This window comes from Rutidosis leptorrhynchoides, chromosome 1 (assembly GCF_046630445.1).
Source record: "Rutidosis leptorrhynchoides isolate AG116_Rl617_1_P2 chromosome 1, CSIRO_AGI_Rlap_v1, whole genome shotgun sequence".
NCBI lineage: Eukaryota > Viridiplantae > Streptophyta > Magnoliopsida > Asterales > Asteraceae > Rutidosis > Rutidosis leptorrhynchoides.
The window spans coordinates 682,704,635-682,776,723 of NC_092333.1; the positions used below are offsets into that span (position 1 = coordinate 682,704,635).

Here is a 72,089-nt window from a genome sequence, read left to right on the forward strand (position 1 = left end):
GACATTGATGAAGTTGAAGAAGAAACTTTGAATGATAATTCTATTCAACAAAATTCTCAAGCATCTGCAAGAAGGTCTACTAGATCCATAATTGCTCCAAAGTACTTAGATGATTATATGGTAGATAGCAAAGGTTTGCCAAAGACTGGAGCTACTTCACAAGAATCATTGTCTGATGAGGGTATTGCAAATTTCTGTTTGTATACAAGTTTCTTGTCACTAATTGAACCAAAGACAATTGATGAAGCCTTGAAGGATGATGATTGGACTGGAGCTATGACAAAAGAGTTAATGGAATTTGATAGAAATCAAGTTTGGACTCTAGTACCAAAGCCAGATGGTAAAACAGTTATTGGTACAAAATGGGTATTCAGAAATAAGGTTGATAAGGATGGGATTATAGTAAGAAATAAAGCAAGGTTGGTAGCACAAGGTTATAGACAGGAGGGAGGAATTGACTATGATAAAACTTTTGCACCTGTGGCCAGAATAGAGGCAATTCAGATTGTTCCTAGCTTATGCTTCACATATGGATTTCAAAGTATCTCAAATGAATGTGAAGAGTGCTTTTCTTAATGGCAAATTGCAAGAAGAAGTGTATGTAAAGCAACCTCCAGGTTTTGTAAGTAAGACACTTCCAAATCATGTGTACAGGCTTGACAAAGCCTTGTATGGCTTGAAACAAGCTCCTAGAGCCTGGTATGATACTCTGACATCATTTATTTTGCCTAAGAATTTTGTTAGAGGATCAATAGACAAAACCCTATTCATTAAAAAGGATAGAGGTGATGTCTTATTAGTTCAAATATATGTGGATGATATTATTTTTGGGTCTACTAATCCTTATATAGGAAAATGGTTTTCTGATACAATGTCCAGGGAGTATAAATGAGCAATTTATGTACTTTAAATCATTTTTTAGGGCTATAAATTCAACAAGGTCATGAAGGTATTTTCATAAATCAAAGCAATTATATTCCTGATTAAATTGTTAAGTATGTCTTTAGAAATTGTTCAACTTTGAAAACTCCAATGAGTGTGTCTGAAAAACTTAGTAAAGATGAGTCAGGTAAATCAACCTGTCAAAAGTCCTACAGAAGGATGATTGGATCCCTATTATACTTAACTGCTAGTAGACCTGATATAATGTTTGCCACATGTCTTTGTGCAAGATATCAGGCTGGCCCAAAAGAATCCCATTACAAAGCTGTGAAACGGATTTTTAGGTACCTAAAGGGTACTCCTAATCTGGGCCTCTGGTATCCCAAAGGCTCAGGATTTGAACTAATTGGGTACATAGATGCAGATTATGCAGGTTGCAAAATAGACAGGAAAAGTACTTCAGGAGGATGTCAGTTACTGGGTGGAAAGTTAGTAAGTTGGTCAAGTAAGAAGCAAAATTCTGTTGCTACTTCTACTGCAGAAGCAGAATATGTTGTAGTTGGTGGATGTTGTGCTCAACTTTTATGGATGCAACATCAACTGGTAGATTATGACATGAAGTTCTCAAAGACTCCAATCATGTGTGATAATGAAAGTGCAATTGCTATCACAGAAAATCCAGTTTTCCATTCCAAAACAAAGCATATTGATATAAGGCATCATTTCAACAGAGATTGTGTTGAAAAGGGAAATGTTGTTCTTAAATTTGTTGGAACCAATGATCAATTGGCTGATATTTTTACTAAACCTTTAAGTGAAGAAAGACATTTTCATCTTCTTGGATAATTAGGTATGTTAAATGCACCACCAGAACAATTGTCCTCAGAGTCTGAAATTTGATTGTGTTTTTGAGTCTGGCACATAGACTTTAAATTTTTCTTAAGTCAGACTCAGGTGAAAAAATTTCTGTTGTCAAATATTTGTAAAATCTTTTCTAAATCTCTAAACGTTTTCTGTTGCGATTAGATTTAGTTTTTTTTGGTAATGATTACGCGATTGTATGCTGAGTGATTAACGGATATTTTTCTTTAAACGGTAAAGTTTTTAATGTCAAACGGTAACTTTTTGGGTCAAATGACAAAATTGGCGGTTTAAGGTTAAAACTGAACATATAAATACCCTTGTTGAACCCTTATTGTCTACTTTTACAAATCGCAAATGCTCAAATCGCTCTCTTAAAGCTGTAAACTTTCTTTGATTTTGCTCATACTTTTGACTAATTCGATACACTATTTCTGCTATTTTTTTTTGTTAAATCTTAGTTGCTGTATTTTGTGTAATCATGGTGAAATATATTCCATATATTCTTTTGCCTACTGCTAACATGAACAGGGCTAAGCCGATCAAGCACAATAAGGATATTCAGGTTAACATCAACAATCGTGTTGCTTGTGTTGATATACCAGAAACTTTTCAAAACCAGGGTTACGAACAACTTGTTTCTTTCTTGCAAAACCATCCTCTTAGAGATGGATTTTTTAGATGTCCAACACACATGTATCCTGCTATGCTTGCAGAATTTTGGTATACATGTACAGCTAACCATGAGGCTCGTTCAATAACTGGTACTTATAACAATGGTGGTAATTTTGTAACTATTACTGAGGACTCCTTAAGGAGAGTGATAAACTTCCTACTAAGGGATAATTTTGTTGATTTTGCAAACAAAACCACTACTAAACAAAGTTTTATTTTAGTTGGTCAACCAATGGTTACTGGTGTGGTAAGGATGAACATGTTTTCATTCAGATGGAGTTTTCTAATTATTAGTTCACAGTAATTCAACTATGAACACCAGACTCTTAATTTCACACAAACAATAGGAATTAAAGTGCAGAAAATTAAGAGAACACGAATTAGAAGAAAACCAATAATATTTTAAGCACAATCGTGTTTTTGATATATATAAAAACTGCAAACATAAACGTGTATTTATACAAGAAGAACCAAATCTTCCAGATTTGGTTTCTTAACAAACTACACTACAAAATAGGAAAAGATATACAAGGATCAAAGCTAAACTTAAGGAGATTAATTCTGGAAGATAAACACAAAAACGCATCATCATATATCTTCTAAATATAAAAGAGATCTTCCAGAATCTTCAAATGGCTTTATCAACAAGAAATCATTCGGCAGTTGACTTTTGAAAACTTCAGACTCTAACATCATCTGCTCCTCAGACTCTAACATCATCAGACTCTAAAATCTGCAAAATACTTTGACTCATCAGATTAACTTTCCCAACAATCTCCCCCTATCTGATGATGTCAAAACAATTCAAGCTACTAACCCATCAACTTCTTGACCTCTCTTTCAATCAGCTTGCACTTATGCTTCATGTGTGAGATCTTCTTCATCATACTGATCTTGCTGTACAAGTGCATCAACAACTTTCTTCGAAAAGGTAAGGTCTGCAGAGATTCACACCTTGTCATCAAACTTAATAGCAGCTCAATATTAGCATCCTCAAACTGATCCACTCTAATCAACATTCTCCTTCCATTAGAAGTTTTAACCAGCAATGCATCCAAATACTCAACATAAAAATCATCTATAAACTCCATATGTTCAGGAACAGCATATGTATCAACTATCCTCTTGACCCTTCTTTCTTTCTTTCTCAAATTAAAGGCTTCACAGAAAACTTCATAATCCTTCAAACTAATAAACCCTTCTTCAAACACCAGATGCACAAACATAAAAATCCTCTTAAACACCTCACTTAAAATCACCCTGTCACCTTCACAACCTCTCAAACCAAATGCAATTCCTCTCCATTCACAAAATCCTAACCTCAATATTTGATTCAACTTCACCCTTAATCTTTTATCAGAAGCATGAGATAAAGTCAGAAACAAACACACTCCATCATACTCAGTCCTATCAATTTCAACCTTCAACACTTCTCCTTCATACCTTCTAAATCTAAACCTTTTATTCAACTTAGCTCTCAGATCATTCAAGACCGCAGGATTTTCAGAAATATCACCAGCAGATTCTGCAATCATCTCACCAACAGCTGCAACATTTTTACCCTTATCCTTAACACCACCAGCAACAATTTCATCACCAACAGTAACATTCTCAACCACATTTTCTGAAACCACAACCTCATCAACAACAATGTGCTCCTCCTCAATTTGATTCTCCCCCTCAACAGCAGCTCTCTTATTCTTATCACCAGCAACCTCTGCATCATCAACTCTCTTTCTTTTCTCCCCCTTTTTGACATCATCCACCTGAAGAGAAGATATGATTTCCCAGATTTCAGCTTGTTGATTTTTTAAAGTAACCAAATCAGAAGCAAACCCTGTAAAACAACTTTCTACCCCATCAACTTTCTTTTCCAATACATCCAACCTGTCATTAAACATCACCACAGAATTTGAATTACCAGCACCACCCTGCAACTCCCCAACCAACCTCCTCACCTCCATCAACTCTGATTTTGAAACAAAATTATTATTAAAGTTTTTAGAAAGATCAGACTGCACAACAGATAGTTTGTCATCAAACTTCTTAGTCAAATTAGTCAAAGCCTTATTCAAGCCAACCAATTCAACTGGTGCCCCAGTCTGACCTGCAGTGTCAATAGATGTGGGTATGGTTGGTATATCCTCATGACTTTCCTGTTGTGAAGAAAAGCAATCCTTGGATAAAGAAGGTGTTGAGGCCTGTACCACACCCTGTGACATGAGTGTGGCATTGGCAGCCTGTGCAAGAGTGTGTAAGGATGACATGCTCTGGAAAGGTAGTGACAGACTTAAGTCTGAGGTAGAAGTAGGTTTGGCCATTTCAGTAGGTTGTTGAATTTGGTTTGATGAGTCCAGGATTGGGACCTCTGTTTGTAAGTTAACTGAGGGGGTTGCATCAGTAACTGTAATGTGGGTATCCAAGTTAACTAACCTATCAGGTTTGGTTAAGGTCAAAGCACTGCTTGCAACAACCTCTAGCAGAGGTGAAGAAACAGTACTAGCACCATCTTGCCTAGTGAATTGTAATGGTGAATTCACAGGTGCTGAATCATCTAAGGGTTCAAGTATGGTGGTATTCTCTGTATGAACTGGTGAGTTCATAAGGTTGTTTGATGAAGATATTTGCTCAGTAGCAGTGGGTGAAGATGGGTTAGATTGAAGTGGTGTTTCTTCAACCATATCTTCAGCCTGCTCTGTTTGATTGACAATATGGGGTGGAGTAATTGGGGGGGTAGAAACTGAATGTTCAGATTCTGTTGAATGTTGTTGACCATTGTTGTGACCTTCTTCAGATTCTGATTGCTCAGATCCTGAAGAAGATGCCCCTTCAGATTCTGATTGCTCAGGATCTGCAGGTTGGTCTGCACGGCCCAAATTGACCCAATGCATCATAGCAGCTGTAAGAGGGACTTCTTGACCATCAACAATGTGCCTATGAAACATTTTGACACTGCATTCAGGTAAATACCTGTACTCATAGACATTAAAAGTTTGCAAACCATTGTACAAAATTGGTGTCATTGCTTGTTCAAACATTAGACTCATAAATCTTATGAATGGCACATTGTGATCTCTTAAAGGTTTTTCAGTAAGCACTAAGAGTTCATTAAAATACAGACGTGCAAAGTCTATATTTCTCCCTGTTACCATGGCATCAAAAATATGAGCCTCAAAATCATTTATTTCAGTTAGACTCCCACATTTAAAACTCAAACTTCTGATTATATTTGACAATAGAAACATCCACCTTGGACTGAACATACTGATTTTGACACTAGAATTGGTTAAGGGCTGACCAACTAGGTTAAAACAATTTCGTACAGCAGATTTTGCTGCTGTTCGAACAAAATTCTCATTAAAAGGAAGGTTTAAAGCAGCCCTTAAATGATTTTCAGTAATTGTTAAGGTGTTGTTACCATTCCTGTAAGTACCAGTAATTGACCTTGCTTCTCTGTTCCCATTACAAGTGTACCAGAACTCAGCCAGCATCTCAGGATACATCACCGTTGTCTTAAAGAAGGCATCCTTCAAAGGATGATTCCTCATAAACAGCATCAATTCCTCATATCCCTCATTAGCAAACCCTTCTGGAATTCTACCACAAGCTACTCTATTGTTCACCGATACCTGTACCTCCTTATTACCTCTAAAATCCTTTGCTCGATGCATCCTTTCAGTTGGTTCCAGAACAAAAGGGATGAATTTCATGTTCGCCATTGTAATCGCAAGAGAATTTCGAAAAACAGATGAGGGTTTTGAGATGATCGACTGATTTGACAAAAAAATTTAAAATTTAAACCCTATTAAATAATTCTGACACCGCCAAAAATTTTACCATTTACCTCCTCAAAAAGTTACAGTTTTGACCCTTTTATTATAAGAAATAGAATAAAGAAAAATAAACTTACCTAAAACAGAACAAGAAAAAAAAACTTTATTTGACTCAAGATAGAAAATAATTTACACAAAATTACATCAAAAATACACCAGAGTCACACCATCTCAGACTCTGAAATAGCATTACCTCATCCAGACTCATTAAAACATCAGACTCCGGAAGAGTCATCACTAGACAACATTTCACTAGATGGATTTAACATTCCAAGTTGTCCAAGAAGATAAAAATGCCTTTCTTCATTAAGTGCCTTAGTAAAAATATCTGCCAATTGATCCTTTGTACCAATATGCTTCAAATACACTTTGCCCTTTTCAACACAATCCCTTATAAAATGATGTCTGATTTCAATGTGCTTTGTTCTTGAGTGAAACACTGGATTCTCAGTAATAGCAATTGCACTCTCATTGTCACACATGATTGGAGTGTTGGACAATGTCAACCCAAAATCCAAAAGTTGATGTTGCATCCAAAGTAATTGAGCACAGCAGCTTCCTGCAGCAACATATTCAGCTTCTGCTGTAGAAGTAGCAACAGAGTTTTGCTTCTTACTAGACCAGCTAACCAGTTTTCCACCTAACAATTGACATCCACCAGAAGTGCTTTTCCTGTCTAACTTGCAACCTGCATAGTCTGCATCTGTGTAACCAATTAGATCAAACCCTGAGTCTTTGGGATACCAAAGACCCAGGTTAGGGGTACCTTTTAAGTACCTAAAAATCCTTTTCACAGCTTTGTAATGAGACTCCTTAGGGTCAGATTGGTAACGTGCACAAAGACATGTAGCAAACATTATATCAGGTCTACTTGCAGTTAAGTATAACAAAGATCCAATCAAACCTCTATAGGTTGATTGACAAGTGGGTTTACCAGACTCATCCTTATCAAGTTTTTCAGAAATGCTCATTGGTGTTCTTATAGAAGAACAATTTTTGAAACCATATTTGTCTAACATGTTAGCAATATAGTTACTCTGGTTTATAAAAATACCCTCAGAACTTTGTTTTATTTGCAACCCAAGAAAATAGTTTAATGTACACAAATTACTCATTCTATACTCTTTTGACATAATATCAGAAAACCATTTTCCCAAGTTAGGATTAGTAGACCCAAATATAATGTCATCTACATAAATTTGAACAAGTAGCACATCACCTTTGTCCTTTTTGACAAACAAAGTCTTGTCAATAGCTCCTCTGGAAAAATTATTTTCTAGAAGAAATGTTGACAAGGTATCATACCAGGCTCTTGGAGCTTGCTTCAGACCATACAATGCCTTTTTCAATTTGTAAACATGTTTTGGAAATTTCTTACTTACATAACCAGGAGGTTGTTTCACATACACCTCTTCTTGCAAAACTCCATTCAAGAAAGCACTCTTCACATCCATTTGAGATACCTTAAACCCTTTGTGAGCAGCATGAGACAAAAACAATCTGATAGCTTCAATTCTAGCCACAGGAGCAAAAGTCTCATCATAATCTATCCCTTCTTCTTGCCTGTACCCTTGAGCAACCAACCTTGCCTTATTTCTGATAACAATACCATCTTTATCCACCTTGTTCCTGAATACCCATTTTGTGCCAATGATAGTTTTATCATCAGGCTTTGGAACCAATTCCCATACTTCATTCCTTTCAAACTCTGTAAGTTCTTCAGTCATAGCCTCATTCCAGTCATCATCACCTAGTGCCTCATCAATCTTCTTAGGCTCAATAAGTGAAAGAAAACTTGAAAACAAACAGAAATTAGCTATGGCAGATTCAGACACAGCAGCCTGATTAGAAGAACTAGTCTTGGGTAACCCTGTAGTATCCACAACATAATCATCAAGATGCTTTGGATGAACTATGCTTCTTGAAGATCTTCTGATAGGTACAATGGGATCTGAGGTGGTATCTGATGATTGGCCACTCTCTTGATTAACAACAATCTCTTCTTCTTGTGTAGATTCTTCTGTATGAACACCTTCAGCAATAATATTTTTAGAGTCTGACCACTGTTCATCAGACTCAGACTCTGAATCCAGAGTCTGAACAATGTTCTCTGAAATTAACTTAGACATTTCTTCAAGTGCAGAATTCTCAGAATTGGATGATTGATCCATTTCTAAGGAGCTTTCATCAAAAGAAACATTGATAGATTCTTCAATCTTCATTCTCCTCTGATTGTAAACTCTATAAGCTTTAGATACAGAAGAATATCCCATAAAAATACCTTCATCAGACTTTGGCTTCATCTTATCAAGCTGATCTCTTTGATTTAAAATGTAGCACTTACACCCAAAAACTTGAAAATAATGAATAGTAGGCACCTTTTTGTGATATAACTCATAAGGAGTTTTACCATGTTTCTTCACAATCAGTGACCTATTTTGAGTGTAACATGCTGTGTTTACAGCTTCAGCCCAGAACCTTAAAGCTACATTCGATTGACATAGCATAGTTCTAGCTGCTTCAATAAGGGTTCTGTTTCTTCTTTCAGCAACTCCATTCTGTTGAGGAGTTCTTACAGCAGAGAAGTTTTGACCAATTCCAGATTCTTCACAAAAATCAATTAAAGTAACATTTTTGAACTCAGTACCATGATCACTTCTTAACTGTTTAACAAGAATACCCTTTTGAACCTGCTCTCTTTTGATCAACCTGATGATTTCTTCAGGAGCATCACTCTTTGCAGCCAAGAAAATAACCCAAGTAAATCTGGAATACTCATCAACAATCACAAGAGTATACCTTTTTCCACCCAAACTACTAGTATTCATTGGACCAAACAGATCCATATGAAGCATGTGAAGTGGATCACAAATGGTAGCCAGGGTTTTTGAAGGAAACTTGGTTTTGGTTTGTTTACCCATAATACAAGCAGAACATGGCTTATCTTTCTTAAAGGGTTGCTGTGGAAGACCTCTCACCAATTTCTTCTTAGACAGCTCATTTATATTCTTAAAATTAAGATGAGAAAGTCTTTTATGCCACAGCCAATTTAGCTCATTTACAGTCTGAGAATACAAACATGTCTCAATACCAGAATTAACAGAATTCAGATCCAATACATACACATTCTGATGTCTCCAGGCCACAAGTGTTGGCCTACCTTTTGGATCATAAATAATACCAGCTTTCTTTCTGATTCTTATTTCACAGTCTTCATCAGCAATTTGACTAACACTTAGCAGATTATGCATCAACCCTTCAACTAAGGCAACTTTCATCAAAGTAACACTACCAGCTTTCACAGTACCATAACCAACTGTCTTTGCAACAGAATTATCACCATATCTCACAGGAGGACCCTTCTCTTCTACAAACTCTACAAGATGTTCTTTGCATCCAGTCATATGTCTTGAGCAGCCACTATCCAGATACCACTTACTACCCTGCTACACAAGACACAAACAACTACACAATTAATTCTTGGAGGGAACCCACTTTTCAGTGGGTTCAATAGGAGAATCTTTTACTCTCCATACAAAAGCTTTGTTACCAATCCAGATCAACTTGTCTTTAACAGATTTCAAAACACTTTCACTTTCACAGACTTTGGGTTTCCAACACTTTTCAATTCTCTTTGGAAGACAACATGTACTCTTAACAGGAGATTTCTCTTTACTTTTGATTACATTATTAAGTTTTGAAATTTCCTTTTTAAGTTTTCGAATAGTCTTAGTCTGTTTGGACTTTGACTTTCTTTTTGACCTTTTAGAATCTGGACTGGTACTAGTAACAGAAGATAAATCAGATATGTCCTTGCAACTTGACTCATGGGTGATAGACTCCTGGTCAGAACATTCACTTTTAATTTTCAAATCTAAACTGTTAGAGTCTGAAGATTTCTCAAGTTCAGACTCTGATTGACTTTTACTTTCTGACCAGTTAGAGTCTGATGGTAACAAAATTTCAGACTCTAAAGGATCTCTGCTCTCAAGTACAATGATGTCTAAAGGCTCAACAGGATCTAATGATTTTACAAAAGCATTTGTCAAAATCTTTTTATCACCATCAAACTTTACAAAAGTATCTGGTAAAATATCAGGTTTAAATCTATTAGGATCAGCTTCCACATTATTGTCTAATATGTAGTTTTCACCTAATATAGCCTTAACATCATCTGGAATTTGTTTGGCAATAGCATCAGAATTCTTTTTAGAAGATACACACCAAGATCTACAAATTGACTCATAATGTTTTGACCTTTTAATTGATCTTCCTAATTCTGTATTTAATCTTTTAGTTTCTTCAGCATATGCCATTTTATAAGTGTCTAATTCAGCCTCACACGATTTTAATCCTTTAATTTCAGCATCTTTTTCCATAATTGACTGTTTAAGATCAAAGATTTGTGTTCTTAACCTATCAATGTCTTCTAAACACCACTTAAAGTCAAGCAACAAGTACTGAAACATTCTCACTTTTTCATTATCAAAATAGTTCACAAAGTTTTGTACCTTATAGGCAGAAATTTTATTACAAGAACTATCCATATCCATCTTCTCAATAGCCTTCAGATCCTCTTCAAAATTACTGGATCCACCAACCATTTCAGTTAAAGCCATAAAACACTTGTCTTCCTCATCATCTGATGATGAATCTTCATCCTCCCATGTTTCAGTATACAAAGCCTTCTCCTGTTCTTTACCCTTTGCCTTCTCAGCTTCATTCTTTAATTTCTTGTACTTCAACTTGTACTTTCTTGCTTTGTCAACAGACTTGTAGGAATCTGAACCTCCTTCAACCTTAGACCAGCAATCAGCAGCTATATGCCCTATCTTACCACACTTGAAACACTTAGCTTTCTTTGGATCAAATGAACTCTTACCTTTACCCTTCTTAAAACCAAACTTTCTTTGCTCAACTCTCTGAGCCAAAAGAGCTATCTGGGCCTCCAGATCATCATCTTCCTCATCTTCTTCAGATTCACTATCATCAGAAGTTTCATCATCCTCAGATTCAACCTTACTAGAGTAACTGGAGAACAACTGTTTGTTCTTCTTTGTAGTAGCCACCAAAGCTGCCTCTGGATCTTTAGCAACCTTCTTAACATTGATCTTGTTCTTCAACTGTGTTTCTTCAAAATTTGATAGAATACCAAACAACTCACTTAGCTCATACCCTTCAATCTTCTCACTTATTACCATAGAAGTAATAACCGATTCAAAGTTTGAAGGTAGTAATTCAATGAACTTTTGACACAAAACTTGTTGTGTCTTTTCTATACCAACACTTTCAAGATCATTTATCAAAACCTGAAACCTTGAGTGGAGATCACTTAAGGATTCTTTAGGCTCAGCAGCAAAGTTTTCATAGCATCTGATCAGATTCTTTCTCTTTTGAGTCTTAACAACTGTGACTCCTTCATAATCATTAAGTAAAAGATCCCACATAGCTTTAGCAGTCTTGGCATGACTAATTTTCCTGAGAATAGGAACAGTGACAGCATTACCAATAATACTTCTTATTTTGCTGTCAAGCTTAAACTTTATAGCTTCTGCTTCTGTCCATCTTTCTCTTGGAGTTGAACGAAAATAAGCAGGTTGTGCAGCAACAGTATCTGATCCAGGAACAGCATCGACCATTTGACCTGGTGTAATGGGTCCTGTGGTAAGGACAGTTTCTGCATCTTCATGAACAGATCCAAGAAACCATAGAACTTTTAGCTTCCATGTTGCAAAGTCTGTGCCATCAAAAATCGGCACACCTTTTCCAGCCATGACTGGAGTAACAATTGTACTGGTAGACATCTTGATTTCTTCAAAGATGAAAAATAGATCGTTTTAAAGATTACCTTTGACGGATTTACACCTTACCCGCTCTGATACCAGTTATTAGTTCACAGTAATTCAACTATGAACACCAGACTCTTAATTTCACACAAACAATAGGAATTAAAGTGCAGAAAATTAAGAGAACACGAATTAGAAGAAAACCAATAATATTTTAAGCACAATCGTGTTTTTGATATATATAAAAACTGCAAACATAAACGTGTATTTATACAAGAAGAACCAAATCTTCCAGATTTGGTTTCTTAACAAACTACACTACAAAATAGGAAAAGATATACAAGGATCAAAGCTAAACTTAAGGAGATTAATTCTGGAAGATAAACACAAAAACGCATCATCATATATCTTCTAAATATAAAAGAGATCTTCCAGAATCTTCAAATGGCTTTATCAACAAGAAATCATTCGGCAGTTGACTTTTGAAAACTTCAGACTCTAACATCATCTGCTCCTCAGACTCTAACATCATCAGACTCTAAAATCTGCAAAATACTTTGACTCATCAGATTAACTTTCCCAACACTAATTTCAAATATTTTGAGGTGTTTAAGTTACAAGTATGGCAGTCTTAGTGAGATGAATGAAATGGAAATTCAAATTTTCAATGCTTTGGTCACAGGGAGAGACATAGACTTTGTACGTCTACTTTTCAATGAACTTTTGATTCTAGTTGACAGGAGCACTAGGGATAATAATGTCCCATTCATCATATTCTTGAGTCCGATGTTTGAGGATACCCTAACTCTACCTTTGTATGCAGGTTTACATCAAGAATTGGATCACATGCCCCCCCAGAGTGCACCACTAAGATGTTTCACTCACCAATAAATCCTTTTGAGGTTGATTTAACACCAGCAATGTTGGTGTGGGTGGCGCAGGATGACAATAATCAAGCAGCAGATCTTGCTGGGAGTTCCTCCTCAGATTCTTGGCAACCAGAGTCTGAGGATGACATATCATCAACAGAATCTGATTATTTAGACTCAGATGCTTCTAATGATTCTGGACCCTCTGCAGGTAGTGATCATGGGGCTCATTCATTTGCTGTAGAGTCTGAGCAATCAGGTAATGAGGCAGATTCGATAGTACCCCCAATGCTGCTGATACAGGTGTTCATTCATCTGGTTTGGGAGATGAGCAATCAAATCTTGAGTTAGTTTCGACAACACCTTCAGGTATGGGTTCTGAACCGCATACTGAAGACAAGAATGGGGTACTACCATCTCATTCTAACCCCTCTTCACCCACTGCTACCGAAGAAATAAACATTCCATTAGACCACCAGATGACCCCACCAAGTCATTCTGAGCATACCACCATATTTGAACCTATAGATGATCAAGCAGCTGTGGATTCTCAAAAAATATCCACTAGGCCAGTTGCTCCTATTGGTTCATCTCCTTCTCTGCTAGAGACTGGAGATGAAATCAATCCAACCCAGCCTAAACCATCTAGAGTAGGTAACTTGGATCCCCATATTACTATCACTGAAGAGACACCCTCAGCTGGTACAACAAGAGATGTCCTAATCCTGGACACAGCTACCCAATCCAAAGCTCCACCAAAAATACCTGAACCCACTATTGCCTCATATGTAAATCTGGCTCACTTATTTCCCACTCAAAATCTCTTACACATGCTAGCACGGGCTGCCAATCCCTTCTGTGTCTTATGATCACTCACAACAAGAGACTCGTGAGGACACTCAACCACACACTGCATCTACTCCTAAGGTTCCACCCCAACCTGAGGCACCAACTCATTTGGTTGGCATTTTAAATGTTTTGACTAATATAACTGTGCAGTTTGATGGCAAGCTAGCATGTGTGTAGGCTGGATTAAATAACTTGAATAATAATTTGGCAACCAGTAATTATCTGGAGGAGGTAAGAAGGTTGGTTGAGAATTTGACAGGGTTGATGATGCAGGTACAAGCAGGTCAGGCAACCACCTCAATTGCCAATTTTGTTGTGTTGCAATCTGTTAACAACAGACTGGAAACTTTGGAGGTTGCTATGGGTGATGTGCATAGCCTACGTTCTGAGGTTTCTGACTTGTCTTCTGAGCTTGGGAATATTAAGCATTTCCAGGAAAATATTTATGATCACATATCTCATGTGGATCCTCCACATTATTCTTCTGAAGAGGATGATGTCAAAAAGGGGGAGATGAAGAAGAGGAAGGCAGAGATTGAGAAAATTCCGGTTAAAAGATATAAAGTTTTTCATGATGATGTACAGGGTTGGAGAGCATGGACTGAAGGTAAAGGAGAAGCTTCCAAAACAGATGATTCAAAGGCTGAGGGGGAGTCACAGACTCAGGGGGAGTAACAAAAGAAAGATGATCATGTTGAGGGGGAGCAATCACAACAAGATGCAGAGCAACAACAATAGAAACAACAAAAAGATGAAGCACAACAAAAAGAGCATGATGCAGCACAACAACAGAAACAACAACAAGCAGAGCAACAACAAGAAGAGCAAACACAACAAACAAAAGCTGGTCCTAAATCACCACCTTTAAAGATGACTAGAAAGAAACAAATCTCAAAAAGAAGAACTGGAGCAGGGTGTAAGCCTGGAGTAATACATTTGGATGACTACACTGATGAAGACTCAGATGATGAACAAGATAACATTCCAATTGCTGCACTTAATTTGAGTGGAAGAAGGATGACCAGAAGTCAAATAAAGACAAGCACCACCAAGCAAACTTCAACATCTACCAGGTCACAAAAACAGAAAGAAAAGGTTGCAGGGAAAAGAAAGCTAACTCCAGAAGAAGAAGTTAGTGATGATCTGTTGAGAAAGTCTGCTGCAACTGCAGGTATGTCCGTTGAAGATTATCTGAAGAAGATAGAAGAAGAAGAGAAAGAAGCAAAACTTGATAAAGTTGAATTGAAGAAGCTTAATAAAGAAATAGAGTTAGGTGAAAAGTTGAATATAGGTTTTGTTTATAGAAGTTATGAGAGCTGCATAATTTTGGGAAGTACAGTAAGAAGGAAAGAGAATGGGATGATAAGCTTGGGTTATGCTTTGTCTGATGGGAGACAAACTTCAATAGATTTGGATCAGTTACATGGGTTAGGGTTTGTTGAATGGAAGGTGTTGGCTAGATGCATTAAGAATTATCAAGACTGGGATGTTAGAAATGAAGTGTTGAACAAAATTCAGATGATGGTTCATGTGTCAGATGAGTTGGGGATGATAGAGAAGAAAGATTATGATTCTTATTGTATGATTTATAGTTTGGAACAAAGGAAGAAGATTGAAGGGGTAAATTTGGTATTTGAGAATGAAAATGATCCAAGATTTCCAGTCCCAGCACATGTTAGATTTGAAGAAAATGTTTACATAGCTGAACCTGAAGGATTGATGTACAGAGACAGAAGAGGAAGGTCTTGTTTGATGAAGGTTGATAAATTCAAGGATACAAAACCAAGCCATCTACTTGCACTTCTTGATAAGTGTAAATCTGAGCAGAGTTTACCATTCAGAAGAAAATTTGTGAGCTACTTGTTTGGAATTCTTTCTGTGATTGAAGATTGTTCGGGTCTAAGATTCAAGGTTGAAGAAATTAAAGAAGAGTTTGTCAAGTTACAAAGAATCTGAAGACTAGAATAGGTGCTTCAAAAGCAAGAGAGGATGGTGAGAAGGAGTGATAGCAATACTTGTGGTTAGTTTATAGATTAATTGTTTTGTAATAATTTTGAATAAATCAAGTTATTGTGTTTTCACTTTAGAGGTTTTGACATCATCAGATAGGGGGAGATTGTTGGAAAAATATGTTTAGAATCTGATGAGTCAAACTATTTTGGTTAAGTATGTTTAAGTCTGTAATATAGAGTTTGAAGAACAGAGTCTGGAATACAGAGTCGCAAGATATACAGACTCAAGAAGTTTGAGGATACAGACTCAAAATGATAACTGACAATAAGAAGACTTATTCAAATACGCGTGTATCTTTGAAGATAAGAATGAAGAGATTACATCTAAGCGAATATCTCTGCATTCGAATAGCAGATTTGATTTGATTTGATACGATTTTATCTTGTTTCCTATATTGATGGGTTGTTAGTTAGGAAACGATATAATTGTGGGGATTATGCTTCCTCTATTCATAGTATAAATAGATGATATGTATCGTAGCTAAAACTGTCGATTACTTCAATATAATCAAATCTTCTCTTTCAATTGTTATTATTGTTGTTATCATCGTGTGTTTATTCTTATAATTCACAAATCAATTATTCCGCAACTTGATTACTTTGTTGATTAATATAATTGATAAAGGAAATCTTGTTAATTGATCACTGTAAAAGTTCTAGGTTGTTTAATCGGACGTAACATCTATAGAGGAGTCAATGTGCTTGTTTATAGAGGGTTTAGTTGTTTAGCAAAAAAAAAAAAAAAAAAAAAAAAAAAAAAAAACTTTTTGCAAAGATTTTATGTAATCTTAAAATTTCTCAAACAAAAATTGTTTCGGCCCAAAAGATTTTCTTAAAAAAGGTAGACAATACGTACACACACAAACACGCGTAATTGTGGGCCACATATAATTGCACGCGGCACGCCAAAAAATAACACATGACCACACTTGGTCTTAACCGTCAACCCAAAAAACCATCCAAAGACGACAAAAATTATTTAATAATATACGAAGTATATCATAGAAACATAGATGAAAGTGATTTGACTTTGCACCTAATCATATATTTTCCACATTAAATTTTGATTAAACATGATTAATGCTAATTAAACTCATTATTCGTTGAAAATGAACTGGATCTTGATGGACCTATCAATCTTATTTCTTCTGTTTTCATTACTTCACTTTCACAAAATTCATGCTACAGAATTAAGCACCATTTCGAGCTCACAGGTTTTAACCAATAATGACACGTTGGTCTCACCCACCGCGATTTTCGAGCTGGGATTTTTCAAGCCCGATAACACGGCAAGCAAATATCTCGGTATTTGGTACAAGAAGATTAGTCTTAAAACACTTGTTTGGGTTGCAAATAGAGATCACCCAATCACAAGTGCATCATCATCCGTACCACTTGTATTGAGTATTACTGATGTTGGAAATTTAGTACTGTTTAACAATAGCACCATGATTTGGTCATCCAACACAACTAGCACAACATCAATGAGTTTAGCTGTGAAGCTGCTAGACACTGGAAATCTAGTCATGGTGGGCCCACAAGAGAAAATGATCTGGCAGAGTTTTGATCATCCAACCGATACTCTTTTACCTGGCATGAAGTTAGGGAAAGATTACTTAAGAGATATCGAATGGCATCTAACATCATTGAATAGTAATCAAGATCCATCTCCAAGTGGACTCACGCGGGGCGCAGACATAATCGGTTATCCTGAAAACAAATTAAGACAAGGATCAGTAGTTAAATACCGGGGTGGGCCATGGAGTAATCAACGGTTTACTGGTGCTTCTCAGTTTAATCGGAGCTTGACGTTTGTATACAAAGTGGTACTTACGAAAAGTGAGGTTTCGTTTAGTTATATTCTTGAGAATAGTAGTATGTGATATTTGTGATACAAAGTGGACTACTTTGAATTCTTCGGGGCAGTTAGAGAGTTCGGTTTGGGTAGAAGAAGGTAAAAAATGGCAACTAAGTTTGTCATTACCGAGAGATATTTGTGATACGTATAACTTATGTGGTGCGTATGGAAGTTGCAGTCTCGATATGGTTACACAATCTTGTGCTTGTTTGGATGAGAAAAAGTTTGTTCCGCGAGATGAAAAACGTTGGGACACTGCTGATTTTTTGGGTGGTTGTGTTAGGCGAACACCGTTAGATTGCAGAAATGGGTCAGATGGGTTTATTAAGTACTCTAATGTGAAGCTTCCGGACGCAGAGAATACGTGGTTTAACATGAGTATGAGTCTGAACGAGTGTGAAGAAGAATGCTTAAAGAATTGTTCATGTATGGCTTACGCGAATCCTGATACAAATTTAAGTAGTAAGGGTTGTCTGATTTGGTTGGATGACCTGAAGGACATTCGCGTGTATTCTGCAGCCGGTGTTGGTCAGGATATTTTTTTAAAAATGGCTTCCTCTGAATTAGGTAAAAATGAAATTATTTTGTTCTGTTTTTTGGATTAGCGACGAAACCTTTCTATGAACGAGCATATTGGCTCTCTCATAGAAGGTAAACCTCGGGTAATCAAGCCCCCGAGCGCAAGACCTGATACCGGGTGAATTCAGGTGCGAATTTATATATAAGTCCGTAGGACACGTGACACCACTAGTTTAAAAACTTTTAGTAGATAATAACCTTTAAATTGTATATTAAATTGTATAGGACACCACTAAATTTACCTGTATGACCCATATATTTTTTAAATTTATAGTTTTTCTCTTAAATTATATTATACACAGCTAAATTTAACTACTCGGACCTCATATATTTTTCGAATTTATAGTTTTTTTTAAGGTAATTACCACTATAATAGTATTGAAATATAAGTACTAAAAAAAATTTCACGACCACATTGATTGGAATGGCCACTGGGTGAATTGCGCATTATGCGCACCCTTCTGGTCACACTACCTTTCTGAACAATATGCATAGCCAGGAATTACTTTGTTCTGTTACATGTTTGAAAATTCATTATTAACATTGTCGATACACTAATATCGTGCAGTTGGTCAATCAAGTTACAAAAAGAAAGGAGATGCAAAGGTTAAAATAATGTTACTTGTAATTATTCCGGTGGTTCTGATCATAGGCGGTTTATCTACGTGGTTGTGGTATGCAAGGAAAAAACGGAAACATGCTGAACAAATGGAGGGAGGTAAGAAATTGCGTGCTTGCATCAGTAAATTCTGGGATTTTTAACCTTTGCTGTGAATGGATTCATATTTGAAAATATTTTATGTTGAAAGTGTGTTATATTTTAAATGTATAGGTGTCTCTGAAAGCCAGCTACCGTTGTTTAGCTTCTCAACAATAGCTACTGCCACTGCCAATTTTTCAACTGACAATGTACTTGGAGAGGGTGGATTTGGACCTGTTTATAAGGTAATCAATTATACTATGATTCTTACCTGGCAAGTGGGTTGAGTCGGGTTTGGGTCTGATTTAAATGGGTCAAAATTTTTGATCGGTCGGGTCAGAATCGGGTTGGGTTGGGTCAAAGTTACTCACGTTGTGAAGAATGATCATCAGGGTGTGCTAAAAGAAGGGCTAGAGATTGCAGTTAAGCGTCATTCCAAGACTTCGGGCCAAGGAATTGACGAGTTCAAGAATGAAGTCATCTTCGTTTCAAAACTACAACATCGAAATCTTGTGAAGCTTATGGGATGTTGCATACAAGGAGATGAGAAATTGTTAGTCTATGAATACATGCCGAATAAAAGCTTAGACTCGTTCATATTTGGTGAGAATCATATCTATGCAAACTTACTTGAAATTCTAAGTTTAGAGATTATACATAAACTTATCTAAACACACAATTTGGGCAGATCAAAAACAAAGCATGGTACTTGATTGGACAAAGCGATTCAATATTATCAAAGGAATTGCTCGTGGACTTCTTTACTTGCATCACGATTCAAGATTAAGAATCATTCATAGAGATCTTAAAGCTAGTAACATTCTACTAGATGAGGATATGAACCCTAAAATATCAGACTTTGGGATAGCTAGAAGTTTTGGAGGAAATGAGACAGAAGCAAACACACACCGAGTTGTTGGCACGTAGTAAGCAATTATAACCAACTGTTTTAAGTCTTTTATTTTCATTCCATTAGTCTTTCGGTTTTTAACTTATAAATAAATCTACTATGTGCAGTGGTTACATGGCGCCAGAGTACGCACTAGATGGTCTTTTCTCAATAAAATCGGACGTATTTAGCTTTGGCATTTTGGTTTTGGAGATACTGAGTGGGAAGAAAAACAGAGGATTTATCCATCCCGAGCATGACAACAATCTGATCGGTCATGTAAGTTCGCTAGTCAAAAACTGTTATTACCATAAATTAGCCTAATACATCCAATTATAAAATCATTCATTAATCTGTTTATACATTATGATCAGGCATCGAGTGTATACAATGAAGAAAGGTCAATGGAACTGATTGATGAAAATTTAGCTAAATCCTGTGATCAGTCTGAAGTTATAAGATCAGTAGCGGTCGGGTTGTTATGTGTTCAACAAAATGCAGGAGACAGACCAAACATATCATCTGTAGTTCGAATGTTGGACGATGAAGGTACACTACCGATACCTAAACAACCAGCGTTTTACATGCAAGGGGAGTTACTTGTAGCAGATTTCACTTCAAGCACTTACAATGCAGGTTCAGTTAGCGACTTAACTATTACGGAAGTAGATTCTCGATAATAACATATGTAAATTACTAAATCATCTACTCATGAATCATGAATATTCATTATGTTAAAATGGTTGTAATTATTTAGTACAGTCAATTACAATTACAATTGATTAAATTCATGTTCAAGGGCTTCTTCTAATAAAAAGTAAGACTGTTCCATCAAATCAGGACTTAATCTAAACATAAGAACACAAAATTCCATTTGATTAAGCGCGCCATCTCCATCATAATCACCTTCTTTTAACATACTCATCAAATCATCATCACTCAAATCTTGCAAACCCAAAACAGAAGAGTTCTTTTTAAGGCTGTTAAAAGTAATAACACCCTTATCAACATCCATTAACAAACGAAACCCATTGCATAATTCTTCGATCAAACCTTCACCGCCTAACTTATCCGCCATAACTGGCAGCAAATCTTGGAACCCAGACTGGTTAACAACATTTGATGCCATTGATTGTTGCTTTGTTTTCTAGAAATGAATGTAATTATTTAGTTGAGTATGTATGTATTCGATGCATGATATAATGTGTTGGAGGGTGGTTTATATATATTGGTTAATAAGTGGTGGTTACTCAAGGACAGCCAAGAAACAGCTAAAAATGTTAAGTCATCAGGCGGCTTTTTAATTGAGGGTGTAATTGCCTATGAGCTACGGCGAAGGTATGTGAGGAAGGACTGGTTCTTGGTTGTTGCATATAATAATTATTTTGTATACAAACTTAAATTGTTTTTTGCTTTTGAAGCTCATGGGATGCTTCTTGCCTGTGAGGCTGTGATTAATGAATTAGATTTTATAAGAAAATTGACAAACTTTTTGTCCGATTCCAACAATATTATTAGAGTAAGTTACGTTAATAGTCCCTGAAAATGATCATACTCACATATAATATTCATACTCGGAACCAATTGCATAAACAGTCTCTACTAGCATCTTTTGCTTGGAATAAATTCCGATTCTGCAAATAAATAATTCAAATAAGAATTTTTAAGAGATAAAATTACGTGAATTGTCCCTGTAATTTATTCAAAATTTCACAAATAGTCTAGAAAATTCTGTGAGCGAGTAGTCCTTGTGGTTTGTAATTTTTGCGTGGATAGTCTGCAACTAACGCTCGTTAATTCTCTTCGTTAAGTTCAGTTATGTGCTAGACATATGAGGATATTATTGTCATCTTACACTTCTTTTCCTTTTCTCCTATACACATTCCAATACACATTTTAGTACGGGTGTGCACCATTTGGTTTCAAACCGAATAAACTGAATAACGAATCAAATCAAAACAAAAAAAATCAAACCAAATTTTTTAAACGATTTTCGGATCGATCGAAACCGAAATCCGGTTTTGAAAAATTTAAATTCGGTTAACCGAAAACCGAATTAAATATCGAGTGAAAATTAATAACGTATTAAAACATATTTATATTATATTTGATGTATTATTATATTTTTATAAAACACTATACATGTTATATACCTTGTATACTTAAATTAATTTCACAACCGTTATTCCTAATTTATATGTAAGTTTATGCTGGTTAGGATTTTTATTTTTAGTGATTTCGATTTTACCCGAAACCAAACCGAAATCAAATTCGATTTTCAGTTTGTTTTTGGTTATGGTTTTTATATTTAAATTTACTTTCGGTTTGGTTTTTAGTTTTCAGTTTTCATTTCAGTTTGGTTTCGTTGAACCACTTCACAACTTCTTCCATGCCATGAAGTATCCACCCATGGTACCTTTTTCATATCGTTTGGGGTAAAGGGGAGGGGATTTTGGCTGTGCCCTAGGATCGGTTTCAAGGTTTCTTCCCGGGCAGCGATGGGGGCGGGGCTATTATCGCTGCATCGGCATAGTCGAAACAGGAGATGATCGCAACGGGTGGTTTAGTCCCGTCGGGTGATCCAAATCGCTGTAAAAAAATAAAATAAAATAAAACTGAATAAACCCAAAAGCCAAAAACGGAACCAATGACTCATTCCAACATTCTAGATTTATCATTCATCATCATTAACACAAATTCATAATCAAAAATGTTAATTACCATACTGTGATGACCCGGGAATTTCCGACCAAATTTAAACTTAATCTTTATATGTTTCCAAGACGATAAGCAAAGTCTGTAATGTTGAGTCACAAAAATTTTGAACTGTTTAGATGGATTCATGTAACCTTTGAACATGCCCGATGATTCACGAACAATTGTTTGTAAATAAATAAATATATATATATATATATATATATATATATATATATATATATATATATATTCAAATAAATAAAGGTATGTAGATTAAATACAAATAATAAAGTACAATAGATCCGTAAGAATAATTATGAAAAATAATATACAAAATAATAAATTGATTATTAAAATAAAGCTACACATAAAAATGTATGAATTCTATAAATAACTATTATGATGTATATAGTAGTTTACATATAAAAGATATAAACATTATATGTATTATAGATATAATTATGATACGTAATTTATAATATGTTACAAGTTAAAATACAAAAATTGGTATTCATATTATTACGTTCATTAGTATTATCAACATTAATATTAATATTAATATTAATATTAACATCAGTGTTATTAATATTATTATTTTTAAAATATATAGAAAGGAAATTTGATACATGTAACTTGTGTATCATAATTGTTACTTATATTATTAGATACTATTATTATTATCTCCATCATTAAGAATCATTATTTATATTATCATTATCATTATTTCTGTTATTAGAAAATAATACAAACTTTTGTTTTTTATCATTTATAAATTAGTATATTCTATTATTATTAGTTTTTTTTATTTATTATTATTCTGCATTATTAATATAAATATTACTAATCAATATTATTATTAATATTAATAATATACTTATTGATTATTAATAATAATTCTATAGAATTATATAAAAAAAATAAATTTCCAAATCTGTTAGGGGTAGCTGTCAAATGTTACGTAACTCGTTTTCTTTTCTTTTAACCAGTACAAATTAAGATTTCCAAATCACAAATCAGTCCAAAAGCAGTTGGAATCGTACACAGCTTTTATTTTTTTATTTTTTTCTTCTGTTACCAATATTGAAAACTGTTGATCCATTTTGGCTATATACTAAGTGAATGATTCGATGAATTGGATGGAGACATTCAGTTCCTTTATTACCATCATCAATTAAACCCTTTATAGTCATTATCAGAAGGAGATTTGTAAAGAAAAACCAAGAATAATAAACCTGACCTCTATTCTTTCTACTTTTCAGCCAAAATTCGAATTCGATTTCTATTTCAAAAAGTGTTAATGCATTCTTGTTAGGAATTAATTACTAAAGCTATTTGAAAAATCTCAGTTTTCAATTCTTTATAACGATCATGAATTTTGAGGTCAAACTGTAATTTTCAAAAGTCAACCAAATCGTTCATTAAGAAATTTGGATTCATTGTTATGTTTTAGGATCAATTGGTGATCCAGAAAGATTCTAATCGTGGTTTAAAACAAATTTCATGTTGAAAGTATTGTCTAAAACATTCTAAAAGGTTGAATTCGATTTTAAGATCATTGTGTTCTTCATCACGACGGGTACAGCTATATTTTTTTTTTTCGTCTGTTTTAATTAATTTAGGTCGAATGGTGGTAGTTGTTGGTTGTTAATGAATCCTAAAAATAGTATAAAACTTGTTAAGTGAAGAGATTTAATCTCTGGTCGAATATGGTTTGAGAAGAAGGAGAGTTATAGGGAAACAGATAGGGCATACTTAAATACAACTGGGATGCTTTATCTTTGAGAAAAACTGAAATGGATCCGTGGTTAGGGGGTTTGCTTATAAGCGGGAGGTTGCGAGTTCGAGTCCCGTCGCAGGCAGTTTATTTTTTTTATGCTCCTAAGGTATAAATTGATATTTTAAATATTATTATCATTATTATTATTATTATTATTATTATTATTATTATTATTATTATTATTATTATTATTATTATTATTATCATTATTGTTATTGTTATTATTATTATTAATATTATTATTAGAATTATAATCATGCTTATAAGTATTAAAAATCCTTATTACCATTATTATTACTAAAATTATTATTAAGATTAGTGTTAGTATTATTAACTTAACATTTTAGTGTCAAACAGGATGGTTATTAATTGTATCACTAATAATAAAATTATTATTGTTATGATTTTAATACGTTAATAACATTGATATTATAAGGTTAGTAATAAAAGTTAATATGATAACATTATGGAATATAATTATGAAATTATAGGAATACAGGTACGATTATGAATTATACTGGGAAATTAAGTTATAAGAATTGTAATTATAAGTTAAGAAATTAAAAACGAAGTTTATGATAATTTTGATTATTATTATTACCATTATGATTATTAATAAGTATAATACATTTATAGATTGAACTTGGAAACTATGGAAACTCGTATGTTCTTGAATAGTATAGGTATTTAGATAAAAATAAGATTTATATTGATTAGGATACAACTATGATCGTACTTATGGTAAATAAAATAGCAATACATATGTAAGTATAGATATAACACCGTTAAGTTCGTAAGATGATAATAAGTATTATTATTAATAATACTATTACTATTATGATCACTACCAATATGTAATTATTATTATCATTTTCACAAAAATTATTAATTTATCATTATTAAAACTAACATTATAGGTATTAACAAGTAATATCTAGTTTGTTTATTAAAATAATATTGATTATAAGAATAAAGGTTTTAATGACATTAATAAGGTTATAAGTAAAAATTATATAAATGTATTTAATGCACAAAATTTAACTATATTAAGAAATATCTATATATAATGAAATTATATAAATAATAAAACCTATAAATTATTAATATAAATTACACCACTAATAATAATATATATTTATTCAATTACGACTATATGAATTAATGAATATACAAATGATATAGGTTCGTGAATCGAAGGCCAACCCTATACTTGTTCAATGTCGTCATATGTATTTTTACTACAAAATACATTAGGTGAGTTTCATTTGCTCCCTTTTACTCTTTACGTTTTTGGGCTGAGAATACATGCAAATGCTTTATTAACTGTTTTACAATATTTATATGCGTGAGTTTCATTAATCCCTTTTTAAATGCTTTTGCAATATATATTTTTGGGACTGAGAATACATGCTCTGTTTTTATAACTGTTTTACGAGATGGACACAAGTAATCGAAACTACATTCTATGGTTGGATTATCGAATCGAATATGCCCCTTTTTATATAGTCTGGTAATCTAAGAATTAGGGAACAGACACCCTAATTGACGCGAACTCTAAAGATAGATCTATCGAGCCCAACAAGCCCCATCCAAAGTACCGGATGCTTTAGTACTTCGAAATTTATATCATGTCCGAAGGAGGATCCCGGAATGATGGGGATATTCTTATATACATATTGTGAATGTCGGTTACCAGGTGTTCAATCCATATGAATGATATTTTTGTCTCTATGCATGGGACGTATGTTATGAGAAATGGAAATATGAAATCTTGTGGTCTATTAAAATTATGAAATGATTATTTATGTTAAACTAATGAACTCACCAACCTTTTGGTTGACACTTGAAAGCATGTTTATTCTCAGGTATGAAAGAAATTTTCCGCTGTGCATTAGCTCATATTAGAGACATTACTTGGAGTCATTCATGGCATATTTCAAAAGACGTTGCATTCGAGTCGTTGAGTTCATCAAGATTATTATTAAGTCAATTATAGTTAGATGTATTATGAAATGGTATGCATGCCGTCAACTTTCGATGTAATGAAAGATTGTCTTTTCAAAAACGAATGCAATATTTGTAAAATGTATCATATAGAGGTCAAGTATCTCGCGATGTAATCAACTGTTGTGAATCGTTTATAATCGATATGGACTTCGTACGGATGGATTTGGACGGGTCTTGACATTTGGTATCAAAGCAGAGGTCTTAGCGAACCAGGTCTGCATTAGTGTGTCTAACTGATAAGTCGTTAGGAGGCATTAGTGAGTCTGGACTTTGACCGTGTCTGCATACAAAAGTTTTGCTTATCATTTCTAGTCGGAAATCATCTGCTTATCATCCTTAGGAAATTACATGCTTATCATTCTTAGTTTAGACACATCTTACTGCAATGATTGCATGAATAGTGTATAGACAAAATTCGTATCTTATCGTATCTGCTAATCCATATCTTAGCGTATCTGTTACTGTAACTATGCCTGACATATTTCGTAGATTCCTCCGAACTTATGGGATTTTAGTATTATATATGCATATGTAAAATATGTATTGCAGGGTGATAAGGCTAAAAAGGAACATATATTTCATAGCATTATCCCCCAAGAAAGACAAGATTTTAGTTGCAATTGTTCCATTTTCAAGTGATATTCGTTTATATTAAATAAGTGCGAAGACAAAAGGCAGATTCGACAAATTGAAGACAAAAAGGTCCAAAAAGCTCAAAAGTACAAGATACAATTAAAAAGGTTCAAATTATTGATGAAGAACGTCTAAAAATGACAAGAGTACAAGTTGCGGAACGCAAAGTACACGATATAAAATAGTACGAAAGGACGTCCGAAAATCCGGAACCGGGACCCGAGCCAAGAAGAAACGCCCGACGCAATGGACCAAAAATATCTAGTCTACTATGCACATAAATATAATATAATATATAAATAATTATTAAAATTATTTATATTTTATATATATTTAATAAATATGTCGACGAACAAGAAGACAAAAGATATGTGAGCTGTCCAGCGTGGCCATGCGAGTCGCATGGCAAATAGGCATAAACCCATGCGAGTCGCATGGCAGTAAAAATCTGGCCAAATGCCTATAAAAAGGCAGTTTATGCACGAACTCAAACACATCTTTTTCTTTTCCTTCTCTGTAAACATATAACATAAATAAATAATTATAATTTTAATTATAATTTTAATAATTATGATTTAGTTTAGTATTGTAACAAATGATTTACGGGTTTTAAGTCAAGACTCTGCCCGTGTAATACTACGATATTAATACCCACTGTAAGTTATGTCTTTCCTTTTTAATTTAATGTCTCATAGCTAAGTTATTATTATGCTTATTTAAAACGAAGTAATCATGATGTTGGGCTAATTACTAAAATTGGGTAATTGGGCTTTGTACCATAATTAAGGTTTGGGCAAAAGACCGACACTTGTGGAAATTGGACTATTGACTATTAATAGATGGGGGGTATTGTCTAATTGAGTGACAACTCATTGGAGTCTGTCGAACCTATCTTCAAATTAATTATCCTAATAATTAATAATGATTATGGTTGTCCTATTTAGTGACGTTCATATGGAATCTATTATAATCATTTAATTAATTATTCGGGTTGGGTAATTGATTATTCAAACTGATCAAGTGGGTAAATTAATATTCATATCTAATCAAAACAGGGGTAGATTACATACAGTGATAACTGGTGTAATTGTTGACAGAAGTGATAACTGCGTCACAGTTTAAATCCTTAATTAGTTGGAATATTTGACTTCGGGTATAAGGGTAATTTGACGAGGACACTCGCACTTTATATTTATGACCGATGGACTATTATGGACAAAAACCAGATAGACGTATCAAATAAACCAGGACAAAGGACAATTAACCCATGGTAATAAATTAAAATCAACACGTCAAACATCATGATTACGGAAGTTTAAATAAGTATAATTCTTTTATTGTATTTCTCATCGTATCTTTATTTACTGTCATTTTAATACTCGCAATTTTATTTACTGTCATTTTATTTATTGTCATTATTTTACGCACTTTAATTATCGTCATTTATCTTTACGCTTAAAATATAGAATCGACAAACCGGTCATTAAACGGTAAAACCCCCCTTTTATAATAATATTACTACTTATATAATTATATATATTTTATATAAATATAGTTAAAAATATAGTAAGTATCACCAGCTCCCTGTGGAACGAACCGGACTTACTAAAAACTACACTACTCTACGATTAGGTACACTGCCTATAGTGTTGTAGCAAGGTTTAGGTATATCCCATCCGTAAATTAATAAAACTTGTGTCATATTTTGTAGTATTTTGTATTAAAAATAATACTATTTCGTACCCTCACGCTACATCATCAAGTTTTTGGCGCCGCTGCCGGGGAGCACTAAAACGCTATATTTTTAAATTATATTTGCAAAAAAAAAAAAAAAAACGTTTAAAAAAAAAAAAAAAATACGTAAAAAAAAAAAACAAAAAACGTATCTAAAAAAAAAAAAATATTTTTAAAAAAAATATTTTTTTTAAGATTTTGTCTATAAAAAAAAAAATTTTTTTTTTTTTTTAGTTTTATTACCTTTAGATTTTTAGACTATATTCGCAACTTTTAGTATTAAGTTTAGTTTTGCCATAGTTATTTTTACTTCTAGAATTTTTAGTTTTGCCGTAAAATCCCTTAAGTGCTTTTTCTTTAGACTAAGATTTAGGTGCCTTAAAATTTTGCGACGCCATTTTTCGTGCTATTTTCTTATTTCGTATTTTTCGACGCCTTTTACCTATGTATCAATTACAATTCCAATTAGTGATCTCCATTTGTAGCTTTAATTTTAAGATAGTGATCGTTATAAGGTTGGATTAACCGCGTGTTTACAAACCACTCTTCGTCTTTTTCATTTTTCGACACTTTTCGACGCGCAATCTTTTTCTCTCTTATTTCTCGCCATTCTAGTTTTTAGGACTTAGAATTTTTTCTACTTCTTCTCTAAATTTCTTAAAATTACGAAAATTTATTTTAAGTGGTTAAATTGATAGACATCAAAATTTTCTGGTTCGTAGTAATAGTTGGATTTGTACGTGGACCGGGTTATTGGAGCCAAACAGTCCTCAATTATATTGAGACCAAACGAATCCTGCCCCTCTGCTGCATCTTTTGGCTATTCGAAACGTGGGCAAAATCAGAAAAGTCTATTAATTGGATAACTTATTATAATTTTTCTTTCCTTTTTAAAAACTAATAGGATATTCAGTGAATGCACCGAGCAAAACGTTCACCACCTTTCATACGTTCACCACCTGTAACTCGATCAAGACATCTAGCAAATATTGTCGCCGTTGATTTTTCTTTAGAATCGTCATCTAGTCGAACAAGAACTCCAACTCAAATTTCCGATAATCCATCTTTTGAACCCGACTTCACAATTAAGAACCCGGAGCATATTCAAGGACAATTCCAAGATCCTGAACCACTAATTATTCCTCCTGAGCCACAAACCATTAAATCAGAATCCTCTAGTGATTCGTATTCAACAAATTCAATTATGGAAGTAACGGAACCTCTAAGTATGGAAGACCGAATGAGAGCTAAGCGCACTGGCCAAGGTCACGCCATTATTAAGCCAGAAGTTAATGCGCCAGATTATGAAATCAAAGGACAAATTCTACACATGGTAACTAACCAATGCCAATTCAGTGGTGCACCGAATGAAGATCCTAACGAACACCTTCGTACGTTTAAAAGAATTTGTACACTATTCAAAATCCGAGAAGTGGAAGATGAGCAGATCTATCTCATGTTGTTTCCCTGGACTTTAAAGGGAGAAGCCAAAGATTGGTTAGAATCGTTACCTGAAGGGGCGATTGACACATGGGATGTTTTAGTTGAGAAATTTCTTAAAAGATTCTTTCCGGCATCTAAAGCCGTGAGACTTCAAGGAGAAATTGTTACGTTCGCGCAAAAGCCAAATGAAACATTATATGAGGCGTGGACAAGATTCAGAAGGATGTTGAGAGGATGTCCTCAACACGGTTTAGACACTTACCAAATAGTACAAATATTCTACCAAGGTGTCAACGTTGCTACACGAAAAGACATCGACATAACAGCTGGTGGTTCCATTATGAAGAAAACCGCAACTGAAGCTTACAAAATTATTGATAATACAGCCTCCCACTCGCATGAGTGGCACCAAGAAAAAGATATTTTTCGTTCATCTAAAGTGGCTAGAGCCGATTCTAGCTATGACTTTGATTCCGTTTCCGCAAAAATAGATGCTTTCGAAAGACGAATGGAAAAGATGAATAAAGATATTCACGCAATTCGAATCAGTTGTGAGCTATGCGGTGGACCACACTTATTGAAAGATTGTCACATTGAACCAACGATGGAACAACGAGAGAATGTTTCCTATATGAACCAAAGGCCGGGAAATAATTATCAAAATAATTATCAACCGCCAAGGCTAAACTTCAATCGAAATCAAAACATTCTTTATAATCCAAATGGACCAAACAATAATTCGTACAACCAACAAGGTCCGAATAACCAACCAACTCAAAACAACACTTTCAATCAACAAAGACCTGGCTTATATAAACCACAACAACAAACCGAAGAGAAAAAGTCAAATATGGAAGATGTGGTATTCAAGCTAGTTGAATCTCAAACACAATTTATTGAAACTCAAACCCAAACGAACGAGAGATTTGATCAGTCATTAAGAACTCAACAAGCTTCCATTTTGAATCTTGAAAAACACGTAGGTACTCTTGCTAGCATGATGAGTGAGAGGGAACAAGGAAAGCTACCGAGTAATACTGAAGTAAATCCTCGGAATGAGAATGTTAATATGGTTTCAACGAATTCTGAAAAACCAGCACCAGAAGATGGGAAGGTTTTAGATGAGAGTAACAATGAAGAAGTTACACCACCACCACCCGAGTATGTAAAGCCAGTGGTGGCACCATACAAACCACCCATCCCGTTTCCAAGAAAAGGAGTTGAGTATGAGCAAGTGATAGGTAATAAAGATTGTGATACCTCTGGAAAGAAGAAGAAGAAAAAGAATAAGAAAGTACAAGAAACAAAAGCCGTAGAAGTAAACCCGGTGAAGACAGTTCCACCAAAACCTCCACCTAGGGTAGGTGATCCGGGTGAATTTGTTGTTCCTTGTCTACTTAGTGATTGTGTCATGTATGATGCACTAGCAGATTTAGGTGCAAGTGTAAGTGTTATGCCTCTTTCCTTATATAAGAGATTAGGTGTAGGTAAGTTAAGTCCAACGGATATGAGTGTTCGACTCTTTGATCAAACCATTAAGCACCCAGTTGGAATTGCTGACAACCTACCCATTCAAGTAGGTAATTTAACCTTTCTAGTCGAATTCATTGTCATTGACATAGAAGAGGACCCAAACATTCCTCTAATTTTAGGTCGACCATTCTTTGCGTCCACCGGGGCGTTATTTGATGTAGGAAATGGAAGAATGACACTTAGTAGTGGTAACAAATCGATCACCTTTATGATTCGAAAGACTAAATCTCCACCAACCAAAACCGTTGAACCAGCAAAAACGATTGGTAAGAACCATGTTGTTTTACCAACTCCAACGGTAATACTTAGCAATAATGAAACACCTAAGTGTGGGGAAAATGAAGTAACACCTAATGATGACATGATAACAAAGAACCCCGTTGTTGATACGAAATTAAATGATCTCGTTATTAATAGTTCAATGAAGAAACTTATTAAACGGATTCGCGATGCTAGAACCAAGGGGAACTTTAAGTTATGTAACCGGTTAGTATCCAATCTATCACCTAAAGAAAAGGAGAAACTAGTTGAAATTGTGGATATTACACAGGAATCCGACCAATGGCTTAAAGAAAAAGTCACGGATATGCAAGTTGATTATGGACCAAGAGAAATTAACGATGAAGTTAATCACAATTTTGACACCACGGCTACCTAAGTGTGGGGAGATTCAAATTTTCTAAAAAGAAAATGCTATCTAGAGTTAGTTGTTCTGTTCTCGTGTAGTTCCGAGAATGGAATCCGATTGGTCTTTTCCGCTAGCAGACACTAAAGAACTAGTTTTCTCCCTCCATTCTGAATTTTTGTTTTGTAGGTTTTATATAAAAATTAATATGCTTTTTAAATTTAAGTTTTGTGTGATTTTAAAAACAAAATTTACTTTATTTCATTAAGTTAAAAAAAAATTTGATTTCTAAAATTCGTCGTGAGTTGAAGACTAGGTCATAGAGCCGAAATTGCTTTACCCGAGAGCGGGGCGAAAAATTTTGTTATCATTATTTTTAATTTTATTGATCTAAAGTATGCCAAAAAAAAATATTATATTTTATAAATTTTTGAACGTGGGGAAATATACCCAACTTCAAAAATATGTATATATGTTTGTAGTTTATATCATGAACACAACAGGGTAAAACAACGCACTTTCAAAGACTGTCATTAAAGTTCAGCAAAAGGTACCAATTTTGACGACAAGACGAAAAATAACAAATGTTATATAACAAATGGAGGAATGAACGATGAGGCGCCATCAATTATTCGACGAGCTTTGTAATTACAAACTCGGTATTTTTAATCACTTTTCTACACTAATCACCCTCATGAATTTATAATTATAGTCTGATTTCATGCAAATGAGGGCATTGCATGATCTCAAGTGTGGGGAAGGGTTATAAATTCTCTCGGGTTTATACTTAGTTTAATTGCCAAATTTCATGAAAATTTGAAAAATTTTCAACTAAAATACTAGTAACGCAGTAGTTGTATTAGAATCTAGTGCTCTCTGATAACAAGGAACAGCCCTAGTCTTATATACTGACTACCCACTTCTAGTAAAATTTTTCAAAATTTTCAATTAAATGAAGTCAAAATCATGTTTATACATATTTATGAACGATGAAAACTAGGTGTTAATACCGAAATTATCATTACCTCAAGGACATAAATTGAGAAACAACCCAAAACGCTTGAATTCATTTAAAAAGGAATAAAGAAGAATAAAAAGGCAAAGAAAGAAACTAAGTGTGGGGAGAATGTACCAAGTTATTCAATTAAAAACTATCTATCACATGTTTCTGTAAAGTTATTGCAGGTGCTTTTGTTTTGGACTTAATTAACAGTTTTACCCGGTTTATTGTAATATATTTGAAAGAAAAGATGGATCTACACGATGAATCAATTCCATCATTAAAAGGAAGTAAAGTCTTCCGAAAAAGACACGCGCTTCTTGATTTAGGTCATGAAGTTGTCGTCCAGACCAGCTGTAGGTTGACGAAAAATCTAGAAAAGTCATCTCTAAAATCAGCAGGAAATCCACGGACCTCAGCATCAAACAGGGTCGCCAAGTGGTCAGATTTATCCTAACCATGAGAAGGATTTATCTCGTACAATGGGGGGGCACCGTGCAAATTAGCTTGATAAGACTAATGAATCAGATCCCCAGAAAGGATAATCTCCTTAAAGATTAAAAATCAGCTTTTAAGCCTGATATTACTCAATCCTTGAGATTGACCTTAAAGATTGAGAATTCAAACTCATGGAATTCGATGATATCTAAACTCGAGCTTGAACGAGAAAATATTTTGATCAAAATTAAAACCGATTTGTTTTCTGAAAATCCATTTTCAATGCGTTCATTACCATTGAACGTAAAATCCTGGGAATTCAACAGAATTCATTAGGTCACCTGAACCAAATCGGGTGTCAACCGTAAGAACGGTGGTTGCATAGCATGGTCGGAGACAGGACCTTGTGCCAGACCGAAAAATCATAGGATGATCTTTACTATTGCTCCTACCAAGGATAGTACTAGCATCCGACACGTAATTAGACCATGAACAAATGCATGTCATTAGACATTGCCTTAACAGTTTCTTGTTCATCGCTTTCCTTTACAACCGGACGGTAGTTTACCGAAAGGTAATATACGGAACAAGTAAACTGGATGTGTGCTTTCCGATACCGGGATAGCAGTGGATTACACGAACCTAAATGTTTTTAGCCAAAATATTGATCCACAAATATATTTTGCAACACCGATGGTGGGTCAAATCAGAAAACTTGTCTAGGGTAAAATCTAGCTTGAATTTTTAAAAGATCAAATGTTTTCATAAAGATCCAATTTCCTAAAGGATCTACATTTTTATAGTCATGTGGGACTGTAAACCGCCTTTTAAATGTGCACTTTGCTTTGGAAACCGAAAGTAAATCGGCTATTTGATTGCAAGTGTCGTTGACCTAAACCCAAGGCAACTGTGGATGACACACCCACCTTTAACCATGGTTCTATTGTTAATATCATTGTTTATACCGCTCTATCAAAATCACTGATGTACAAAGTGTGAAGAATAAAGAAGTGATTCGTGTGATGTATTATATTATTTCAAGACTGTATTGCTTGAGGACAAGCAACGCTCAAGTGTGGGGATATTGATAAGGCTAAAAAGGAACATATATTTCATAGCATTATCCCCCAAGAAAGACAAGATTTTAGTTGCAATTGTTCCATTTTCAAGTGATATTCGTTTATATTAAATAAGTGCGAAGACAAAAGGCAGATTCGACAAATTGAAGACAAAAAGGTCCAAAAAGCTCAAAAGTACAAGATACAATTAAAAAGGTTCAAATTATTGATGAAGAACGTCTAAAAATGACAAGAGTACAAGTTGCGGAACGCAAAGTACACGATATAAAATAGTACGAAAGGACGTCCGAAAATCCGGAACCGGGACCCGAGCCAAGAAGAAACGCCCGACGCAATGGACCAAAAATATCTAGTCTACTATGCACATAAATATAATATAATATATAAATAATTATTAAAATTATTTATATTTTATATATATTTAATAAATATGTCGACGAACAAGAAGACAAAAGATATGTGAGCTGTCCAGCGTGGCCATGCGAGTCGCATGGCAAATAGGCATAAACCCATGCGAGTCGCATGGCAGTAAAAATCTGGCCAAATGCCTATAAAAAGGCAGTTTATGCACGAACTCAAACACATCTTTTTCTTTTCCTTCTCTGTAAACATATAACATAAATAAATAATTATAATTTTAATTATAATTTTAATAATTATGATTTAGTTTAGTATTGTAACAAATGATTTACGGGTTTTAAGTCAAGACTCTGCCCGTGTAATACTACGATATTAATACCCACTGTAAGTTATGTCTTTCCTTTTTAATTTAATGTCTCATAGCTAAGTTATTATTATGCTTATTTAAAACGAAGTAATCATGATGTTGGGCTAATTACTAAAATTGGGTAATTGGGCTTTGTACCATAATTAAGGTTTGGGCAAAAGACCGACACTTGTGGAAATTGGACTATTGACTATTAATAGATGGGGGGTATTGTCTAATTGAGTGACAACTCATTGGAGTCTGTCGAACCTATCTTCAAATTAATTATCCTAATAATTAATAATGATTATGGTTGTCCTATTTAGTGACGTTCATATGGAATCTATTATAATCATTTAATTAATTATTCGGGTTGGGTAATTGATTATTCAAACTGATCAAGTGGGTAAATTAATATTCATATCTAATCAAAACAGGGGTAGATTACATACAGTGATAACTGGTGTAATTGTTGACAGAAGTGATAACTGCGTCACAGTTTAAATCCTTAATTAGTTGGAATATTTGACTTCGGGTATAAGGGTAATTTGACGAGGACACTCGCACTTTATATTTATGACCGATGGACTATTATGGACAAAAACCAGATAGACGTATCAAATAAACCAGGACAAAGGACAATTAACCCATGGTAATAAATTAAAATCAACACGTCAAACATCATGATTACGGAAGTTTAAATAAGTATAATTCTTTTATTGTATTTCTCATCGTATCTTTATTTACTGTCATTTTAATACTCGCAATTTTATTTACTGTCATTTTATTTATTGTCATTATTTTACGCACTTTAATTATCGTCATTTATCTTTACGCTTAAAATATAGAATCGACAAACCGGTCATTAAACGGTAAAACCCCCCTTTTATAATAATATTACTACTTATATAATTATATATATTTTATATAAATATAGTTAAAAATATAGTAAGTATCACCAGCTCCCTGTGGAACGAACCGGACTTACTAAAAACTACACTACTCTACGATTAGGTACACTGCCTATAGTGTTGTAGCAAGGTTTAGGTATATCCCATCCGTAAATTAATAAAACTTGTGTCATATTTTGTAGTATTTTGTATTAAAAATAATACTATTTCGTACCCTCACGCTACATCATCACAGGGTACTAATCTACATCCTATAATCTATTTCTTAAAAAAAAAAAAAAAAAAAAAAAAAAAAAAAAAAAAACCTTCATCCGATCGTACGAGATGAATCCCTCAACTAGATCGAGTTCCTCGGATTCCGACAGCTATTCCGATAGTTATCCTGACAGTTATTCAGAATGGATAGTCATCTAAGCTCCGAAAGCAATGACACTAGAATGAAACAACCAATCATCCATCCCCAATTCATCTGATGGATTCATAGTCGACTTAACTAATGGAAACGTGCAGAAGGCAATCCTTTCCACCAACCGAATTCACCTCTTGACAATGAACCTGAAGCGTTTACCGGCGAACCTATTCGAGACACCATTTTCAGTCTCATTTTCAGGGTAACTTGACAAGATTATATTCTATCCACAATTCTGAACCTTATTTATCCGCTCGTTCCGACCGACAATCATCCTGGAGTAATAAGTCAACGAACTTCGCGCTCGAATAATCAATTCGGAGAATATGGTGCAAAATGTACCAGCTTCAGCAACATCACTGACAACAACAGTACAATTAATAACAGCACCAGTACCATCAACAATCCATGCTTCAATATCATAATATGTACTTTGAGTATGATCTTCGTTCTACCTCTTTTATCTTCGTTCGACATGGCGAATATGTAATCTCTAAAGTTTTAGAGATTATTTATTCTAGTTCCAACCGAAAAGCAAATGAGTTTAATATCATATTAACTTATTAAATCCATGAATACATCTGAAGAAAATATATATGTACATATGTTTTCATAAAGATTGTAATTAAAATTCTCTGGTACAAACTGTTAATGGTGAAAATATTTTAACGGGTAGGTAATACCCGAGGACTATTTAAATTTCACATTAATAAGTTACATTGTACGTTCTTCGAATATGTTTCAACAGTCATTTACTATCCTACTTACATCCACCAATATACAATTCCGTTCACCACAGAATAACCATTTTCATTCTATTTTATATTTGGATTTTGACCTATCAGAATCCAAAAAGTGGCATAAGGAAGAAAAACATTTGACAAAATAAAATTTGTTAGAAACAAACAAATTAACTATGAGAAATTATGTTAAGAATTCACGCTAACTGTTCCTAGCTAATTGTTCCTAGCTAACTGATCACGTTTTATATTATCGCAATTTAATTATCGCAATTTACATTCTCGCAATTTTAATTATCGTCATTTAATTTCTGTTATTTAATTTACGCACTTTATTTATCGTTATTAAATTTTTGTTATTTATTTTACGCACTTTAAATAGTTGGACACGTATACAAGGTTTTGACATATCATATCGACGCATCTATATATATTATTTGGAATCACCATAGACACTCTATATGCAGTAATGATCGAGTTCTCTATACAGGGTTGAGGTTGATTCTCAAATAATATATATACTTTGAGTTGTGATCGAGTATGAGACGTATACGAGTCACGATACGTATTAATTAATTTGAATATTATATAGTAACTTATATATGAATTATTATTTGTACACTGCTAACTGTGGGCTATCAACATTAGACAATTAAAATGAATTAAAATATTAATTATAACATATGAAACTAATTAATTCTTCAAGTTTGCCACTTGATTTCATCTTAAACCTCATTTGTATCTTGACAATTCTAATCTGCGTTCAAACCTTTCATAATTCTTGAAAACACCTCAATCGATAGGATGAATCAACCGCACTTCATCTACGGAAGGAAAGAGTGATGCATATAGTTATACACCTGAAAACACTCGGAACCCGAGTAAACGTTTAACTCGTAGCTGTGCTAATTCCTTTAGCGTTATTATTACCGAAAATAACTTTGCATCTGCTGTTCGAGATAGCCAGTTTTGTCACAGCTCCAGCAAGAAAACTTCGACTTTTCGTACGAAACAACCTTATTATAACGTGGATATATACGCGTGCTCTTTTATTGTTACCAGGGAACCTTTCATATTCCACCATATTACCATCAGCGTTTAATCATCTAAAAACACAATTTTCCAGAAACCACCCCGGATTAATAACCGATGATTCAGATATCATAGCATTAAATGCAGAGGAAATAGAAAAATGGTAGATGGTCTAAACGACCAAAAGTTTGATGATAAAGAAAGGAGTGTTAGGAATGCTCGATAGAAAATTGGGTATTGAAAAACAGATTGAGCTACCCATGAAGAAGACCAAGGACAAATACAAGGACCAAACCCTATATTCAAAAGATTCAGGTAATTCTGGATCTGTTGAAATCTTTAGAGAATATCCTGCCCCGAAGTCATGTTAAAATATTGCGGAAAATCTTTCTCCATCAACTATCGAACTTAGAAATTCCAAAATATCAACATCAATATCTTCGATATTTCTGAGGATATTTTCATAAATATTCTCGTCTGAAATTATATACCTCCTCGTGTTTCCTGTGTATCATTATATTGGAAACATTCAATAGAAAATTTAGTACCGAAAAGCGGATTATGCTAAACCATGAAAGAAGCCGTGGACAAATCACAAAGAATAAGTTTGACTTCAAAGAATCCAAATGATTCTGTTTCTGATGAAATCTTTAGCGAATACCTTACTTCCGAATCTAAACCCTTACGGATAAATCTCCTTCATCATCCCCCAATATTAGAAATTTCAAGATATCATCATATTTTTCATTATAAATAACCTCCATATTTCTGAAGACATTTTCATAACTATTCTTATCTGAAATCATTAATCTCTTCCTGATATCAGTGTTACATCATATAGAAACTGTTAGTTTCTATATTCTGTAAACTTTCGAGCTTAAAATATGAATGTTATTGAAGTAATGTTGGGAAATGATGCATGAGTTAGTATAATATAATGACACTTGATCAACGTGATTATATTACAGTAATTCATGCTGAGTTTCTAATGGAACGTGATGAATCACAGATCATAACGTCATCATGTGCCATGTTACACGACTCTTACGTTCTGTCAAATTTATAAACATGTCAAGAACCTATTTTTCTTGATAGTCCTATCTTTCCTTGAATTCTGGTAATTTGACAAGTCAAATTGTGCTATTACCATTTCTTTCTTAGGACATTAACAATGTTCATTCTGAAATTTATATCTGCGAATTCTGGACCATTACAAGAGGTGCCCAATCGTAAGAAGAAGAAATGAAGGGATAAAGCTCTGAAATAGAAATTGGAGTATAAATCGCAGCAAATAGGGGGGAGTATTAACTGGAGATGACAATGATTATAGAAAACATGAGCAAGGACTTCGAAGTATAAGGGAAGATATAAAGCCTGATAACAACACCTAAACTACAAACCGTGTATATCAATGTTTATCGCAACATAAAGACACGGGAGAATTAAAAACACTATAACCCCAAGGGCGAAGTAGAAGAAAACATATTCCTCCGGTGGAAGTTGGAAAGGAGAATAATTGTTGTGATAGTAAGGATAAGGACAAGGATCAGAACTGGATTAAGCATTTTCACGATCTTTTGGATGTATGAACTAAGAAAGAAAGTATAGGAATGGTGAGGATAATGGAACGGAAGAGTTTAATTTATAATGGGAACATCAGACAGAGTAATCGAGGCAGATCACCGTATTTAATTATAGAGATCTTAATTTCCTTATTCGCCGGAGCATCAGATATTATAGATTTCCAATATTTTCTTTTAAATTCCTTGAATTCCGGAATTCAACCAAGGCAACGTCAAAAGTTAAAACAAAACTTTATTTATTCATTTCACTTTATTATGATAGCTTCATTCGTACTCTTCGGATAATTGAATTATCTTACATATATTAAGCAAAGGTGATAAAATTTTATTTTATCAACTCATATTCGTCATGAAAACATTTTTATTGTTAGCCGTGACCACCTCACTCAAATTTCGGGACGAAATTTCTTTAACGGGTAGGTACTGTGATGACCCGGGAATTTCCGACCAAATTTAAACTTAATCTTTATATGTTTCCAAGACGATAAGCAAAGTCTGTAATGTTGAGTCACAAAAATTTTGAACTGTTTAGATGGATTCATGTAACCTTTGAACATGCCCGATGATTCACGAACAATTGTTTGTAAATAAATAAATATATATATATATATATATATATATATATATATATATATATATTCAAATAAATAAAGGTATGTAGATTAAATACAAATAATAAAGTACAATAGATCCGTAAGAATAATTATGAAAAATAATATACAAAATAATAAATTGATTATTAAAATAAAGCTACACATAAAAATGTATGAATTCTATAAATAACTATTATGATGTATATAGTAGTTTACATATAAAAGATATAAACATTATATGTATTATAGATATAATTATGATACATAATTTATAATATGTTACAAGTTAAAATACAAAAATTGGTATTCATATTATTACGTTCATTAGTATTATCAACATTAATATTAATATTAATATTAATATTAACATCAGTGTTATTAATATTATTATTTTTAAAATATATAGAAAGGAAATTTGATACATGTAACTTGTGTATCATAATTGTTACTTATATTATTAGATACTATTATTATTATCTCCATCATTAAGAATCATTATTTATATTATCATTATCATTATTTCTGTTATTAGAAAATAATACAAACTTTTGTTTTTTATCATTTATAAATTAGTATATTCTATTATTATTAGTTTTATTTATTTATTATTATTCTGCATTATTAATATAAATATTACTAATCAATATTATTATTAATATTAATAATATACTTATTGATTATTAATAATAATTCTATACAATTATATAAAAAAAAAAAATTCCAAATCTGTTAGGGGTAGCTGTCAAATGTTACGTAACTCGTTTTCTTTTCTTTTAACCAGTACAAATTAAGATTTCCAAATCACAAATCAGTCCAAAAGCAGTTGGAATCGTACACAGCTTTTATTTTTTTATTTTTTTCTCTTGTTACCAATATTGAAAACTGTTGATCCATTTTGGCTATATACTAAGTGAATGATTCGATGAATTGGATGGAGACATTCAGTTCCTTTATTACCATCATCAATTAAACCCTTTATAGTCATTATCAGAAGGAGATTTGTAAAGAAAAACCAAGAATAATAAACCTGACCTCTGTTCTTTCTACTTTTCAGCCAAAATTCGAATTCGATTTCTATTTCAAAAAGTGTTAATGCATTCTTGTTAGGAATTAATTACTAAAGCTATCTGAAAAATCTCAGTTTTCAATTCTTTATAACGATCATGAATTTTGAGGTCAAACTGTAATTTTCAAAAGTCAACCAAATCGTTCATTAAGAAATTTGGATTCATTGTTATGTTTTAGGATCAATTGGTGATCTAGAAAGATTCTAATCGTGGTTTAAAACAAATTTCATGTTGAAAGTATTGTCTAAAACATTCTAAAAAGTTGAATTCGATTTTAAGATCATTGTGTTCTTCATCACGACGGGTACAGCTATATTTTTTTTTTCGTCTGTTTTAATTAATTTAGGTCGAATGGTGGTAGTTGTTGGTTGTTAATGAATCCTAAAAATAGTATAAAACTTGTTAAGTGAAGAGATTTAATCTCTGGTCGAATATGGTTTGAGAAGAAGGAGAGTTATAGGGAAACAGATAGGGCATACTTAAATACAACTGGGATGCTTTATCTTTGAGAAAAACTGAAATGGATCCGTGGTTAGGGGGTTTGCTTATAAGCGGGAGGTTGCGAGTTCGAGTCCCGTCGCAGGCAGTTTATTTTTTTTATGCTCCTAAGGTATAAATTGATATTTTAAATATTATTATCATTATTATTATTATTATTATTATTATTATTATTATTATTATTATTATTATTATTATTATTATTATTATTATTATTATCATTATTGTTATTGTTATTATTATTATTAATATTATTATTAGAATTATAATCATGCTTATAAGTATTAAAAATCCTTATTACCATTATTATTACTAAAATTATTATTAAGATTAGTGTTAGTATTATTAACTTAACATTTTAGTGTCAAACAGGATGGTTATTAATTGTATCACTAATAATAAAATTATTATTGTTATGATTTTAATACGTTAATAACATTGATATTATAAGGTTAGTAATAAAAGTTAATATGATAACATTATGGAATATAATTATGAAATTATAGGAATACAGGTACGATTATGAATTATACTGGGAAATTAAGTTATAAGAATTGTAATTATAAGTTAAGAAATTAAAAACGAAGTTTATGATAATTTTGATTATTATTATTACCATTATGATTATTAATAAGTATAATACATTTATAGATTGAACTTGGAAACTATGGAAACTCGTATGTTCTTGAATAGTATAGGTATTTAGATAAAAATAAGATTTATATTGATTAGGATACAACTATGATCGTACTTATGGTAAATAAAATAGCAATACATATGTAAGTATAGATATAACACCGTTAAGTTCGTAAGATGATAATAAGTATTATTATTAATAATACTATTACTATTATGATCACTACCAATATGTAATTATTATTATCATTTTCACAAAAATTATTAATTTATCATTATTAAAACTAACATTATAGGTATTAACAAGTAATATCTAGTTTGTTTATTAAAATAATATTGATTATAAGAATAAAGGTTTTAATGACATTAATAAGGTTATAAGTAAAAATTATATAAATGTATTTAATGCACAAAATTTAACTATATTAAGAAATATCTATATATAATGAAATTATATAAATAATAAAACCTATAAATTATTAATATAAATTACACCACTAATAATAATATATATTTATTCAATTACGACTATATGAATTAATGAATATACAAATGATATAGGTTCGTGAATCGAAGGCCAACCCTATACTTGTTCAATGTCGTCATATGTATTTTTACTACAAAATACATTAGGTGAGTTTCATTTGCTCCCTTTTACTCTTTACGTTTTTGGGCTGAGAATACATGCAAATGCTTTATTAACTGTTTTACAATATTTATATGCGTGAGTTTCATTAATCCCTTTTTAAATGCTTTTGCAATATATATTTTTGGGACTGAGAATACATGCTCTGTTTTTATAACTGTTTTACGAGATGGACACAAGTAATCGAAACTACATTCTATGGTTGGATTATCGAATCGAATATGCCCCTTTTTATATAGTCTGGTAATATAAGACTTAGGGAACAGACACCATAATTGACGCGAACTCTAAAGATAGATCTATCGGGCCCAACAAGCCCCATCCAAAGTACCGGATGCTTTAGTACTTCGAAATTTATATCATGTCCGAAGGAGGATCCCGGAATGATGGGGATATTCTTATATACATATTGTGAATGTCGGTTACCAGGTGTTCAATCCATATGAATGATATTTTTGTCTCTATGCATGGGACGTATGTTATGAGAAATGGAAATATGAAATCTTGTGGTCTATTAAAATTATGAAATGATTATTTATGTTAAACTAATGAACTCACCAACTTTTTGGTTGACACTTGAAAGCATGTTTATTCTCAGGTATGAAAGAAATCTTCCGCTGTGCATTAGCTCATATTAGAGACATTACTTGGAGTCATTCATGGCATATTTCAAAAGACGTTGCATTCGAGTCGTTGAGTTCATCAAGATTATTATTAAGTCAATTATAGTTAGATGTATTATGAAATGGTATGCATGCCGTCAACTTTCGATGTAATGAAAGATTGTCTTTTCAAAAACGAATGCAATATTTGTAAAATGTATCATATAGAGGTCAAGTATCTCGCGATGTAATCAACTGTTGTGAATCGTTTATAATCGATATGGACTTCGTCCGGATGGATTTGGACGGGTCTTGACACATACTAACTATTAGACAAAACTTATGAATAGTACTAGGGGTATTTTCGTCTTTTCACCTTTTTTTCCCCTTCTTTCTTTCAAGTAACACCACAAAAGACCCCCACACTTTGTTCAAAAATTAAAATCAGTCCCCAACACAGGGTTTAAAGCGTCAAATCAAAATTTTCATAAAATATTTTAAATAAACTCCACTCAAATATTCAACAGGTCATATCTTCTTACTCGCAACGAGTTAAATTTTTCCGACACCATCTTTAAACTCGAAATAATTTTATGAACACAATGTCACCAACTATACGCAAAACGGACACTTTTAAAAAAACGCTAAATATTTAGGGTACTTTTCATATATGTTGATTTTTCACTCGCAGGCTTGGTAATTAAACACAATAAAATACATTAAAAATCGAACCCCGCCGCGAAGCGAGGGTTCGAAAACTAGTTATGCATCAAAGATCAAAAATTAATTTCAAAACTACAGAAAACTTGCACCAAATATATATGTCAAATAAACATTACACAAAGTGTGAGAGACAAGACAACGACACAAACGAAAGTTTGAGTGCCTGCAAAAATTCTCCTTCAACCGCCTCTCAAACGTCATCGGCGATGAATTTGTTTCCGGCAACTTCAACTTCGAAATAATCAAGATCCTACAGCTGAGATCGAGCAGGTCCACTTTCGGAAAAAAAAAACCTTGTACTAGATCCAGCAGGTCCTACAACTGAGAACGAATTCAACTCCGGCGAACTTGTTTCCGGCGAGTTCGAAATAATCCACCTTCGAACTTGTTCATCGATTTGAATGTTCGATAAAATTGATTGGAATTAGGTTTACACGCAGTGGCGAAAATACATGGGGGCGGGTTAAAATTGAGGGTTTATCGACTTTGGCCCGGTGGATTTTTTTTCCCAAAACCAACATATTTTGGCCCAAAACTTACATATTTTGCCCTAAAACCTTTGAATTTTGCCCAAATTTCTTCAACTTTTGCCCCAAAACCTTCAAATTTTGTCCAAATTTTTTTAACTTTTGCCCAAAAACCTCCATTTTTTGCCCCAAAACCTCCATATTTTGTCCAAAAAAATTGCTACGGTTTTAATTTTCTTTTTTTTTCCGGTAAAAAAATCCTAGTTCCGCCACTTTTTACACGCAAGTGTTGATGTTTAAACGAAGGACTACTGGGTCAAGTTAGGTAATATGTGTTCATGGATCTGATAGTGCAGTGTACATATGTGTTGTAAATAGGTAATTTCTGATAGTGCAGTGTATTATAAATATAATATATATACTCCGTATATTTAATATATTTATTTATGTATGTGATGAAATTTGTCACGAAAGGTTTGGGCTGAAATTAGGGTTTATATGAAAAGGGGGAAAATATATTGATATTGTTCTTGATTTGGTGAAGGTGAAGCATGATTCAAAAATTGTACTCGTATTTGTTATTGAAAGTTATGTGGTCAACTGCGCAATTTTGTCTATTTATTACTAGTATACTGTAGTTTAGTACTTCTATTATTATAAGAAAAAGAAAAAATTACTTGGGTCGTCTCTTTGTTTTATACCAGATTACGCAAGATTACGCAAGACATCCCTGTGTTTATTTTGACTTAAGTGGTAGGATTTACGATTGCTAGTTGGTAGCCTATTGGAAAATTTGTATGAGGAGAACTCTTTTTTAGAGAACCTTTTTATGATCCATACCTCTTAACATCTCTAATTCTTTCATTTAGATAACTACACCCTCAATATACAACTCCAGTGATCGACATCGACATAAACAGGAGGTCAAACATAAACGAAGAAAAGCAACGCAACAGCCACCATACTCGCAAACTAAAAGGTGAAAAAGATTTATTATTATCCAATATGAACATTATCAATATAACACATCTTCATTTCACATAACAAAATATAACCGAAACCAAACCATGGTTCTATGTGACACGCAAAACCATGGCTCTATGTGACACGGGTTGTGTGTCATCTAGAGAGACCGCAATAAGACAAGCAATGTTATACCGTAAAACTGTTGACCCATCTTCATACTCTGAGCTGTCCATTGGCGCAAATATGGATGCGGCTGGTAAGTTAAAGCATACCTATTTAGGGTCAATTTACTGACTCTTTTCATTTTGTTTGTGTTTGGTCCCATTTTTAGATATAGTTTGTAGTTCGAGTGGTTATTGTCAACAACTTAGATCTACCACCGGTATCATTCCTTTCTATGTTTTTATGAGTTATTCACTTGACTTATGGTGTTGTTTTCTTCCTATTTTGGTATTTTGACATCTTCTGTTTTGTGCAGGCGTAACCTTTGTTTCGGCTATAGCTACCGAAGAGGTAGTGCAAGTGTCCATTTATGTTGGTGCGTGATTACATGAACCCATTAATCCGGACGGTATGCATTGTTTGTTTTGCTTCTCCTGTTCATATTCATACATAATGTTGTTAATAGATGATCACTGACTAATTTTGTTTACATACTACCTGCATAAAATATTTGTAACCTAAACAACAAGCACTTTTATATAGTAGCTGCTTAAAAACCTAAGTACATTTAATCCAAATCATATCTTTAAATATGTAATCACCTCTCGTCGTAACGCGTGAACATCTTTTAATATCTGGTGCTATAACGCGTACAAAACATGCAAAAAGAAATTGGATGACATTGGCACCGGTATAGGTTGCATCAATCACGGCAGACAAGACGATTATCCTAGGTACAAAAAAATCATATTACAAATAGCATCCAATTTTATCTACCAAAAAAATTTTGCAGGTACAGTTTCAGAGTTATCTTTCAAGACGGCATTGGAGAAGTTGGATTTAACTTTTTGACGTGTAAAGTGAAATCCCTAGGCTAAGGGATGTTTGTGTCGAATTTTCTTATAGAGAATGGATTTTCATGTGTTGTATGCCTATGTGTTCTATAGGTGATTACTTGCTCGAATTTGATGACGGTGGATTGTGCATACATGATTTGTGCGTGCGTTCCAAGGTGAGTGGAATAGTTATATGTATGTATATATAATTTGTTTGCTTGCGAGTGATATCCGGGCGTGAGGATTTACACTTCGTCGGCCACGAGATTGATGTGGCGAGTGATATCCGGGTGTGAGGATTTACGCTTCGTCGGCCACGGGATTGATGTGGCGTGTGATATCCGGGTGTGAGGATTCACTCTTCGTCGGCCACTTGATGCAATGTGGTAAGTGTTATCCATGAGGATTCACTTTTCTTCGACCACATTTGCGTTGTGATATGTGTTACTGTTATCTGTGAGGATTCACTTTTCGTCGACCACGGTTGTGTTGTGACATGTGGAAAGTACATTCCGTAAGGTTTCACTTTTCGTCGGCCACATGTGATTAATAGTGTTATAACATACTATGTATAACATTATTGCGTATGGTTAACCATGTTATGTGTTTATTTATTTAAGCATGTTATGTTGTGACTATATGCTATTTGCATTGCTAGCTTTGTTTGCATTGTTATGCGTTGTTTGTGTAAGTGTATGCAAGTAAGTGGATTATTTATGTACTTATGTTTGCCCCTCGCGTTATTTACTTTTTTATAGGTATCGATTTGATGGGCGAAGGTTTCTAGTTGCTAGACTAGATGATTATGAGATGCTTGTACATGTGGTGGGGGTAGCTTTTGGATATTTGGCCTTAGTTTGGGATGGATGAATCCCTGGGATCATGCTCTTGCTATCGGGTTGGGATATTGAGTCTTAACCCATATATTTGTGTAATTGGGTCGAAATTACTCGTGGTTGCTGTAACGGGTCATTTGAGTTCCAAGGGTCGTTTCAATATGTTAAACATTTTGAAGTGTCGTTAAGATATCGTGTATTTGATTAAAACAGGTTTTAGCTGAATGGAATGCTTCCGGTGAATTATTGTGTAACGTCAAAAATTGTTAAACTTGTTTCGAAATAGCAGGTATGAATTTAGTGTTATTGCGCGTCGCGCAGCGCAATATAACCTGTTTTGGTAACAGTAGTTGTAATTTGTGTTGTCGCTTTCTAATGAAAACGGGTTTAAGGCGTTCGAGTATTAGAACACTCACTCACCTCCTAGAAAATAACTACTCCATGTATTCCTAGAAAATAACTACTCCATGTATCACTATATTTTGTATCAATTTAACTCTTAATGACTAAGGGTTATCATTAATATTTTTCTTAAAATATTCAAACACTATTGTAGAATCATCTTTTAGGAACCTCTTTTTGTCACTCTTTCTGAAAGTGGACCTTTGTTATACTATTAGAACAAAATCTCACCTAGAAAATAACTACTCCATATACCACTATATATCAATTTTATTCTTAATGACAACCCTAAGGATTATCATTAAGATTTTACTTAAAATATTCAAACGCTATAATTGTCTTCCAGGAATCTCTTCTTGTCATTCTGTTTCCGAAAGCGGATCTTTGCCATGCTATAGATTCAGACGTTTTAAAAAAATAGATCAAGTTAGGAACTTAAAATAATCAATACCTTTAACGTAATAATTCTAAGTAGAAATTTCATAAACAAAATATATACTTAATTGTTGTATTCAAATTTGTAATTAATATTAATATACTACCTAAAAGACAAAATCCTATAGCACTATTCATCAATAGTAATCAGGGGTATTTTTGTCATTTCATCTTTTTTTTTTGTCTCCAACGATAAAAGAAGCAACTTTCGTAAAAGAACCAACCCTTCAATGGTACCAAAAGATGTCGAAAAAAATTCTTTTTTACAAAAAAATTAACTACCTTTTTTTTCAACGATAAAATAGACAACTTTTATAAAAGGAACAACCCTTCAATGCTACCAAAAGATGTCGAAAAACATTCTTTTTTACAAAATAGATCAACTAACTTTTAAAAAAAAGGAACGCTAAAAGAAGCAACTTTCACAATAGGAACAAACCTTCAATGTTAGATGTCGAAAAAAAAAAATTTACAAAATAAATCAAGACTTTGTTTAAACTCGCATTCAAAACGAAGCCCCCGACGCGAAGCGAGGGCTACACAACTAGTTGTATATCCACACACACCGTAAAAAAACACTACTCGCACTTATTGTTGTAATCAAATTTGTGTGCCGTAATATGTTTTCAATTTAAATACCTCAAGTGTTCCGAAAATTGATACTCCGTTAATTGAATCTCCATACGAGGATGTGATGAAAATATCCATTCCAGATACTCGTACACCTTTTTTTCCGGCAAAAACATTAATATATATATATATATATATATATATATATATATATATATATATATATATATATATATATATATATATATATATATATATAATATAAAAGATCGTAAAGATCCGGTGGAACATACAAATGACAATGATTGAAATTGAAAAAGCTCGCTCTTGCCGTCCTACACCCAGGACGATTACAATGATTGAAAGATAACGAGCATAATGAAAATGAAAAGACAACACAGCGTATAACCACCAAACCTAAAATCTAAATATACCATAAAACCGAGCTCGTATTCAACCCCGCAAACACTACTACTCAACAGCCGCACACAAATATGAACGCCAGGCACTCCAGCAGCACCAAACCCGAGGCCTATTTTCCGAAGTCAACTAGATCAACACACACCGGCAGCAACACCGAGTCCACCTAAACAGACTCGGCTACGGAAAAAATATGAACACACCATTGAAACGACCACCAAACAGTATCAAGCGCGCAGTCAAACCAATAGAAGCCAAGCCATTCTCACCGAATTTTCGAATGGTTTACAAATCCGTGGACCCCATAAACCAGCTTCTGCCGACAACCGCAAGGAGTCACCGGCAAAAACCACCTCGTGAAATACGGCACTCGTCGGCCACCGATAGCCTCCAAAGGCCGCCAACAAGCAGAAAGTTATCAGAGTTCCATTCTGACTCCAGCACCTCAAAAAGCCATCAGGCAGTCGCCAAGAACCACCACCGTACACTAGCTAATAGTAACCGCCGAGGACCGGCGATGATTGTTAGCGGCAACGAAGCCACCGACAACCACCACCACCTCTTTAATCACGGTTAGCAGCAGACGGCGGCTAATCAGTCACCGGAAACCACCAGAATCTGCTGGAAACCGTCAGAAACCGCCGGAAACCGCCGGAAGCTGCCGGATAACGCCGGAAACCACCGGACTCTGCCGGAATCCACCGGATTTCGACACAAAAATGCCAATCGATACCTACAACATCCGCAAACACCAAACCCCAAAACGGAAACCGAAATCTTACCGGAGATGAGAGTTGATAGTGCTCCAAATGAACATATATTTAGGCGCAATATCCTTCCAATATGTAAAGTTTTCAGTTGTAATTGTTCTATTTTCAAGTAATATTTGTTTAAATAAATAAATGCGAAGACGGAAGACGGAAATGAAGATTTAAAGAAGAAAACGTCAAAACACGACAATACAAGCAGCAGAACAGAATGTACAAGTCAACGAAGCAAGAGATGGTGTCGACAGAGAGTGAAATGGCGACTACTTTTCCAACAAGTGAATTATTTTTCATTCAAATTATTCTATTGTTTTGGGGTTCTTAAATGGCCAGCAAACATACATGGAGAAAAAGATCATCATTAAAAAAAACAACTCACACATGAGATAGAATATTATATATTCACTCATAATACTTGCACGATAAAACACTTTCAAGATTGATTAGCACTTGGATTATTAAATTAAACAATTGGGTCAACATGTATCATCTCTTACATTATAAAACAAGAGTGCTAGTCACAGAAAAAGGGAGACGAGACAGTAGGCATACGAAGCAAAAAAATAAAACTCTGCGCAATTGTTCTGTCCATTTGAAGATACTAAAAGTGAAGAAGTGAAAAGTACAAGACTTTAAAGCTACAAAGAAGACACGTCAAAGTACAAGTGACACTCCGAGAGGTACAATTTATTAATACATTAGTCCTAAAGATTGAAGAGTGTACAAGCCGCGGAATGCAAAATACAAGATATCTCAGCATACAAAAAGACGTTTGAAAATCCGAAACTGGGACATAAACCGAGTAACAACGTACGACTCAACGGAGCTAAAATTACAAGTCAACTATGCACAAGAATATAATATATATATATATATATATATATATATATATATATATATATATATATATATATATATATACATAAAATTATATATATTATATATATTTAATTGTGTCGGCAAAACAAGAAGACAAACTGATGGCTGCTTAACCAGCTGGCCATGCGATCGCATGGCCAGGAAGAAGGAAATGCATGCGCTCGCATGGGTATAAAATGTTGGTCAGGTCCTATAAATAACACGATATCTGGACGAGCTCAACACACCTTCATACCTTCACACTCTTTCTTTCTATCCTTCTGTAATCTATATTTATATTTATATTTATAATATTAAGTTTAATTTAAGTTTAATAATAACTGGGATATTGTAAGAAATGTTTTACGGGTTTTAAAGTCGAAACTCTGTCCGTGTAACGCTACGCTATAAATAATCACTGTAAGCTATGTTCTTCCTTTCTAAATTAATGTCTCGTAACTAAGTTATTATTATGCTTATTTAAATCGAAGTAATCGTGATGTTGGACTAAATATTAAGACGAGGTTATTGGATTTTGTACCATAATTGGGGTTTGGACAAAAGACCGACACTTGTGGACATTGGACTATGGACTATTAATAGATGGGGGGTATTGTCTAATCGAATGACAACTCATTGGAATCTGTCGAACCTATCTTCAAATTAGTTAATCTAATAATTATTAAATGATTATGTATGCCCTATTGTAACATCCCGCCTTTTTCCGTTTACCTTCCGTTTAATTATTTTAAAATCCGTTATATATTTACAACATCTTCCGTTAATACGCGTTTTTTTAAAATATTTTGTTTAGACAATTCACGCACCCGCTTCAAACTTGAGGGACTAAACTTGCCAAGAGACTAAACTCTTGACTAGGTCAACTAGTCAACCATGAACTCTCATCCATTCATTCACCCCATCATCTCTTTCAATACTTCAATTTTTTCTCTCAGACACCAATTCAAAGAATCATCATCTAAATCCGATCTAGCAAGTGTTTTGCAAAATGAATTACATATTTGGAATCCTTGCATCTTCCTCTTCAATTCCATACCGATTTCATCTATTTTGGGTAACTTTCTAAAATTACTAGATTCATTGTTCTTGATGTTTTTAACTTATAAAAGTGTTAATTAGTGTCTATGGCTCAAGTCTAACATGAATATATGATTTATATACTTGTTCTTGTTATTTTGATGTAACGAGCTTAAATTTAAAATGGGTGTGTTTGATCTTGAGATTTGGTTGCTTAAATGTTGTTAGATGTTAATAGTGCATGTATTAAATGTGTTACTAGCATCACTAGCTTCAATTTGGTATGTAGGTTGACATGGAAAAGCTTCATAAACATAATTGTTAAATTTATGATTTTGAGTTAGGGTTTGATAGAAGCAGTGGCGGAACTTGAAATTTTTAGTTAGGAGGGCCAAAATAAACATTCAAAATTATCTAAACTTGTTAGATATCAAAATAAGTGTTATAGTCATATATAAAAGATGAAGATTTGCAACCTTTATTATTTTGAATATCATTGACGAACATTGTATTATATATTGTATACCCCTACAGAATTTTACTTAAGTTACAAAAGAATAATATATTAAGATTATTTATATTTATTATGTAAAATATATACATATACTTTACGTATTATATTTACAATAATAATATACTGTAAGTATGACATATAAGTTAAATATGATGATTATTACTCCGTATGATTTAATTTATAAATAATAGAATAGAATAAAATTATAAAGAAATGACTCAAATGAGGGAGTAAATGTGAGTTTATATGATAATAGGGGAGTTAAATTGGAAATAATGAATAAAAGATAGAAAAACGAGGTATAGTACTGTATGTGTAAGACCACCTTGGTTCTTGATCCATCTTCCCAATTATCTCCTACCTCCATTAAAATACATCTTCAATTTTTCTTCAATCTTAAAATTCCGTATCTGATTTTTCATAAATATCTTTAAAATCTTAAATAAATTGTTTGATTGTATAGTTAATGTCTAAAGATTAAAATATTTGAGCTAGAGATAAATAATATCTCGTAAACTACTATAAAACTTATACTACTTGCTCAAAATTTTGGGATGGCCATGGCCTTCCTTGGTCTCCACAAAGATCCGCCACTGGGTAGAAGTAAAATGGATTTTTGATGCATTGAATGCTTTGCAAGGTTGTTTCTGAGCTTTTAGTTGTATTGTATTCGTAATTACCTACAAAACGGCTATAATATGTGTGCATTTATTTCCCGAATCATCAAAGTGCATTTATGAACTTGAAAGCATTTATGGTGAGCATTTAATGAGCTTTTAATTTGGATTTGATTATTGTAAGTGATGATTTTGGTTGATGAAATGTGTTTAGTTGTATTCCTAATTAAATTGCCTTTCCAACGATGTATGGTATGCGTTTTAAGTGTTTACGGATCATTAGTTATGATAAATTGAAGTTTGGTTCGAGACTTGTTAAATTTTTCAGCATGTACACTGAATCAGATAGGGATGCGGCGCATCTACTCTGGATGCGGCGCATCTGCTTACTGATGCTGCGCATCACTTGCAGATGCGGCGCATCTGAAGCAGACTGCTCAACATGGTCGTTTTTCGTTTAATTCCAACTATGCTACGCACCTCCGATTAACATGTAAGTTGTTCTAACATGCTCATATATGATTATGGAACTCAGAAAAATTGTTTGAGACCCAACCCGAACGTGTTGACTTTTCCGTTGACTTTGACTTTGACCAAGTTTGATTTTTAGTCAAACTTAACCAAATGTTTAGGCAATCGTTCTAACATGCTTTTATACTTGTATCTTGCATGAAACTTGACAATTTGACTCACATGCTATATAATCGAGTCGTAACGAGCCATAGGACTAATTGAACAACTTTGACCAACCGTGTTTACCATTATTGATACAACCTACTTGTTTAGGTCAAGACTAGCATTCGTTCTCGCACACGTTTACTTGTGAAGTACTTTTATACTATTGCACTCAAGGTGAGATTATAGTCCCATCTTTCAACAATTTTTATACTTTTAAATCATGGGATGAGAAACATAAACAGTTTTATACTACATACTTTATACTTTGAACGCAAGTACGAAAACAAACATTCCACGTGAGAGTTTGAACGAAAATCCTCAATTCAATTATCATTAGTTACACTTGCGGGTGTGAGCGTGAACTTATGTTGTATGGATCCATGCGGGCTAGACGTGCCCTCATTCGGACGGTTCGCTACCGTCGGTGGATGAAATATATTTTCGATTTTAGTGTACGTTCTAACACTACGTAACAGGGTACCAAACAGTAAAGTGTTGATAATTGGGTGCTCCACAAACATTTTGAAATGCAAACGATTTGAAAAATCAACTATATTAAATCTTGTGGTTCAAAAGCAACGTTTATTACTACACCTATGATTTCACCAACATTTTCGTTGACAGTTTTCTATATGTTTTCTCAGGTCCTTGAATGCTATGTGATACATGCTTCCGCTCACTATTTTGATAATTGCTTGGATGTCGAGTATACGTGCATACATGGAGCGTCTTTTGACTTACTTTTAAATTGTGTCGCATATGTTTCATTTGTACGTTAAACGTTGTAATGTAACTAGTCGTTGAACTACTTTTGTAAACTTGAAACACCTTTACATTAGAAATGAATGCGACATATTTTTGTCAAACGTCATTTTAAAGACTTATGACCACGTAACGGGACCTAAGTAGACGGCGCCGTTAATGACGATTTTGTCGGGTCGCTACAGATGGTATCAGAGCGTTGGTTGTAGGGATTTAGAGTTCATTGGTTTCAACCCCGAGTCATAGGGTACATTAGTGAGTCTAGACTACAACCGGCATATAGACTTGAAGTAGGAATTACTTGACTACTTGTGCATTTATACTCGAACTCTTCTATTCATGTCTAACTGTTATTCCATCTTAATCTCACGTTGTTTAATTTGATTGACACGCCACCTTGACTTTATGAAATAATGTTGAATGCACATATGAATTAGGATAATATAATTGCCGGGATTATATTATGGTGACTCATATGGACGTTCCGACATTATGACATAAAGAATTTAAGGCGAGTCAAGGAAAATTTTCTCTTTATCCTTATTCCATATCACGGATAGTATTATTGAGAATACTAATCAACGATATTCTTGTGTTTTGAAGGAACAATGCCTCCTCGCCGTGTACCACGCCATGAAACACCCGAACAAGCTCTTCGACGGATGATAGCCACCGCCGTAGATGCGGCCATGGCCGATCACTCCTCCAACAACAATAACAACAACCATAACAACAACAACAATTAAGGAGCTGGTAATTCAAGTGAGGGGTGCTCCTACAAGAACTTCATGGTGTGCAAACCTCATAATTTCGATGGAACCGGGGGACCGGTTGTGCTCAACCGATGGTTTGAGCAAACGGAAGCCGTCTTTAGCATAAGCGGTTGTCGGGACCAAGACAAGGTCAAATACTCCACTCACACTTTCACCGGTGTCGCCCTCACTTGGTGGAACACCTATGTGCAATCGGTGGGTACCGATGAAGCTCACGCACTCTCTTGGGCCGATTTAAGGGAAAAGATGATCATCGAATACTTCCCACGTGAAGAGACCCGCAAGCTCGAAAACGAGCTAAGAACTTTAAAAGCGGTCGGAAACGATCTCAAGGCCTATAATCAACGATTTTCCGAACTAGCCTTGATGTGCCCAAACCTTGTGAACCCCGAGTCTTTAAGGGTTGAACTTTACATGGATGGGCTTCCAAAGAGCATCAAACACGGGGTAATGTCATCCAAACCCGCTAATCATCAAGAAGCTTTGAAGATGGCCCGCCAATTGATAGAAACAGTGGACAAAATCGTAGTACTAGCACCTAAGGCCGAGCATAAATCGGGTGGCAACAAAAGAAAGTGGGAAGCCCCCCAACCAAGCAACAACAACAACAACCCCGCCAAGAAACCTTTCACCTCCGACGATAGGAAAAGTTATGCCGGGAATAAACCATTTCACAAGTGCCACAAACATCATCATGGTGAATGTGGCAAGCCATTTTGCAACAAATATCAAAGAAGTGGCCATGTGGCCAACGATTGTAGGAATACCGCTCCCGTCACTCAAAAGGGACCCAATGCACCAAAACCGGGTGTTTGTTTCGGATGTGGCCAAACGGGTCATTATAGGGATGCATGCCCAAAGAAGAAAGCCAACCCCAATACACATGGCCGAGCTTTCAACATTAACGCCCAAGAGGCTCGAGATGACAATGAACTAGTCACGGGTACGTTTCTCCTCAACAACTCTTATGTTTCTTGCTTATTCGATTCAGGTGCCGATAAATATTTTATATCTAAGGCTTTGACTCATACTCTTTGCACTCCACCACTTCCCCTAGATACTACTTATGAAAGGACCCGTCCTAATCCACCTGGACGAAGTCATCAACATTTGGTTCCATTGCAATGATCGGCTCCAAGTAATGTCCTTATATTGAGCAAATGCACAGCGGAAGACTTAATTCGTACCTGAGAATGAACATGCTTTAAAGTGTCAACCAAAAGGTTGGTGAGTTCATAGGTTTATCATAACAATCATTTCAATATGTTAATAGACCACAAGATTTCATAATCATAAACATAATACACTCGCAAGTGTATGTAAAGCATTCTAAGTGGTTGAGCACTTGGTAACCATACTTAACATTTAATCAACGTCGTATATTCCCTTTATTATGAAATTTCACTACATCGTACCAAGTGTAGTCACCAAAACGAAGTACTGTGCAACCGTTGAATACTGGTCGTCCAGTCCGGTTGGGGTTGTCAGGCCCGATAGATCTATCAACAGGATTCGCGTTTACAATACCCATGTAAATAGTAGTTACCAAGCTACAGGGAAATATGCCAGTGGTACAACTCAACGTAGAATATATTTTTAAGTACTTGTGTCTATTTTGTAAACATTTATAAAAGCAGCGCATGTATTCTCAGCCCAAAAATATATATTGCAAAAGCAATTAAAAAGGGAGCAAATGAAACTCACTTTTTCCTTGAAGGTATTTAATTCGACTTGGTCTCCGATAGATATCACAAACCTAACCATATATATAATATATCAACATATTTTCTTTTTAAGTAATCGTTACATATATATATATATATATATATATATACACACTTTTAATACTTTTAATATTTTCTTAGTCCGTAGTTAGCAGTCCGATGTTAGTGGTCCACAATTAGTTGCTTAAATAAAATAAATAAAGACCCCATCGTATTCGTATTGATCAGAATTAATCTCGACCCATGGTACCATATTGTCAAATGACGTGTTGCGTACATAAAGTATCGTGTTGTCAAATGACGTGTTGCGTACAATCATGAGGTCTTATGATTAATCTTCTCGTGTTGTTTACGGGTGGTCCTGAAATATATAAAATCAAATCATAAGTAATTATAAATAAAATATCATATTAATTAGAAAAGATATGATTAATTTACTTTTTCTCCAAATATTTTCGTAGCTAAACTAGCTTCGGATACCCAATCTTGTTTTAGTCGTAGTTTCTTCATTACAACTCCGTTTTTGTTGGTTCAACTTGCCACTTCCTTGGATCGAGTCAAATTTTAAGAATATGAACTGAAAATACCTTAGTTTGTATTCGAAATCATAGGTTATAGGTCAAACTTTGGTGAAATTTATGAAAGTGACCATTTTCCATCATAAAAACAACATTTAATGATCATTTTTCTAAAAATACTTACACTTTGAGTGAAACCATGAAATTTTTATGTGTTAACATATTCATAAGAAATATCATTTTTCCAGAACATGAACTTCCAATTCAAAGTTCAAGATGGTTTTTAATTATCCAACCCAAAACAGCCCACGGTTGCACTCCGACGACGTAGATTCAGTTTTTAAGATGTTCTTTGTAAAACCAAGTTATATCTTGTTAGGTTAGCATATCATTATGATATATTACAGGTCTTGAAGTGTTTTAAAAGTCAAGTTAGAAGGATCTATTTAGTTTGCGAACAAGTTTGAAATCATTCAAACTATGTTCTTGTTGTTAAAATTTTATACCACAAAATAAGATAGCTATATGAATATGAATTGAATAAGATTATGAACAAGGTTACTACCTCAAGTTATTTGGATAAAGTTACTGCAAAAGATAAGAAATAATCTTGGAATCAAAGAGTGGTGGAGTTAGATCAAAAGGTTGAAAGTAAACTTCTTCAAATGGGTGGTTATTTTGATATGTTCTTGAAAGAATTTTCTTATGGTGTTTAAGGCTTGTAATTGAAGCTAAATGATGGGGAAAATGCTTGGAGATGATCAAGTATGAAGTTAGGAGTATTTTGAGAGAGAAATGAGGGTGTAGGTATGAGAAAATGGAGTGAATAAATGGTGTTCATTTATAAAAACGTTTTTAGTTTATAAAGAAAGAAAAGGATTCTTAATTTTGTTTTCTTACTAATAATTCATACTACTTGACAAATTCTAGTTACCTCATATCTAGGGCAGTAATAATGTTGATTAGGATGTTGATTTGATGTGTATATACCAATAGTAAATACATATAGAAGCTGGGTATGATACGGGTACATATACCCTAGATATACGTATAGAAATCTTGAGGAAACGGAACGAGAATTCAAATATAGCTATCTTTTGTGAATATACTTATATTGTTTTATGTATTTAAGTCCTTAAAAAGTGATTAAATACATTATATATACGATACGTGTATAAGCATTATAGATTATAAGTATATATATCAAAGAATGTTACGTATAGTTATCGTTTTGAAAACTTAAGTTAGTAGTTTCAAAATATACTTATAACTCATTGTCATTAGTACACAATGAGATGTTAAACCATCCTTAGATCATGTTAAATATATATAAATACATATATATACACAAACGTATAATTATCGTATGTTATATAGTTCGTGATATCATCGGTCATATTGGACGGTCAAACGTTGTGTAAAACTCTTTTCAAAAACACAACTCTCAACAATTTGGATTGCTTATCATGTTGGTATGGTTTAATTTATGTAAATATTAATCTCATAAGTATAATTTGGTCGGAAAATTCAGGGTCATTACAGTACCTACCCGTTAAAGAAATTTCGTCCCCGAAATTTGATAGAGGTTGTTATGGATAACAATAAGAAGGTTTTCATGACAAATATAAGGTGATAATGGAGTTTTATCATCATTGAGTAATGTAGATAAAACGATTCGATTATGCGAAGAATATAAATGAGACTATCGTAAAAGAGTGAGATGAGTAAAATATATTCGTCTTAACCGATGATATAGTTATGATTGATTTCCGGGATTTAAGGGATTTAAAGAGAATCTTACGTAATAAGATTTGGTTCTTTGGTGATTAAGGAAATCTGGATCTTCTTTGATTATATGCAATAATCTGTTTCGATTGTTCTGTCAGATATTTCACTATAAATTCACCCCTTCGTTTCCTTATTTTCTACGACTCACACCTTCTATTCTTTCTCCCTTGATTCTTACTTTAAAGCATTCATCAATATGCTCCATCTAGTCCTGATTCTTGATATACTCCTAACTTTTATATCTGTCATTCTTCTTTTTCATCTACCACCAGAAGAATCTATTTACTTCTACTATACTCTTGTGTTTATAGTGTTTCTAATTCTCCCGTGTCTCTATATTGCTATCTGCATCGATATACACGGTTTGTAATTTTGGGGTTATTATCGAAGTTTATATTCTTCATTATTTTTCAGAGCTTCATGCTTTCGTTTTCTCTTCCCGACTTCGAGTCAAACGAGTAATGGTCCGGAATTCGTAGATATGAAATTCAGAATGAACATAGCTAATGCTCTAAGAAGAAAATGGTAATAGAACGATTTTGATTTGTTAAATTACCAGAATACCCTGGAGAAGACCGAGTCATCCAGAAAAATATTCTCTTGATATGTTTAGAGATTATATAGTATGTAAGAGTCGTGTAAATGGCACATGATGACGGTACTGTGAATCATCATGCTTCATTAGAAACTCAGCATGACTTACTGTAATATAATGACATTGATCAAGTGTCATTATATTATACTAATCCATGCTTCAGTTCCCAACACTACTTCAAAACATTCATATTTTAAACTCGAAGGTTTCAGAATTTAGAAACTAACACAGTTTCTTTTATGTTGCATATATTACGGAGAGATAAATGATCTCAGAAAAGAATAGTTGTGAAAATATCGCCATAAATATGGAGGATATTTATAATAGAACATACGAGAATATCTTAGAATTTCTAATACCAATGGATGATGAAGAAGATTTGTCTGTGAAGGTTTAGAATGAGAAATAAGATGTTTGCTAACGATTTCAGCAGGCACAGAATCAATTGGATTCTTTGAAGGCAAACTTATTCTTTGTGATTTGTCCACGGCTTTCTTCATAGTTTCACATAATCCGCTTTTCGGTACTAAATTTTCTATCGAGCGTTCCTAACAATCCTTTTTTTATCATCAAACTTTTGGCCATTAAGATCATCTACAACATGCTGCTTCGTCAGCATTTTCAAAGTTAACTGATCTGGGTCATCGGTTATCAAACTGAGGTAGTTTCAGGAGAATTGTGTTTTTAGAATGATTAATCGCTGATGGTAATATTGTGGAATATAAAAGGTTCCCCAGTAACAATAAAGAGTACGCATATATATCGCGGTTATAATAAAGTTGTTTCGGATGAAAAGTCGGAGTTGACTTGCTGGAGCTGTGACAAAATTAGCTACTTTGGAAAGGGATTGCAAAATGATCTTCGGTAATAACAATGTCAAAGGAACTAGAACAGATACGTGTCAAACGTTTACTCAGTTTCCGAGGGTTTTTCAGGTGCATAACTATATGCATCAATCTTTTCTTCCGTAGATGAAGTGCGGTTGGTTTATCCTCTCGATTGAGGTGTTTTTAAGAATCATGATAGATTTGAACGCTGATTGTAATCGTCGAGATACAATGAGGTTTAAGATGAAATCAAGTGGCAATCTTGAAGAAATGTTTAGTTTCATATGTTATAATCAATATTTTAATTCATTTTAATTGTCCAATGTCATTAGTCCACAGTCGATAGTCCACAGTAACAGTCCAATAATTCATATATAGTTTAATATATAATATACAAATTAATTAATACGTGTCGTGACCCGTATACCTCTCAGACTCGATCACAACTCAAACTATATATATTATTGTAGAATCAATCTTAACCCTGTATAGAGAACTCGATTATTACTGCATATAGAGTGTCTATGGTGATTCCAAATAATATATATAGATGCGTCGATATGATATGTCAAAACATTGTATACGTGTCCCGATATTTAAAGTGCGTATAATAATTACAGAAATTAAATGATGATAAATAAAAGTGCGATAATTAAATTGCGATAAATAAACTGCGATAAATAAAATGTAATCAGTTAGCTAGGAACAGTTAGCTAGAACAGTTAGCGTGGTTGTAAGTAGGATAGTAAATGACTGTTGAATCAGCTTCGACGAATGTACAATGTAACTTATTAAGATGAAATCTAATTATTCCTCGGGTATTACCTACCCGTTAAAAAAAAAATTTCACCACTAATATTTTGTACAAAAGAACTTTTAATTACAATCTTTATGAAAAAATATATACATATATATTTTCTTCAGATGAAATCATGAATTTAATGAGTTAATATGATATTAATCTCATTTGCTTTTCGGTTTGAGCTAGAATAAGAAATCTCTAAAACTTTTTGAAACCACATATTCTTCGCAGAATATCAATGAAGTTATGGATCAATACTTCATCGTTCATTATTGTTGGTACTCCTTGGTATCTATGGTGCGTATGATGTTGATGTTTGTGGGACAGATTATGATGTCGAGACGTGTGATGCGGATGTTGTTTGTTAGTGGTGATGATGGTATTGTTGATGTTATTGATGGTGGTGCTGATTATGTTGCTGGTGCTGCTGCTGGTGTTTGCAACCTTCGCACCATGTTCTCCAAAGCCGTCACGCGAGCGCGAAGTTCGTTAACTTCTGCTAGTACACCGGGATGATTGGCGGTTGGAGCGAGCGAATGAACAAGATTTGTAATATGGGATAGTATATAATCATGACGAGATACTCTAGAAATGAGAGAGAAAATGGTGTTTCGAATAGGTTTGCCGGTAAGTGCTTCAGGTTCATCGCCAAGAGGGCAATTTGGTGGATGGAATGGATCACCTTCTTCTTGTCTCCAGTGATTTAGTATATTACGAACCCATCCCCAATTCATCCAGAATAAATGATGGGAAATTGGTTGATCCATTTCGGTGATGCTGCTTTCGGAGCCCGAATGGAAATCCATATCGGCATAAATGTCGGAATCTGAAGAATTTGAACTAGATGCGGAATCCATCTTGTATAATGGGGAAAATGAATTTTTGGTATGGAATAGATTATAGGAGTTAGATTTGGTACTCTTCAATACATAATTTACATATGTATATATAATACCAAAATCCCGTAAATTACGGAGAATCTTTGAAAAGATATCAGTCAAAGTTCGCAATAACAGATATGCTAAGATAAGAATTCGTCTATACACTATCAATGCAGTAAAACGTGTCTAGACTTATGAATGATAAGCGGGTAATTTCCTAAGGATGATAAGCAGATGATTTCCGACTAGAAATGATAAGCAAAACTTTTGACATGTAGACACGGTCGAAGTCCAGACTCATTAATGAATCCTAACAACTACTAGTTAGACACACTAATGTAAGACCTGGTTCACTACGACCACCTCTCTAATACCAACTGAAAGGACCCGTCCTAATCCACCTGGACGAAGTCATCAACATTTAGTCCCATTGCAATGATCGGCTCCAAGTAATGTACTTATATTGAGCAAATGCACAGCGGAAGACTTAATTCGTACCTGAGAATAAACATTCTTTAAAGTGTCAACCAAAAGGTTGGTGAGTTCATAGGTTTATCATAACAATCATTTCAATATGTTAATAGATCACAAGATTTCATAATCATAAACATAATACACTCGCAAGTGTATGTAAAGCATTCTAAGTGGTTGAGCACTTGGTAACCATACTTAACATTTAATCAACTTCGCATATTCCCTTTATTATGAAATCTCACTACACCGTACCAAGTGTAGTCATCAAAACGAAGTACTGTGCAACCGTTGAATACTGGTCGTCCAGTCCGGTTAGGGTTGTCAGGCCCGATAGATCTATCAACAGGATTCGCGTTTACAATACCCATGTAAATAGTAGTTACCAAGCTACAGGGAAATATGCCAGTGGTACAACTCAACGTAGAATATATTTTTAAGTACTTGTGTCTATTTTGTAAACATTTATAAAAGCAGCGCATGTATTCTCAGCCCAAAAATATATATTGCAAAAGCAATTAAAAAGGGAGCAAATGAAACTCACTTTTGCTTTGAAGGTATTTAATTAGACTTGGTCTCCGATAGATATCACGAACCTAACCATATATATAATATATCAACATATTTTCTTTTTAAGTAATCGTTACATATATATATACTTTTAATACTTTTAATATTTTCTTAGTCCGTAGTTAGCAGTCTGATGTTAGTGGTCCACAATTAGTTGCTTAAATAAAATAAATAAAGACCCCATCGTATTCGTATTGATCGGAATTAATCTCGACCCATGGTACCATGTTGTCAAATGACGTGTTGCGTACATAAAGTACCGTGTTGTCAAATGACGTGTTGCGTACAATCATGAGGTCTTATGATTAATCTTCTCGTGTTGTTTACGGGTGGTCCTGAAATATATAAAATCAAATCATAAGTAATTATATATAAAATATCATATTAATTAGAAAAGATATGATTAATTTACTTTTTCTCCAAATATTTTTGTAGCTAAACTAGCTTCGGATACCCAATCTTGTTTTAGTCGTAGTTTCTTCATTACAACTCCGTTTTTGTTGGTTCAACTTGTCACTTCCTTGGATCGAGTCAAATTTTAAGAATATGAACTGAAAATACCTTAGTTTGTATTTGAAATCATAGGTTATAGGTCAAACTTTGGTGAAATTTATGAAAGTGACCATTTTCCATCATAAAAACAACATTTAATGATCATTTTTCTAAAAATACTTACACTTTGAGTGAAACCATGAAATTTTTATGTATTAACATATTCATAAGAAATATTATTTTTCCAGAACATGAACTTCCAATTCAAAGTTCAAGATGGTTTTTAATTATCCAACCCAAAACAGCCCCCGGTTGCACTCCGACGACGTAGATTCAGTTTTTAAGATGTTCTTTGTAAAACCAAGTTATATCTTGTTAGGTTAGCATATAATTATGATATATTACAGGTCTTGAAGTGTTTTAAAAGTCAAGTTAGAAGGATCTATTTAGTTTGCGAACACTTTTGAAATCATTCAAACTATGTTTTTGTTGTTAAAATTTTATACCATAAAATAAGATAGCTATATGAATATGAATTGAATAAGATTATGAACAAGGTTACTACCTTAAGTTACTTAGACAAAGTTACTGCAAAATATAAGAAATAATCTTGGAATCAAAGAGTGGTGGAGTTAGATCAAAAGGTTGAAAGTAAACTTCTTCAAATGGGTGGTTATTTTGATATGTTCTTGAAAGAGTTTTCTTATGGTGTTTAAGGCTTGTAATTGAAGCTAAATGATGGGGAAAATGCTTGGAGATGATCAAGTATGAAGTTAGGAGTATTTTGAGAGAGAAATGAGGGTGTAGGTATGAGAAAATGGAGTGAAGAAATGGTGTTCATTTATAAAAACGTTTTTAGTTTATAAAGAAAGAAAAGGATTCCTAATTTTGTTTTCTTACTAATAATTCATACTACTTGACAAATTCTAGTTACCTCACATCTAGGGCAGTAATAATGTTGATTAGGATGTTGATTTGATGTGTATATACCAATAGTAAATACATATAGAAGCTGGGTATGATACGGGTACATATACCCTAGATATACGTATAGAAATCTTGAGGAAACGGAACGAGAATTCAAATATAGCTATCTTTTGTGAATATACTTATATTGTTTTATGTATTTAAGTCCTTAAAAAGTGATTAAATACATTATATATACGATACATGTATAAGCATTATAGATTATAAGTATATATATAAAAGAATGTTACGTATAGTTATCGTTTTGAAAACTTAAGTTAGTAGTTTCAAAATATACTTATAACTCATTGTCATTAGTACACAATGAGATGTTAAACCATCCTTAGATCATGTTAAATATATATAAATACATATATATACACAAACGTATAATTATCGTATGTTATATAGTTCGTGATATCATCGGTCATATTGGACGGTCAAACGTTGTGTAAAACTCTTTTCAAAAACACAAGTCTCAACAATTTAGATTGCTTATCATGTTGGTATGGTTTAATTTATGTAAATATTAATCTCATAAGTATAATTTGGTCAGAAAATTCTGGGTCATTACAACTTATGCCATTGAGGTGGCCAACGGGAACTTATTAAGTGCCGACACATATTACCGGGGGTGTACTTTAAACTTGTTGGGTAATGAGTTTGAAATTGACTTGATACCCATGGAACTAGGGAGTTTCGATGTAATAATCGGTATGAATTGGCCAGTCAAAACAAAATCTCACATCCTTTGTGATCTTAACGCAATCCGAATTCCTATCGAGAATGGTGAACCCTTGATTGTCTATGGCGATAAGAGTTGCACCGGACTTAACTTCGTCTCGTGCCTTAAAGTTAGGAAACTACTTCATAAAGGTTGTTTCGCGATTCTAGCCCAAATTAAGAAAGTCGAGGCCGATGAGAAGCATATCGATGATGTGCCGATTGTTAGTGACTTTTCCGATGTATTTTCCGACGAATTGCCGGGTCTTCCACCTCATCGACCGGTTGAATTTCAAATCGATCTTATTCTGGGAGCCACACCCGTAGCACGTGCACCGTATAGACTTGCTCCATTCGAGATGCAAGAATTACAAAGTCAAATCCAAGAACTACTTGACCGTGGTTTTATTCAACCTAGCCATTCACCATGGGGCGCTCCGATTTTATTCGTTAAGAAGAAAGATAGATCCTGATGTGCGTAGAGGTGTATACGAAATAGTTATATTTTTGATAAGAAATAGTATTAAATATGATACAATTTACACAAGTTATTTATTTATTTATAGAGTGAATAAACCTAAACCTTGCTACAACACTTATAGGCAGTGTACCTAATCGTACAGTAATGTAGTTTTTAGTAAGTCCGGTTCGTTCCACAGGGATCTAGCCAAGTTTAATGCTATATTTTTAAAATTATATTTGTATATATATAAATATATATATAAGTAGCATTATTATTATAAAGGGGGTTTTTACCGTTTAATGACCGGTTTGTCGATTTTAAAACTTTAGTCACAGTTAAAACCAAATGTAAAATAAAAATAACTTAATTTAAAGCGTAAAGTAAATGACGATAAATGAAATTGCGATAAATTAAAATGCGATAAATAAAATGACAATAAATAAAATTGCGATAATTAAAAAGTACGATAATTAAAAGTGCAATTAAATAAAATGACAGTAAATAAAAGTGCGATAAAATATGAAATAAAGGAATTATGCTTATTTAAACTTCCATAATCATGATGTTTGACGTGTTGATTTTAGTTTATTATCATGGGTTAATTATTCTTTGTCCTGGATTATTCGATATGTCCATCTGGTTTTTGTCCATAACAGTCCATCAGTCATAAATATAAAGTGCGAGTGTCCTCGTCAAATTATCCTTATATCCGAAGTCAAATATTCCAACTAATTGGGGACTTAAACTGTAATTACACCAATTTTCCTTGTATGTAATTCACCCCTGTTTTAATAAGTCCATTGACTATTAATCCGTTCCCGTGTCCGGTTAAATGAACGATTATTAGTACTTATAAATATCCCGCCCATCGTGTCCGATCGAGTGTATGTGGTTATTTATAATTACATCCAATTGTAAATCTTTATATTAAATTAACGAACTATCAATAACCCATAGTCTAATTTTCACAAGTTTCGTTCTTTTGTCCAAACCCCAATTATGGAACAAAGCCCAATTATCCCGTCTTAATATTTAGCTCAACATCACGATTACTTCGGCATTAAATAAGCATAATAATAACTTAGCTACGAGACATTAATTTAAAAAGGTTGAACATAACTTACAATGATTAATAATAGCGTAGCATTACACAAACAAATTTCGACTTACACACTTACAACATTCGCTAACATACCCTTATTATTATTAAATTAAAATTAAAATTAAAATTATAAATTATATATATATATATATATATATATATATATATATATATATATATATATATATATATCGTAGAGAGTGAGAGATAGATTAGAAAAAGGTGTAAAACATTCGACCAAAAACTGCGAAATTTATAGATGTGGCCAGCCTTTCACTGCCATGCGATCGCATGGAAATTGTTCCTTCTGGCCATGCGATCGTATGGCCTGCTTTTCCAGCTCACAAAGATTCCAAAACGTGGGATGCTGGATTATTATAATATTTATAATATAATATAATTAATTATATATAATTAATTATATATTATATTATATTCTTGTACTCCATTGACTTGTAATTTTCGGTCCGTTGCGTCGCGCGTTGAGAGTTGACTCTGGTCCCGGTTCCGGATTTTCGAATGTCCTTTCGTACTATTTAATATTTTGTACTTTGCGTTTTGCGGCTCGTTCTCTTGTAACTTTTAGATGTTTCTCATCAATAATTTGAACCTCTTGGATTGTACTTTGTACTTTTCAGCTTTTTGGTCGTTTACGTCTTCAAATCGTCGAATCTGTCTTTTGTCTTCACCTTTTATTATTTAAACGAATATTACTTGTAAATAGAACAATTGCAACTAAAAGCTTGTCTTTCTTGAGGGATAATGCTATGAAATATATGTTCGTTTTTAGCATTATCAAATATTCCCACACTTGAGCGTTGCTTGTCCTCAAGCAATATAGTCTTGAAATAAAAATACTAGAATCACTTCTTTATTCTTCACACTTTGTACATCCGTGATTTCTATACGACGGTATAAACAATGATAGTAACGATGTGGTTTACAGTCCCACATGACTATGAAAATTTAGATCCTTTAAGGAAATTGGATCTTTATGAAAATATTTGATCTTTTTGAAAATTCAATCTAGCTTTTACCCTAGATAAGTTTTCTGGAATAACCCTTCACTGGTGTTTGCAAATTGTTTTTGTGGGTTTTGTGGGTTTCAGATTTGAAAATTTTAGCTCAAAACTTGCGGTTTTGTGTCACCCACTTGCTAACCTTGTATTGGGAAAACAACAAGTCCAGTATACTTGCTTCGTATATTACCTTTCGGTAAACTACCGTCCGGTTGTAAAGGAAAGCGTTGAATAAGCAACTGTTGAGGCAATGTCCCGTGACATGCTTTTGATTATGGTCTATAACGTGTCGGATGCAATTACTATCCTTTGTAGGAGCAATAGTAAAGTTCACCCTATAGTTTTTCGGTCTGGTACAAGGTCCTGTCTTCGACCATACTATGCAACCACCGTTCTTACGGTTGACACCCGATTTGGTTCAGGTGACCTAATGAATTCCAGGTGAATTTCTAGGATTTTACGTTCAATGGTAATGAACGCATTAAAAATGGGTTTTCAGAAAACAAATCGGTTTGTAATTTTGATCAAAATATTTTCTCGTTCAAGCTCGAGTTTAGATATCATTGAATTCCATGAGTTTGAATTCTCAATCTTTAAGGTCAATCTCAAGTATTGAGTGATATCAGGCTTAAAAGCTGATTTTTGATCTTTAAGGAGATTATCCTTTCTGGGGATCTGATTCATTAGTCTTATAAGCTAATTTGCACGGTGCCCCCAATTGTACGAGACAGATCCTCTCATGGTTAGGATAAGTCTGACCACTTGGCGACCCTGTTTGATGCTGAGGTCCGTGGATTTCCAGCTGATTTTCGAGAAAACTTTTCAAGGTTTTTAGTAGACTCTACAACTGGTCTGAACGACAACTTCCTGACCTAAATCAAGAAGCGCGTGTATTTTTGTTAGGACCCCGAAGTTGTATAGTGTTAATGTGAAACATGCTTAAATGAAGGTTCCTTAGAAGAGGGCTATATAAGGAACCTAAGTAGTCCTAATTAGATACCATTGTATTGTAACTGAGTTCTAGAAGCTGTGGAATGTAAATTGTACTGATTCTCTCTCATACAGAATCTCCTTCTTACTTACCGAATCTCCTTCTTACTTACCCAATCTCATTCTATCTTATCATTTCTCTCAATCTTAACATGATCTGACCTATCATTTGGTATCAGAGCTTCCAGGGAGTGATTCTACATCACTATATCGATCCAGAGATTGTAGATTACAGAATCTGAATACTCTCGGTAGAATTGAATCAGATTCGGTATTATCGAATTTGATAATCAGACGTTCAGATTCTTGTGATAAGTTCAGCGAAGGTGTATTAGGTCTATTAGAAAGAGTTTCGATCATCATTACAGCTTTTTAACTTCAATTATGGAGAATCAAGTTGATTTTTAGAGTTCGTGGCTAAAACTCTCGGTATTGCTTAATTCAAGCTTGATTCTGGATTTTTGTAAAGATTTAAAGATTCAGTTGTGTTCATGAGGTGTTAAATCACATTTCTGACGGTTCAATTTCTTCATTTCTTCAAGTTTTGAAGATTTGATCAACACTCGATATCGTAACTGTCATACCGAGTCTGCTTCATTACTGGAAATTCATCTTAAGTGTTGCAGATTGTTGTGTGTTTGTGATTCTATCACATTCGGTTTGATTATACGCAGCTAATTGGTGTAGTTTAAGAAAGGATTCTGTTACATTTCTAAGTTTTAAACTTAGACTCGGTATTGTCAACTGCTACAGTTGACATTCGGTATCCTGAATCTTCGGTATCATTGATATTCTGTTTGTTACTAACTTGTTTTCTTGTGCAGCAAGGTTACCGAATCTAATTCAAAGGAATTGGATTGTGTTTAAACATAATAGCTTACAGGATTTGACTACCGAGTCATTTACCGAACCAGAATCTCTGTTTCATTTAATTCTTTAGTTTTAAGTGTTCTGAGGCTTAAAGTTGTGTGGTTACCAAATTCATACCGAATTTGGGTGTATTACTTGTGATTCTTATCAGTTTCTGATACAGAATCTGGTTTACCGAATCTATACCGAATCTGCTACAGTACCAAACCTTGATCCTAGATTGTGTTTAATACCGAATCTATATCGAATCTACCTCAATTTAAGATGTCTACTCAAGATACTCTTATCATTGGATCAGATTCCCGACCTCCAGTGTTGTTTGATGGCAAGTACACTCAGTGGCTTCATCGTATCACTCAGTACATAGACTATAAGGGTGATAAAGCTAAACACATATGGGCTTCTTTGAGAGATGGTCCAGTTACAGAGTTTCATCCGGATACTGGTATGCCAATTCCAGTCTATGAACTTTCTGGTGATAAACGTGAAAGAGCTCAGGGTGACATAGAGGCTAAGAATATTGTCATGCAAGCTATCCCATATGAGCTATTTAAAAATGTTGATAGCAACACTACTGCAAAAGATATATGGGATGAGATCAAATGACAACAAGAAGGTTATGAAATGTCAGACGTTACTAAATTGAATAAGGCTCTGGAATTGTATGAAGATTTCAAGCAGGAACTAGAAGAACTACTCAAGGATACCTACCGTCATTTCAATGGTGTTCTCAATGAGTTGAAAAGGTGTAAGATTGTAAAGGTGAATGCAGAAGTCAACATAAAATTCCTCAAAAAGCTCAATGTTGATTGGCTTCCCTATGGAACCATTGTTTGATCAACCAAAGAGATTAACAAGATGACAATTCATGAGTTTGTTGGAGTTCTTATGCATTATCAACCTGAAGTGTCTAAACTTCAAGAAGGAAGGAAAGAGGTGTCTCCAAGTGATCCTCTTAATTTAATTGCCAAAAGGAAGAGCAAATCATCTACTTCTTCCAAAAGTTTATCCAAGAAAGTTCTTGTTGAAGAATCTTATGATTCTGATGACTTGAATCTTTCTGATATTGATGATTCTCATCTTGACTTAGTCAAAATGGCTGCCATGTTCACGAAAGCCTTGAACAAACACAAGTTCAAAGGCAAATCAAGCAATCAACGCAAAAACTCATCTTCTTCCTCCTACTACAAGAAACCTGATCAATCCAAACAACAACGTGCTGATGATTCCAAGAAGGAAGATTCAATCTATTTCAATTGTGGTAAAACTGGGCATTACTCTC

General features: G+C 33.8%; 2 protein-coding genes, 1 non-coding gene and 1 pseudogene across 3 annotated transcripts; 2 read left to right on the top strand and 2 right to left on the bottom strand.

Moving 5' to 3' along the window:
- Window positions 1-1,032: 1,032 nt before the first annotated feature.
- On the top strand, window positions 1,033-1,728 carry LOC139852069 (secreted RxLR effector protein 161-like). Its single transcript, XM_071841292.1, has one exon. It carries the CDS (start codon window positions 1,033-1,035, stop codon window positions 1,726-1,728), a length of 696 nt encoding a protein of 231 aa, XP_071697393.1.
- A 15,163-nt stretch (window positions 1,729-16,891) lies between these two features.
- On the top strand, window positions 16,892-20,932 carry LOC139886022 (G-type lectin S-receptor-like serine/threonine-protein kinase At4g27290; annotated as a pseudogene).
- LOC139886023 (calcium-binding protein PBP1-like) lies at window positions 20,192-21,071 on the bottom strand. Its single transcript, XM_071869764.1, has one exon. It carries the CDS (start codon window positions 20,920-20,922, stop codon window positions 20,566-20,568), a length of 357 nt encoding a protein of 118 aa, XP_071725865.1. The 5' UTR covers window positions 20,923-21,071; the 3' UTR covers window positions 20,192-20,565.
- A 9,158-nt stretch (window positions 21,072-30,229) lies between these two features.
- LOC139887368 (small nucleolar RNA R71) lies at window positions 30,230-30,336 on the bottom strand. The gene has a single exon (XR_011773203.1). It is a non-coding gene; the product is annotated as a small nucleolar RNA R71 (small nucleolar RNA).
- Between the last annotated feature and the right edge of the window lie 41,753 nt (window positions 30,337-72,089).

What these genes read in the sequence shown, in the direction of transcription:
- LOC139886023 (XM_071869764.1), bottom strand. Translation starts at nt 20,922, where the DNA reads ATGGCATCAAATGTTGTTAACCAGTCTGGGTTCCAAGATTTGCTGCCA.
- LOC139852069 (XM_071841292.1), top strand. Translation starts at nt 1,033, where the DNA reads ATGAGTGTGTCTGAAAAACTTAGTAAAGATGAGTCAGGTAAATCAACC.